Source organism: Panicum hallii, chromosome 6, assembly GCF_002211085.1.
Source record: "Panicum hallii strain FIL2 chromosome 6, PHallii_v3.1, whole genome shotgun sequence".
Lineage (NCBI taxonomy): Eukaryota > Viridiplantae > Streptophyta > Magnoliopsida > Poales > Poaceae > Panicum > Panicum hallii.
Window position 1 is genome coordinate 2,410,139 of NC_038047.1, and position 66,473 is coordinate 2,476,611.

Sequence of the window (66,473 nt, forward strand, 5' to 3'; positions counted from 1 at the left end):
CAGTTAGCTATTGCTAGTATCGAAGTCGATTCTTACAATGGAGTCGAGTCGACGTACCAGGGAGAGATTGAGAGAATATATGTCGATGCTACCCTCTATGACTTGTGTTTTTCATCCACACTGAACCCAGATGGAGATTGACATGCAGCAGTGTCGTATATGCTTTTCTAGATGACAACAATAATAATCAATATAATCCATGTATGACCTAGATTATTAGATTCTAGCTAGGGTCCATGGTGGCTGAATCAATGTAGAAGCCTAGAAGGTTCCCCTGTTTTGCAAGCAAGAATGTAGGGTGTTATTATCAGCAAGCTGTTCCTCTACAGGGCTCCCTGTACGAGTGCCCTGATCACTCTCGCTCAGCTCGTCGCCATAGCAGCGCAGCTAGCAACAACAGTGCAGCGTGGGGCACCCATGCAAGCCCAGGATCAACAGTGAATAATGCAGCGCCCCTCATCAGACACGAGCTAGAATTGGATCGGAGGAGCACAGATTGGTCCATAGATCGATGGATCACCATGGCTACTACTACCTGCTTGTTCATTGAATAATTTAACGATGTCCTCGCCAAGAAGAAAAAAACTAATGATGAACTGAAACTGAATTATTCGGGGTATCTGTTTCTGGACCTAGCTAGCTAAGGGACACCATGAATTGACTTAACTCCTAAGGGGATGCTCGTAGGACAGCCCCTGCTACACACCAGAGAGGGGGGGGGGGGGGCGAGCGAGCGAGAGAGAGAGAGAGAGAGAGAGAGAGAGAGAGAGAGAGAGAGAGGATCAACAAGCTAATTTGAGGACTGCACTGCAAGAAAGGGCGACGTCTTAACCATCTCGGACTGGCTTAGCTTAACCAACTCTGTCGATCGATCGATCTAGAGAGAGAGAGAGAGAGAGAGAGAGAGAGAGTAAGAAAGAGAGTGAGGGCAAGCACGTGTTGCACTCAGATTCAGGAACACAAAGGCTCTACATAAATTGATTCGCTACAGTGTTAGGGAGACCAGTGTAGGGCCTTGCGCCGCCTGACGAGATGCTCCTTCCTCAAGCTATCCATGCAATCTCTCTCTGAGCTCATCATGCAGGTCGCCATCCCTGCTTTGACAAAAAGGCCCCCTCGCTCCCTGATTGCTACAGTGGCCCCTAGCTAGCTCAAACAATTAAGCTACTGCTGATGGTCCTCATTAACCATACATAACCCCCGGCCCCTTTATTTAGATTTTCTCCACTAGTAACTGTGTCACGCTGCATCCGCGCGTTGCTTGATTTGTTTTTCCTTTGAGGTCAAGGTAGTAGCTGCTAGATGACCAGTAAGGTTCACTTCCATTGTTCTCATTTGGAAACGTATCACACTACCACAGAGAACCAAGGATCATTTGGATCCGGTGGTGCACACTCGATCAGTAGTGATAGTCAAGCACTGCCACTTGTAGATAGGGGAAAAAAAGAAAAATTAACGCAAAAAAGGAAAGAAAACACAGTAGCTTGATGATGATGTGTGCCGTCGGCGGCGAGGCGCTCGATGACAAACTCAGTAGTGGATTTGGAGGATGCCAGTAGTAGCGTGGCTCCTTGACCAGCGGTGCTGTGGATTTCTAAGAACTTAAAGACGTGCCTAGGGTCAAGAAGGCCGGCAGCAGTGGATCTGGAGAATCGGAGCGAGTATGTTCCACCATAAGGAATCTAACCGACTGTTAATAAAGACCATTGCTATGAGCATTCCTCATGCAATGCATTGTGGATAAATATTAACTTTTGATACAGCAATGCATTGTGCTGCAGATCATATATAGTAGGAACTAAAATTGAGAAATGCTCTTTGTTACAGTATACTACAGTTAGGAAAACAGCCTATAAAAATTCAAAGAAGTCTCTCCATATTGTCATTCCTGATCTTGATTTGTTTGTTATTCACCCATGGACGGCGTGGATTGCTTGCTACACATCTAAGCAAAAATAGAAGAGGAAAGGGATATGGAAGCTAGCCTGAGATGCTCACATCACAGATGGTGAGTCATATGCCTCAATCAATCAGTCACAAATCACTCTGCTGCTGTGCCGTAGAAAAACGTTATTGCCACACCACAACCATAACTAACACTAAGCAATAATAATTAAACGTACGCCAGTACTTCGTGACAGTGACCCATGAACACACATCTCCATGAGCGTTTGTGCCCCTAATGCCATTGCATCTTTTCCTTGCTTTATACTAATATAGAGTCACTGAACCACTAATAACTATAGGCAGACAAATGGCATTCCAAGTATCTGAAGAAATACATTGGGAACAATAATCTAAATTTTAACTTAGAGTATCCAGCCAAAGAAGAACAGTTTCTTAAATTACTAATGCAAGAGCACCCTAAGCTAAACTGAAATCAACAGGGCTGCATGCTTGCATTGCCAGCTTTTTTTAGGTTGCCCGGCCTCAAGGTCCAGACTCTAGACAACCTCAATAAGCAGCAACTTGCTGTGTAGCCTACCTGTCATGCGTGCAAACTGCAAACACACATGCAGTTTCAAGTTAGTTGTTTTTGACCACATGCTTTGCTTCAGCTGTTAGAGGGCCCTTCTCACACATTTCTGGCATCCCAAATTGCCCATGCCATCCCTTTTAATTGCCGTTGGAGTCCATGGTTTACATATGGACATGAAGAATCGCTTTGTGTGTACTTCATCTATCTCGCTCAATTTTTTTTTGTTTTTTCAATTTGTTAGCGAACAACCTAGTAAAACTAACACGATTCTTGGCACCGATGCTTCACCAAACCGAGGAAACTCTTTGTCAGTTACTGGACAAAATTTCAGAAAGATGGTCCTTTTTTTTCAAATCCACCCAAGATTAACTAATAAATAACAGTGTAGAAAGTAACACTTTTGTTTTGCACCGCAAAATTGCTTTTTTTTTCTATTTCTACTTCAGCACTCACTCTTCAATTTGTTAGGGAACATCCTAGTAAACCAACACATTTCTTGGCAATGATGCTTCACCCAACCGCGCATGCAAACCTGTCGGTTATTGGCAAAGTATTTATAAAATTATTCAACTCCATCATAGGTTAAGTAATTTAATTGGAGAAATAACGATCAAGAAATCAACATTTTTGTTTCGCTCGAAATTACAGAAACTTCCAATGATCACCAAAAGCAATCAGGTCGAGAGTCCATCCAAGAGACAAGAGTAAGTAAACAGAACCTTTTTAAACACTTGTCCCTTTCATCTCTTCATTTTTACAGGAAAAACAGAGCCAAGCCTTCCAACAAGACAACAGTACAGACTTACATGGATTCAAAGGCACACCATGGGCGCAGCAAGTCAAGAACATGTAAGGCTCCTGTACTTATCGTTCAGTTAGTGAAAAGGCCTATAGATGCACGTATGATGTCTCTACTACCTGCATTTTTTTTTCTTCAGTGCAATTAATTTGCTCAAGTACTCTCTGTCTCTCTCTTCCTCTCATTAGCTCCTGATTAGTTATGGATATCTGCATCAGTCTCTACGTTCAGCATCATGAATCTCCCAGCAGAGGAATAACCAAGCATGCAAATTAATACTACCATCTCTTTCTCCCAAGTGTGTTCTGCAATGCAGCAAGTCGCAGACATACAGCAAGAAGACTGACAATTCAGTATGTAACGTGCGTACAAACAACTGAGCTCCAACCCATCAGCGTCACTGCTGAACTAACATGCACAGTGACCATCAAGGAACCGGCCGGCCGGGTCGGTCGGTCGATGGATCGCGTGCGAAGAGGCGTGGCGCGTGCGCTAACCGATCGACCGGCGCCGACGGCGAGACGGCGACCGGCCGGAGGCGCGGCGCATCTGCGTCAGGCCGACGGTGGCGACGTTGGAGGGGAGGTGCTAGTAGTACATGATTGAGGGGGAAAGGGCGAGCGAGCGAAGGGGACCGATAGATGTTGCTTTTGCTGGCCCCCTACATATCATGTTGTGGTTGGTGACCATTGCACTCTGTTAAGATCAAGATCAAGATCCCCTAATGATCATGCCAAGCTTGCAAAAAAATGCTGGAAATGCCTGGATCATTATTTATTGGGTAATTGTGCATGAAAGATTAAGATATTAGAGCATATTGGAAGGTGACCAGTGTTGTCTAGCTTGAAAGTTATTGGAATCTGTTTGTGCGTTTGAGTTTGTTCAGAGAACATGTCATGGTTGTTTTGCTTTGAGCAATGGCAATTAGGAGATGTCTTGTGCTTCTTGTCGGACAGAGATAGACAGGTTAATCGGAGTTGCTTAGAACTGGGTGCAGTTTTTTCTTTTTAGTTAGCTCGTGGATAGATTTCCGATTTGAACAAAGCTGTTTCCCCCGCCAAATTCTGGCAGAAGCAGCCTTGCAACCAATTGGTGCTCTCCTTTTTTTTCTTTATTTTTTTTAAAATGAACTATGCATGCTAATACTATGTATCAATAATCGCACAGGAATGTCCGCATGTTCAGTCTCACATTCTGTTGTCTATTAGCTACAGGATTACCATCCACAGTAAGCATGATGCATGAACTGAGCTAGTACATGCTCTGAAGCCTGGATAGTACCAACAGTTGCTGTATTGGAACTCTCACACCTAGCAGAAAAAGAAGATTCATGGACACGGATTGGATGACCCTGTAAGATCACTGCGACTTTGCATTCAGTGAGGTCATCAGAGAATCTTGCTTTTGTCTAGCTGCGACATCGATCAGAAGGTCACTGCGATCCTGCTCAAATCCCAATCCTTCGATCGTACTAATGAGATGATGCGAAGCTTATGGTTGCCGAGATGTGTGAAGGGGACGTCTCCTGCGTACACTTTGCTAGCTCCTTGGTCTGCACCATCACCACCTACGCATTTCACGGTCTGATTCATTCGTTTGAGAGGTTTCACTCTCAACCTCTATCCATCGTCGACATCATTTCAGAAAAAAAAAATCCATCGTCGACATGCCATTTTCCGGCAGCAACCACTGAAACCTGTTCAAGGGGCCCATGCAGTAGACTAAATCATCTAGTCGCTGACATGTGGACCTCAGTGTCATGTATTATATGATGGATTGACTACTTATCTCTCCTTTTTCTAAGGAGTACCTTTTTGAACTCTTGTTGTTTTTGTTTTACAAATCTTTATCTATTTCTAAAGCATATAACGTTTTCATCTTAATTTTTTATTTGGTCCAACTTCTATCATCATCATGTGAGCCTTGGTCACTCTCATATGCGAGTCGGACCAGCCCTTTATCCACGACTCAATCACGTAGATCCCTGCAAATTAACGCACGGATCTATACGTATCCGATACTTATACGATCTTTGCCCCTAGCAACACACGGATATATTTGCCTAGTTATTTTTAAACTCTCTTTACGGAATCAACAACATGCTCACATAGAATTTTGTTTGTCGTTGATGCCTCTAATGCACACTAATTGTAAAAGAAACTACCACAAAAAGCATAAATAATAACTACAATGGCAATATCTTGCAAGGCTGCCAATATATATATATGGTTACGTAAATAAATGTTTGGTCTACATTGAAACAAAATGCAAAAGAATGTGCTGGGAAAAGCCATATTGTTATCCCATATGAATTTATTAGTCCAGTGAAAAGAAACGCATACAAAAGAAGACACTTAATGAATCATGATTTTAGAACATACTCCCTCCATCCTTTAAGCCATTCTAACAATTCTAAGATATATTAAGAGAGAATAAAAGGCACATGTACTCTCCGAGAGCTAGTTATTTACCAGCTATAATTAAAGTTGTTCCTAAGATTAAGCTAGGGAGGAAGGAATAGAAAAGGTAATGCGGCTAAGAGATAAGAAAAACTAAATGGTTTCTTTTAATTCTTATCCAAAAATCCTAGAATAGTATAAATTTTGAACCGTTCAATGCCTTATATTTTAGGACGAGGAGTACTGTGCTATGGGAGATACTAGTAATAACTAAGTACTTGTTGAAAGTGCAAAGGTTTTTGCATATTTGGAGAGAAGGAGGAGGAACAGTAACAAAACCAATCAAATTATTTTATTGGCTTGCTTAGCTCACTTACTATGTGCATATTTTTTTAGTAAATTAGTTTCTTGGTCCTAACAAAAGTTTGGTTTAGTTTCTTGGCCTCTTTTTTTCGATTGAACTTGCTTATTTGGCCTAAAAATAATTTTGTTCTGGTTCTTGGCTCTTCCGTTAGTTTGACAAGCTAACATGTCTAAAAGAGTCCTTTCATGTTAGCTTGTCAAACTAACGGAAGAGCTAAGAATTTAAAAGAGGCTAAGAAACTAAGCCAAACTTTTATTAGGGCTAAGAAACCAATTTACTTTCTTTTAGAGAGGGGGAAGAAACAGAATAGAAAATGTCAAGGATATCTCAACTCAACCTCGGCCCATGTTTCGCAAAAGAAAAAGCTCAATCCGCTCCCATTAGTTTCCGTATCGGAGCCCACCTAAAGGCCCTTCCAGTTTCCCAGCCTGTCCAGGCCCATCGGTACAGCCCAAATCAGGCGCGAAATCGGCACCGTTCGATCCAGTGACACGAATCTTGAGGCAAGCGTCCCACCCCCGCCGCCCCGCCCGCCGCCATCGCGTCGAACAGGATAGAGAGACAAAAGCCTCCTCCCTTCCTCGCCGCCTCGCCCGCTCGCAGTCGCAGGTCCAGCTAGGGTTTGGTCTCCCCGCCCCGCCGTGCGCGCGCCTCGCCTCCAGACGCTCCGAGGAGGGGAAGGGAAGCTCCCGCCGCAGCATCAGCCATGGCGTCCACCAAGGTCCAGCGTATCATGACTCAGCCCATCGTAAGCCGCCTCCCTCTACCCTCTGCTCCTGCTTGCTCTTCTGGTATCTTGCCGTTCCTTATGGTTTTGCTTTCTCTTGGCTGTGGTGGCTGGTGGATCCCTCGTTCTTGGCAGAACCTCATCTTCCGGTTCCTCCAAAGTGTAAGTGGATTGGAAATTTTCTCTTTTGTTTCCGACCGTATTTGTGTTTGGGTGTTCTGAGAATTTAAGTTGATTTGGTTTGTGAATTCCTTGCAGAAAGCGCGCATCCAGATCTGGCTGTTCGAGCAGAAGGATCTTCGGATTGAGGGTCGCATCATTGTGAGTTCCTTGACCGGTTCCTTCTTTTCGCAATTGCTAAATTAAGCACTAATGGCCCTTTGCTTGCATAGATATCTGGTAGCGGTGGTATAGTTGCACCGGTGATTATGGATTATATTCTGTAGTTGTAGCGGGGAGAGTTGTTCCTGTGGCCCTTAAATAATGCAATTAGAACAATCAGCTATTTGCTTTTATCCCGATGAAGTTGGCATAGAGCAAGTGGTAGAGCTTTTTTTTTTTAAAAAAAAATTCGTGTAACCTTAGTCAAATCTCTTCCGCCCATATACTCATAGAGATGTGCTCTAGCCTCTGAGCATGATGCGGACTTTTGAAGGGTCTCAACTCTGGAGCTAATTGGGCATACACAGTCAAGTTAATGGTTGGTTTCAACTTCTAGGTAGAATGATTAGGTTTTAATAAGTGAATTATACCAGTAAGAACATGGAACAACAACCTTGGTTTGTGTACATGTGATTGTTTTGCCCCAATATTATGCTGAGAATTTAGGCCTTCCCTACTATAATGGCAGTTACACTCTGATTCATATATTTATCCTTTTTTGTTCAGTCATAACTGGAATCAATCCAGATCTTGGTTATGGGCACCAGGGGACCGATGACAATACTATATGAAAGGGTTAATTGGATACATACCATTACAATTTTCGAAGTTCTGAGATCTACCATTACAATTCACCTATTCTGAAATTTGCTATTATAATTCTTCGTCTACCTGATCCTTGCCATTTTATACGCCTTCTGGGTGCCTAGGCCCACTGTCAGGCCACTATACGCGTACGCATCTTCCGTATGGACCCCTGCTGCTTCTCTCTCCACTCGCTGACATGTGGACCCCACAAGTCAGCTTCTCCTTCAACCTCCAGCCATCCTTTCTTCCCCGAAAGCCTTGGCTGCCAACCCCAGCACGAGCTCGAACAGCAGGGTGTCGACGGCCACCGCAACACCGCCGCGAGGGGGCCGCCTCCCCGCGGCCGCAAGTCTGCTCACCGCTGCTTCCGCACGCGTTCGCCGCCTTCTTGCATGTCTGCACGCGCCTGAGCTCACCACGGCCGGCCGCCCTCAGCCTCTCCGCGGCCGCGTGCTACTCATGCCAGAGGAGCTCGGCACCGTGCAACGGCCAGCCACCCGCTAGTGCGTGGTGGTTTGGAAGTAGATCAAGGATGAGTGGCTGCCTGCTCTGATTTGGAGATGGGGGAGCTGCTGCTTGCTTCTCGATTGGAGTAGAGAGGAAGGCTTGGCCTCCATAGGTTGTTTGCTTGGTGGATCGGATTTGGAGGAACTAGGGAGGCAGGACCTGGCGGGGGACCTCGCAGCGCTGCTGGCACGGCGGGATGCTGCAGGTACCACCAGCCGCCATTGGAGCCGCTCGAGCTCCGCCCAATGCTGACGAGCACCTTCGGCCGTCCCTCGTCGCCTTTTGACCCCCAAAACGGATCCCCAGTGAGCTCCTCAACCCGTCCGCCCTTTTCCCTACTCGATTGCTCACCGCACCGCCGGGAACGAGGCGCCGCCGCGCCAGCCGGGCCGCCGTCGAGGCGTGCTCGTCGCTGGCCGCCGCTGCGTGGCCCTGTGCCTTGGCCTCCCCCTGGTGCGAAGGTCATGGGTCTGCCCGGCCCCGCCGCTGATGGGAGCCGCGCACGACGAGCTCCGGGCCGGAGAGGGGGACGAACGCGGCGTTGCCCGCTGGAGCTACACGAGCACGGCAGCGGCGGTGGGATAGGAGGTGAGCTGGGGGCTGGCCACCAGCGACAGCAGGGCAGGGCTCCGTCGAGCAGTCGAGGCATGGTCGAGACCGGCTGCTGCGTGGTGGAGGATGGCTGGAGGTTGAAGGAGAAGCTGACTTGTGGGGCCCACATGTCAGCGAGTGGAGGAAGAGAGAAGCAGCAGGGGTGTTTTGGTCGATACGGAAGATGCGTACACATACAGTGGCCTGACAGTGGGCTTAGGCACCCAGAAGACGTATAAAATGGCAAGGATCAGGTAGATGAAGAATGTGCTCAATGAGGCATTGCTGGCTTCATTTTCTTTAAGAGTATTTCTGAAACATGATTTACAGAATGCCTTCATTTAGGAATTGCTGGATTCACTTTCTTAGTATGGAACACTGTGAGTGATTGAGTATACATTTGTTTTTGATTTGCTTGTGTTGACTCATGAGACTGGAAAATAAAGGATGGGTGACGAGTGACAATAAAAAATCACTTACATACTTTTGGTTAATCTTTTGGAGTTCGTAGAGAAAATTTCCATAGCAATGGGTGATGGGTCAATCACCTTAGGTAGCATGCTTTTTTAGTTTATCGTGATTTCAACAATCATTAATGTTGTCCTATATATGTAAACGATGTAATATACTCGTAAAATTATGCTGTCAAGAATTTTCTCCAGGCACATGACCTTTCCTTTTCAAGTAACAGCTTTTGTTTCTTAATTTTTGTTCAGCACTTCTTCTGCGTTGCTCTATGATCTGATGAATGCATGATTTTGATAATCACATCCTAGTTACCTATTGCTAACTCAGATGTGTTTATCTTACCAGTGGTGTTTTTAACTAATTGGAGCTCTAGGCCTTTAAAAATGTTTATTTCATTTAAAAAACATGGGCCAGTTCTTGGTTGTGGCATAATGTTTAGGAGTTAATATTGTGTCTGTATGTTTCCCCAAGGAATTATTGACCGCTAAAGGCCATGTGGTATTATAATTTAGGAGCTGGCCATCCATACTGTCATGTTATTCTTGTGCTCCCTATGGCCATCCGTACAAGCAAATTAGTTCATTTTTTAACTGAATGACTTGTCCTAAACGCCATAAATATATGACGTTTGTGTGCATTTCTACTTAGTAATAACCTGACGTTTCTTACACTTGTTTTTGTACACATGCAGGGATTCGATGAGTACATGAACTTGGTCCTTGATGATGCTGAGGAAATCAATGTTAAGAAGAACACTAGGAAATCATTGGGTTAGTAAATTATCAGTTGAAAAGTTTTTCTCTTCTGCCACATGAATGGATGCCAGTATTTCATTGTTATGGTCTAATATGTTTGGCTTGAAATGATTTGCAGGTCGGATACTTCTGAAAGGTGACAACATAACTTTGATGATGAACACGTAAGTGAACAAAGCCAGTGTTAGTTTTCTGTTCTGACGGCTGTAATTTCGGGCGACAAGCCTCCTAAACTATTCTGTTTACAAATTTTGCAGTGGCAAGTGAAGGTGGATGATGTTTGACGCCTAGTATTTCCGTGAGGCATCTGTAATCCATCCAGATTGAAATGTAGAATGTCATTGTGCGCGAGATATGTACTCCATCCAGACTGAGAATGTAGCATGTCGTTATGACTACCTGAGGTTAACTCTTCTGTGAGCTACTGCTAGATGTGATAATGAGCTGCTCACTAGTGCTCTGAAGATCAACATGACGTGTGTGCGCTTTATGGTTCTCATCGTCAGATTTACCTAAATTTATGTTGTTCAGCTTAATGTGCCGAAAGATATGCACACGCAGTTTACGATAGTCTTTGCAAGTTTATTGGTTGTTGAATGGTCTGAAACTTTGAATTGATTGTTCATTTGCATTTTTTTTTTGAAAGTGTCTTGTGGTCATGTTCATCGGGATTCAAATATCAAAATGGAATCTTGTAGCATTACAAATCATGGAGAGGAATCTCAGATAGAAATACATGATCTTTCTGCTAGTCTGATTTTGGGATTGGAATGTGTGATTTACATTAGGGTGTCAGAGGAAGAACCACTTGCTCTTGGTCTTGCTCTTGGCCATCTCCTTCCTCTTCCTCGCCATCTCCAGCTGCAACCTCTCGTCGTCGTCATCCTCGCTACTCACGCTGCTCTTATCATCCTTCTCTTCCTCCGCCTCGGCGCGCTTGGCCTTGTCGCCGGCGCCGGCGCCCGCCGTGGCGACGTCGAGCCGCGCGGCGTCCATGGCCCACCGCATCACCTTGTCCACCTCATCCTCCTCGTCCTCCGACGATTCCCCTCCCAGGTCCTCCAGCCTCACCCTCGCCTCCTTCTCCGGCCCCGCCGCCCCCTTCAGCGCCGCGAACCGCGCCTCCAGCTCGTCCATCCCGCTAGCAGCTGCAGGAGCAGCAGCTCCAGCTCCGGCTGGCTTCGGCTTCGGCGCCGCCGCGCGGGACTTGAGCGCGTCGAAGCGGCGGGCGAGGTCGTCCTCCAGGGGATCGGGCAACGCCGCCGCGGCGCCGTCGAGCGGAACGCTCGGGGCTGAGGCGGATGCGGAGGAGACGAGGTGGGAGTTGGCCTGGAGCTTCAGCAGCACGGCGTCCTGCGCCGCCCGGAGCAGCGCCTCCACCTCCGCCTCCTCGCCGCTGGGCCCCGCCGCCTTCCGGCCGCCGCCGCTCATCCTGGTGGATCGGATTCCGTGCTACTCGCTTTGCTCTCTCATCGAGTCATTTCCGCCTGCGCTCCAAGGCTAATCATCCCATTAGACGGCCCAGTTAAGGCCCATAGATCCAGGCCCAAGCCCAAGCCCAGTAATTAACAAATTAATTAACCTTGTCTTAATCATTTATTATTAAATAGTTAACCAACTTTTTAGTGGTCGCTTCTTCCACTTTGGTTAACCACCCGACTCCACCTGATAGCCATCCATGGCCGCGCAACCCTAGCGCCTCCCCCGCCAGGCCGCCACCTCGCCGCGCGCATGGACCACGCGCCGCCGCCGCCGGACCCCGGCAGCTGCCTTGAGGTCCGCCTCTTCTACGTGCGCCTCTCGCCGCACGGCGGCGCGGCCCCTCCCCCTCGCCTCGCGCTCGAGCTCCGCCCGGCCGCGGGCGGCGAGGCCATCCACCTCGCGCTCCGCCTCGACCGCCACGACGCCGCCTCCGGGGAGGCCACCTACGTCTCCACCGCGGCCGCGCGGCTGGCCCCGCCCGCCGCGGCCTTCGAGGTCGCCGACCACCGCGGCGCCGCGCTCCTCCGCGGCTCCCTCCGGCGGTGCTGCCCCGACGCCAAGGCCGCCGATTCCCCCGCCTGGGAAATCAATTGCGTCCCCGCCGCTGGGGCGGCCGCCTCGGCCTCGGCCTTCGAGGTATATGTTGCCGGGTGCTGCGCCGGCGAGCCCGCGGTGCTCACGCGCGCCCTGCGGCTCGCCACACCTGAGGAAGCTGCCGGTGGGTTGGTTCGCCGCCGGCCGGGGGCATTGACGGTGAGTTTTGCTCAAAGATCATTATTAGTTGCTCGATTTTACTGAGTGATATGGTTTTAAAGGGAAATAGCTTTGTTATTAAAACCAAGCATATACGTAGCAACAAAGTGGCCGTCTAACAATTTTATTTTGCATAGCTGTTGAATACTGTTGTTTGCTTGCGCTGACTATAGATGGCGAAAGATGGCATGCAATGACTTCGCTGTCACCCAGAAGTTCCAAATCTGTAGGTTGCCATTGTGTACCTGTCTATAGATTAGTGTCAAGTGAATATATTGGTGATGTGGAAATGGATAAACATTTTATTCATGTCGTGGTACAATGGTACTACTCATGTAGTAGGATTCTGATTGTGATTGCTTTGTTCACGCATTTCGTTTGAGGTGCAACTGGTAGTGCACGTTGTTGTCAATTGTACTACCACTGAGGTAGAAACATTTTTCTGTGGGTGTAATCCCGTAAACAAAACACAGATGTCACAATCTCATTGTCATTTTGTGAGTGTAATTGATTGGTGGCCTGGTGGGTATTAGTGTCTTCATCCCCAGTATTGGACTGATATGTTTGTTTGTTGGAAAATGTTTTTTGTACTGAAGTGAATGCACCTCCAGTCTTTTGTTTGGAAAAAGTGAAGTACGTATTTTACAAGTATTGAAATTTTATTATTTTCAAGTTTGTTAAGAATACCATTGCAAAAGAAAAGTTAGTAGAGTGCTGAAACACTTGTACATACTCAAGAAAAGAACATTACTTCTGCATTCCTTTCAATTTCAAACTAAATCTCACATGCATCTAGTTAGATTGCCCTTCGCAAAATAGTTTGTCTTGCTAGAAACATTGTAGGGCATCTGCTCTATCATTAATTCCTGCATTGGCTTGTTTTTCTCAGACGTGGTGAACCTGGAAGTGTCAGCAGAAAGTTACCATCTATCTTGCTATTCCATGTCATCCTTTAGACCTGTCAACCTTAAAAATCTATTTCAAGTTGCGCTATGATATCAGTTGACTTGAAACATTGTTAGCCTGGTGGCATGTGGCTGGCTAGCTGCTACAGCTATCCTCTAAAAGCTTCAATATGTGTATGCTTTTGCTGAGTCCAAAATATGTCAAGCAGTGTTACCTTAGTGTTGAAAGTATCAAGAAGCACTGTTTTTAATTACTTAACTAGTGATATATGCTGGTTTTCAAACAAAATATCATATCACAATTCTCAATGTTACCCCTTCACTATTGCTGTATAAGGGGAAACTGGTTGTTGTAGATTTAGTGCCTAGGGAGATCCAATAGTTTTTGTCTGGTTGTTGTCTCTTCACGAACCCAATCTCTATTGCCAATCTACCATTCCCCTTCCAATGTACCAATAAAAAACGCTAGGGAATGGACATTACCTTTTAGTCATAGGCATTGGGTATTACAGATATTTGGTTCTATCTTGCTATGCATTATGATTTTAGATATAAGGTGAAAAGACTCAAAAAAATATGACTAAATTAAAATTCTGACACTTTTTGTCCTGAATATTCCCCAATGTTTTTGGTTTGTTTTTGTGCCTCCGCCTTCAGCTGAAACAACATGCTTGTCAAAACTCATGCTCTTTATCACAACTATACACATTGTGAGTTTTTGACAATCAACCTCCTAAAATTTCTCTTGATCAATATGAGCTGCTTTGGCAGGCTGCAGGCAATGAAGGTGACAATGATATGAACACTAGCAGCATGCAATACCCCGAAGGTTGGTACTCCGATGACGATGATGGGCAGCTCTCATGGTTCAACGCTGGTGTTCGAGTCGGCGTGGGGATTGGGCTGGGGGTCTGTGTTGGTGTTGGCATCGGCGTCGGGCTCCTCATGCGCTCGTACCAAGCAACGACCAGAAGCTTGAAGAGGCGGTTCTTCTGACAGTTTCGCAACTGATACCACGGCCTCATATGGCCAGCAGACCTTTGCGTCCCACGGAGAAAGAACGCCGCTGTATAGTTCGTTCATGTGTTGTCTGTGTAGGAAGAAATGTGTTTCTGTGGTTGTGAAGTTTTGGAGTCCTGTACATCGCCCTCACTGCCGAGTTTATAAACTGTGAAGGTGCTCGTTGGACTTGTGAAGAAAATGGGTTTCAACTTCGAGCAGAGGGCAGCTGCGCGGGTTGCGACTCGCAACCTTCTTCGCAGCTGAGAATTTGTTAAATTCCTCCATGTACATACAAAGAAATGTGGACTTTAATCAAAACTTGTTGAAGGCAGGATTTCTTTCGTTTTTTCCTCTTTCCCTGAAAGGCCTATGCCTATTGGAGGTATGTAGGAATTATACACTTTATTAAATATCTTCTCTCGCATTTTAAAACATTTGCTGGCTTTTCTCATGCGCAAAAATCCTGTTTAAGGGTCAAAGTTTCAAGACTGAAATGGATGGCAACGGGCACTTGGGCCTTGTTTGGGTCAAAGTTTCAAGACTGAAATCTTGGCCGATTGGCCGTACTGTGAAAATTTTAGATTTTTGACGAAATTCATGCATACAAAGGACCGGGAGCTTGAGTTCCATCGGCTGCAGGATTAAATTTTAGATTAGTAGTTAGCATTTCTGGAAATACAATATAGCTAAAACGAAATGGGGAAAAGGGGAAGAGAGAGAGAAATGTAAAAGGAGTCCGTCCCGCCGCGAAATCATCCCCCCCTGCATTTTGAAACCGCGCGAAACGAGAGCGGGAAGGCCTTGTTTTCCCCCTCCCCCAAAAACCAACCACGAGAGGGAGGGGCCTGGCCAGCCGCTCCCCGTCGGATGCCGCCGCCGCCATGACCGCCGCCGCGTGGCCGGTCTGCACCATCTGCTACGAGGACCTCCGCCCGCTCTCCGACCAGCACCTCCACTGCCTGCCCGCCTGCGGCCACGTCTTCCACGCCCTCTGGTCCGTCTCCTCTCCTCCCCCTCCTCCGTTCCTTTTCGATCCAGCGATGGCTGGCTCACCCAGGTCTCTTCTTGATCCCCGACGCGCGCAGCCTGGAGCAATGGCTGGAGTACTGCCCGGGCGGCAAGAAGAAGCGCACCTGCCCCGTCTGCAAGCAGCCCTGCGGCGCCGCGCACCCGCCGACCCGCCTTTACTTCCAGTCCACCGGCGCGTGCCCGACTCAGGCCGACCCCACCTCGCAGGACGCCCCCGGGGGCCCCGACCCGGAGGCGCTCGCCACCGAGCTCGCCCGGCTGGAGCAGAAGGCGTCGTCCCTCGGCAGGGTGGTTGAGGAGCAGCGCGACGGCATCAAGAACCTCAACGCCGAGGCGAGCGCTACTAATGTCTTCTCCAGATCTGTGTCCTCGGTTGTGTTTCGCGTCAATTGCTGATGGGTTCTTGCTGTTTTTTGGGCCAGGTTGCCAGGTTGATGGCGAAGGCAGCCACGGCGGAGGCGATGCAGGAAGCCGCGAGGAAGGAGAAAGAGTGTGTCCAGATGCTGCTCAATGCGAGAACAGAGGTAATTGATTCTTCTGCTGGCGAGATTTGATGCCTCTGATTATTCATCCAGCCGTGGATTAGTGAATTACAGTCTCGCTTCATTGCAGGAGTTGTTGAGGAAGACATCAGAATGTGGTAGATTGCAGGAGAAGAGCCTTGCATTAGCCAAAGAGCTTGCGGCGCTGAAGCTGTATGTTTTTTGTACCTAAAAAATGCAATCACTTGCATGAAAATCAGCTTTGTCATTGCTTTTTTTATATTGAAAATGACTTTGTTTTTATGTCTTGTTTGTTAGGTCGTCTGACATGAACCTTCAGGAGGAGGAGATCCTTAAGTTGGCGTCACTTGGTAACCATGGGAACCTAGAGAATGCTGTTGATGTGTTAAAGAGATCGCTTGCTATTCGGAACAAGTATACTTATATTCTTGATTTCCTTATTTGGAAACAGTTTGTTCATGTTTAGTTGACAAGTTTGCATCAGTGAACTGAATCATGGGGACCATTCCTTTACTATACTAGTTACAGTAGGCCAAGCTAGAATTAGGATCATATACGGCCATTCGATCCACCAATGCACCATAGATTTTATCTGCCAATGTCTAGTTGTAGGCTCTTTACTCTTTTTTTTCCTCAGCTGATGTGTTCTGTATTGCCAACTGTAGCCACCATCTTCTGGAAGCATTAGGTTATCAACCTAAATATGGTTGTTTGAACAGTCAAACTGGAGTTGCATTTTTTGGAGTGGCTGTCCAGGTTTCTGCTTCAAATAGTTTAAATTGACCAGTCAAATCACTAATTATCACTTACCAGTATCTAGACGACAGACAGTAATGTTTCAGTTTGCCACCCACTCCAAAAAAGTTCTGTTCTGGATAAATTTCATAGCCATTGGAGAATGGACCAGCCATATTATTGTCAAATCACTGTAGGAACAAATTTCATTGCTTGTGGATGAATGACATTGTTTCCAACATGAAATAGATTCTTTTGTCGTTAGAATGCTGATGGTTTCACCGTACTAGATGTTGCTAGGAAAAAGACAAGATGTGCTGTTGAATATTAGCTTTCCCCTTTTCTTTTGGTCACAATTTGCTTGTTTGGAGCACCTTGAGTAATCATTCTTCCTTTAGGAGCTACAAAGAATTGATGATCCAATGCAATGTTCTTGGGAGATCAGAGTCTCGCATGCAGCAGAAGGTTGAGAAGGCCAAAGAGCTTGTAAAAAAGTTGAAGGTAAGCTCAGCCTCATATAAATTTAATGCTTTTAATTGACATAATTCTTGTGAATGACCTTTATGAGTGTGAACAAGAACAGGCAAGAGTACAGGAACTTGAGAAGGAATTAGAGGAAAAAGAAAATAGTTTGATAAGGGACTTGAGGCCTTCAAAGAAATTGAAAGCAGACCAAACAAAATCAGGGAATATCACAGCTAATGATGGCTTCCCTTGTCCAAGTGCTGGGAACAGAAATCAAACAACCAAGCTTGATGAAGTGATGCAGGATTCGTGCAACGACAAGCTTGACTTGAACCGGTTAAAACCTGAAGCTAAGAGTGATCTGAATTCTAATGGCAACTTTGAGAACAAGAATGCAGATGTGATAGAACTAGATGCTGATGATTCTGCTTTTGGAAATGAACACAAGACACAATTATCTGCCAGACCATTTGGGACTGATGATAACACTTTGGATTCCCAAAACAAGTCTAGTCTTTGTCAAAATGATAACAGACAGACCATGGCATTTGAATGCACAATCACACATGTAGCAAAAGAAGCATCCTTCCTCAAAAACAGAGAAGCAACTGGAAAATCAACCTCTCTGGAGAACCTTAGGGCTAAACTGCATATTCCTCAGGACACTCTTTTTGAGAGGACTAACATGACAACTTCAACATGGGAGAAAGAAACACTAACAATTGATGGCATCTCCAAACAAGCAACAAGGTTGACTTCTGGCACTGGACCTCAGCAGGTTCACAACTTTAATTCTCTCTCTGGTCAGTCCTTCGTTCTACTGAATAACTTGTTTATCAATCCATGCCCACCTGATCCTGCGTACTTAGCATACTTACAAAGCAACTTTGCTTCATCTACTATCAGATGATTTCCAATCACCTGGAGTTCCTGGCATGGATGGAGCAAGAAAAAGCATCGGCAAATGGTGCAAGAGCTCAACAGCTCCTGGATCTGCAGCTGCAAACCCGAACAGAGGTAGTCTGATTGCTGTGGGACCAGACGGTCGTGGAGGGAATGTCAAAATTCTGAGGGACCTTGGCCGATTCCAAGTCAGTTGAACAAGTTCTTTTCATGTTTGTCAGACAACAAAAACAACTCGATCTCTTACAATTAATTGTTCCCCTGCATTTTTTTTTGGTTCTCCACAGGATAGCAAGTCTCAAGCACTGTGGCCAAAGGCGCCGAAGGTTGGAAGCAAAGGTGGCCAATCTCAGATAGATCACTTCTTTGGCAAGAGATGATCCTACTGATCATTGCCTGTGATGCTTTCATCAGATTATGTGAAGTGCATCTATTGACATCCATCTGTACTTCTAAAGGATCCGCTACAGTTGCCCTGAATAACTGAATCCAAATTTTGCAATGGTAAAGTATCGGGGCCTAATGTTACAGAACCTGTACACAATCTATCCCACGCCAGAAATCTGAATTTACACCTTAGGTGTACCATCCAGGCATGTATTGTTTACCTCTCGTTTTGAAAATGTAGCAGTTCATTTGGTGCTTCAGCTGATCTAAATGTAAATTCATAGAGAGCTTCACCTTTGGTTAGCCTCAACTTTGTCTGGTTTCATTTCATCACATGACAGCTGGAATGAGTGAAGGGGAAAAAACACTAAAACAGTGTTGGGTACTGAGGGTTAGAAGAAGAGTTTGATGGTAGGTACTAGAAGGTGGTGTGGACTTGGGATCTCTGGAGAAGCTACACAGCAGCTTTGCAGAGTCCAATCAGGATGGCACCTTCTAGTTTATTTTATGTACCCAGTGTTGAGCTTCTGGAGCCACTGAAAAGGATGTTTAGTGGACAGCTACACCAGCTGCTGTCCTTTTCTTCAAAGGTGGGCACACAACACAACAAAATCCTCTTCTGGAAGTTGATCACTGGGATAGCACTCTCTTTGTGCTTTCTGGTTTCACAAAATTGCATTGAGCCAGTGGCTTCAAAACCTTGTAACCCTCTGAGCTGGAAGGCTATTTGTACAATTTGAGTCTTTCATCTTAGCACCAATTTCTTAAGATTAAAAAACCTCGCTTGTAGTCCATGAAGCGTTCGAGTAGGAAAAATATGATTTTGACCAATTTGTTTTCTTATAATACGTTCAGACTCTTTTGCATAACTCAAAAAAAGGTTATTAATGTCATTTCCGGAAAAAAACAAGAAAGTTCATGTTACAAGCAGGACCTCGACTAAAAAGAACAGAGAGGCATGGATGAGAAGTTCTACTTTCTAGGGGGACAAAAATGAAAAAGGAGCAGAGATTACAAGTAGACGGCCTCGGGGCTCGCTCCTTCCCTCTTCTTCCCCACTCCGCCGCCGCCGTGGTCTATCTTCCGTCCCTTGGCCTCCCGCAGCGGCCAGCGGCCCTCCGCCCCCTCCAAATCACACCCAGACCCCTCGCGTTTAAACTATTCCCTAATCCAACCCCTATCCCCTCCAGCTCCTCGCCTGACAACGCCGCCTCCTCTATAAGGGCGCCGTCGGGAAGAGAGAGCAGCGATGACTTCAGGTTCTCCGCATCCGCCCCCCGCTACTTCCTGTAATTGTAGTTAGGCCCCTCTGACACTCCTCGGTCCCGTTTCTTGGAGGTGGCCGCAGCTCTCCGGCGGAAGGCGGCAGAGATGGCGTCCGCGGCGGCGGCGGCGCAGTGCTTCAGCTCCTACTCCTCCTTCCCGGGTACGTGGGCTCTGCGCCAGCGTGGTGGCGCCCGGGTGCTTCAGCTCTCTTCCCGGCGGAGCTTCTGCGTCTCCGCGGCGGCCGACGGATTCGACAACCAGAACCGCGAGTGGGTGTCCCCTGTTTCTCTCGAATCCACTCTGTATTGTTCTTGTTCTGCGCAAAGCTTGCCGCTTTGGGTCCGAAACCGTGAAGTGGGCGAGCTTTGTACGGTAAATGGAAATGCTTACGAGTTGGCTGATGGATCGCCGGACTGCAGATATGTGATCGTCGGCGGAGGGAACGCGGCGGGGTACGCGGCCAGGACGTTCGTCCAGCATGGCATGGCTGATGGCCGCCTCTGCATCGTCTCCAAGGAGGTATTGCTGTATGGTTGATCTGTTGCCGTAGGCGCACTTTGTTTGTTCGTTGCACTTGCACAGATAGATTGGAGTTAATTTGTTCATGATGCTGTTGCTTCCTCGATTGTGCCGTGTGATTTACTGCCAAGTGCCCAAGTTCCTTTTCCATTTGTATTTGTAAGGCTATCTGCTGATCTGTGATAGTTCAAGTGCTTCCATGCAGCCAGTTCCACCATATGAGCGGCCAGCATTGACAAAAGGCTATCTCTTTCCTCCGGAGAAGAAGCCAGCACGCCTACCTGTAAGTGCATTGACAAATTTACAATGACAGGCAGCAGTAACTGATGATATGTGGAGTGTGTTGTGGAGTAACTGATGATATGAAAATTTGGGATCACCCATTGAATTGGCTGGTTTTAATTAATTCTAGCATTAGACATTCTTCATATAGTGAGCAAGAAATGAGCTACGTGCATGGTAGTTTAATTTGACTAGTAGGATTGGTGTCATTATGTTGCATAACACTTCTGCCATTTATTCGCATCTTTAAGGAAGCATTTGATTACCTAGGGGTGGTAACGGATCATGGCCCTAGTGCTCTCTTCACAATCCAACTTGGCCCTTATATATTTTTAGCTCAAAATTGTATAAGATTAGAGCCCTGCCCTTTTAGGGCTTGGCCCTTAAATTATCTAAGCTAAAATTTTAAGGCCTTTTACCCCCAACAACAACAACAAGTTAGCCTTTTGTCACAAGCAAGTTGGGGTAGGCTAGAAATGAAACCCACAGAAAACAAGAATAAGAAACACAAAAAGGGCACAAGCCAAAAGGAAGAGTTAGGGGTTAAACAAAAAGTAACAAAGGTCACGGTTCAGGTACATTAATTGCTAATCTCCAAGCGCTCCTATCCATAGCTAATTCCTTAGCGATATTCCACTCCTTAAGGTCTCTCTTAACCGTCTCGTCCCAAGTTAGTCTAGGCCTACCTCTACCTCTCTTTATATTGTCGCCCCGCTTTAAAACTCCACTACGCACCGGCGCCTCGGGAGGCCTCCGTTGTATGTCCAAACCATCTCAACCGATGTTGAATCAACTTCTCCTCGATAGGTGCCACCCCGACCCTATCTCGAATCTCTTCGTTCCGGACTCTATCCCTTCTTGTATGCCCGCAGAACCAACGCAGCATACGCATCTCTGCTACACTCAGTTGCTGGACATGTCGTCTTTTTGTAGGCCAACATTCAACACCGTATAGCATCGCCGGGCGAATCGCTGTCCTATAGAACTTACCTTTTAGCCTCTGTGGCACCTTCTTGTCACAGAGGACGCCAGAAGGCTGCCGCCACTTCAACCAACCGGCTGAAATTCTATGCCTAACATCTTCATCAATGTCTCCATCTTTCTGAAGCATTGATCCTAGATACCGAAAAGTATCCTTCTTGGCCACCACTTGACCTTCGAGGCTAACGTACCCATCCTCATGCCTAGTCAGGCTAAAGTCGCACATCATATACTCGGTCTTGGTCCTACTCAGTCTGAACCCCCTCGACTCTAACGTGTCTCCACAGCTCTAACTTCATATTAACCCCTGCCCTACTCTCGTCAACTAGCACCACATCATCAGCAAAGAGCATACACCAAGGGATATCACCCTGTATGTCCCTTGTGACCTCATCCATCACCAAAGCAAATAGATAAGGGCTCAATGTTGACTCTTGATGTAGTCCTATTTTAATTGGAAAGTCACTGGTATCGCCATCACATGTTCGAACACAGGTCATCGCATCCTTGTACATATCCTTGATGAGGGTAATATACTTAGTTGGGACTTTGTATTTTTCCAAGGCCCACCACATGACGTCTCTCGGTACTTTGTCATACGCCTTCTCTAGGTCAATAAAGACCATGTGTAAGTCCTTCTCCTCTCTATATCTCCCCATCAACTGTCGTACTAAGAAAATCACCTCCATGGTCGACCTCCCAGGCATGAACCCAAACTGGTTTTGGGTCACCTTGTCAATCTTCTTAGGCGATGCTCGATAACCCTCTCCCAAAGCTTCATCGTATGGCTCATCAGCTTAATCCCCAGGTAGTTAGTACAACTTTGAACATCTCCCTTGTTCTTGAAGATTGGTACTAATATACTTCTCCTCCACTCCTCCGGCATCTTGTTTGACCGGAAAATTAGGTTAAAAAGCTTAGTTAACCATACTACCGCCCTCTTGCCCAGGCATCTCCAAACCTCAATGGGGATGCCATCAGGACCCATCGCTTTACCTCCCTTCATCCTCTTCAAAGCCTCCCCGATCTTTGCCTCCTGAATCCTCCCCCCCCCCCCCTAATTGCATGCTTAACCATCAACTTGAGCTTCACAAACAAGCCCAAAATCTTATGCTTTTTTTGCGGCAGGGTTTTCATACATGTGTTGGATCCGGTGGAGAGCGACAGACTGCTGAATGGTACAAGGAGAATGGTATAGAGGTAGTGATGATTTAACATTTTCATACGAGCTATTTTTGGGGAAAAAATACTGTGACACTTTATCTGAAGCTATTTGTCCTTTCATGAAAGGTGTTGTATGAGGATCCAGTTGTAGCATTTGATGGCAAAACACAGACCTTGAAAACTTCGTCAGGGAAAATTCTGAAGTATGGCTCACTTATTATTTCTACTGGCTGCGAAGCTTCAAGGTATACAACAATGCTTATGTGAATGATGTTCTTGTAAATGTTTGGAAAACCAGATTTCTTCTATTCTTTTCATGATGTCCATTTTTATCAAATTTTCTACTCAGATGTCAGACATACTTTTATGCTAATCCAGTGACATATCCCGTTGCTTGTGCGCACGAATGAGATGCACAAACTTTGTTTGTTCCACTGATTATGGTAAATCTCAACCTTATGTTTGTTGCTTCTAATACCAAAATCCTTTTTTCTTTCCAGATTACCTGAGAAAATTGGAGGCAAATTACCAGGAGTTCACTACATACGTGATGTTGCTGATGCTGATTCTCTAGTATCCTCTCTGGTATGTTCAGTAGATTAATACTTGTCATCATTCCTCGTCCTCCAGATTTAATGTTATCTCATTTGACAGTGACAATGATAAACTACGGTTTCTGTAATCTCACTCTTTGATATTTACTGGTTATCTTTTTGTTTTTTTAGGGAAGTGCAAAAAAGGTTCTTGTCATTGGCGGTGGTTATATTGGCATGGAGGTAGCTGCAGCAGCTTGTGGCTGGAATCTTGACACAACTGTAAGGACCTACCTTCCTCTGTTTGATACGGTGAAGCTTGTACATCTCTCTTTGTGCTGAAAAATGCCACTTCTCTAATCAATATTTCTACATGAATAGATTGTATTCCCAGAGGACCACATTATGCCAAGATTATTTACACCTTCCCTTGCTAAGAAGTATGAGGATCTCTATCAGCAAAATGGCGTCAAATTCATAAAGGTGATTGTTGCATCAAGTATTCAAGTTCATTTGTTAGTATTGTTTCAATCAATTTGAGTGTGAACTTATTGGTGACCAGGGAGCTCTAATCGACAAACTTGAAGCTGGCTCTGATGGAAGGGTGTCTTCTGCTGTACTTAAGGATGGATCTGTAGTTGAAGCTGATACAGTTACGCTCTTTATTTCCTTCTAACAGTTTCATGCTGCAGTGCTGTACAATCAAAATTATTACTTTTGCTACCAGATAAATTTCAGTATCATATTCATCATTTTGGCCCACCTCACTGTCACCAAACAGGGAGAGCCAAAATTATTTGACTCTAAATTTTTAAAAATATATAATTACTTCATGCAAACTCAATTTGATAGGTCTGCTCACTCTATAAAAAGGGTAGTTGATAGATCTACTCAATCTCTTGGTTTGACATATATTTAGTATGCACTGCGTTTCATTGAACATAAAGCCTGTAAAGTAAAAAAGTAGACAAAAAAATTTTAACGTTATATTTTTTGTTGTTTTAACAAGATATTGTTAGTGCAGGTAATTGTTGGTATAGGAGCAAAACCAGTTGTGGGGCCCTTTGAAGCTGTTGGAGTCAACCCTGAAGTTGGTGGAATAGAGGTTTGTTTCCATGCCAAAATTGATGACAATTATTTAATGTTTACTGCTCTGCATCATGATAATTGTTCAAAGTTTCTGTGGAACTATTTTTTTTTCTCTACCTGAGATACTGTTGGAATTAATTTAGATTAGCAACAAACACACATAGATCCACTCAACCTGGATCATTTTTCCACTTACATCTTATCCTTACCATTTATCGATTTTAGCTGTCTCATTGTCATTGTGTTCCTTCTAGTTGGATGTGTAGTTCTGCATGTCATTTTGTTCCTTCTAGTTGGATGTGTAGTTCTGCGTTGTATGGTAGATGTTAATGACATTAGTTACTTGCTCAATGTTTGACACTCTGTAAATCAATTGCTGTGTATTCTTGGTCAATAGAGCTAATTGAATATCTTTTTTTTAGGTTGATTCCTTGTTCAGAACTAGTGTACCTGGCATCTTTGCTATTGGAGATGTAGCAGCTTTTCCCCTGAAGGTTGGTACTCAGTAAGTTTTTCATCTTTTGAGGCAAAACTGGATCCCAGAATATGATATTTTGGGCAAATTCATTGCAGATGTACAATAGAATTGCTCGAGTGGAGCATGTGGATCATGCTCGGAAATCTGCACACCACTGTGTTGAAACGCTTCTAACATCCCAGACAAAAGCGTAAGTTAATGGCTATCAAGTGTACTGCATTACTTTAGCACTCAGTGCTTCTTTTGATTCGCCATGTTGGATGCAGGTATGATTACCTTCCGTATTTCTACTCAAGAGTTTTTGAGTATGAAGGAAGTTCAAGGAAAGTTTGGTGGCAGTTTTATGGCGATAACGGTACAAACAATATAATTACTATGATAGCCATTTTCAACCACACAGTATCGGTCCCAGTTGTTGAACCTGAATAATCATGATATTAATATCGTCCATTGTGTTCTGAACAGTTGGTGAAACAGTTGAAGTAGGGAACTTCGATCCAAAGATTGCTACTTTCTGGATTGACTCAGGTAATCGGTTGTTTGGAATACAATTTAATTCTTCTCAGTTGCGCATCATCATAGCATGATGTCATGACCTTCCTGCCTTCATCACTGCAGATAGTCGACTGAAGGGTATTTTCCTTGAGAGTGGAAACTCAGAGGTAAATATATGGACATCACCTTTGACATGAACAATAGATTTCTAACCTAGGGACAGTTCTGTTTCTGTTGAACCTAGGACCAAGCTATAAGCCATTGAAGTACGGGAATATGTGATTTTCGATGTGAACCAGCGTGAATTAACTTTCTGCAATCTTTCAGGAATTCTCACTTCTTCCACAACTCGCTAAGTCTCAGCCCATTGTTGACAAATCTAAGCTCCAGGCTGCGGCTTCTGTTGAAGATGCATTAGAGATTGCAAGAAGCTCTCTTCAGTCTGCCCCTTTGTTTTAGTTCTTGACATCTAGGAACTTCTTGGCCTAAGTCTGGGTGCTGTACTGCTGTTGCGTATTCTGAATCGTCAAGACCACATCATCAATAACAATTCCGCAGCGTTTCCACAGGATTGTGATATTCTTACTGTACCTGTAATTGCCATTTCCATCTTGAAATAAACTTGATCACCCTTTGAGGGGTTGATGAGGATGATAGAATGAAACCTTCATGCCACTTTTCTTGGATTCATCTTCTGATCTCTCATGTGGCTATTACTTGATATACACAGTTCGTGTGATAGTAAATCAAGAACAAGGCCTGTCATATTATCCATTGATCTTTGGAAGTTCAAGTGAGGACGCCTCTTGGTGCCCACAGAGCATAGGCTAAGTTCTTGTCGTCTTGGCATTTCAGCACTTGCCTTGCCGAAAATTCCTGGGAATATGCACAAAATTCTCTTGGCCTTGTCACACCCGACGGAGAACTCACTGGCCCAAGGCCAAAGGACAAGCAGAACAGCCGCTGACTCAGCAGTGGCCTCTTGTTGATTAGCTCCTGATAGTCCATTTTCCTCCAGCTCTCATCACATATTCCTCCTCATATTCTCCTAAACACACAGTAGCTCCTATGCAAATACAAACTCATTCATATTCTCTGATTTCGACTCGCCATGCCGCATCTACTCCTATATATATATATGATAACTTGTTGCAAGATCACTCGGAGATCTGTGTGCATTGTACATAAATCACTAGGAACTATATGTTACAAGGTCATTGAGAGGAAAAAAAAACTATATGCATAGGTGGAAACAGAAGGACATTAGTAGTATGTCAGGGAGAGATATCTAGAACTAAAATTGAGGTAATGGCTGATCACACCACGACGAGTGGTGAAGATCAGAGGCAGCAGGTGGCGATCAGCATGTGCTCGACGCCGAGCGACCGGAGCCTCGCCGGCGCCGGCAGCGCCTCCACTCCAAGATCGTCCAAGCTGGTGCCTCTCGACTCCCTGCAGAAACTGATGCTCAAGTCGCCGCTTTCTCCAGTCCACGACGAGCACGAGCGTACTACCCCAGCAGAGGTGCCGCTGGTGAAGAAGGTGGCGGCGGAGTTCATCGGCACGTTCATCCTAATGTTCACGGTGGTGTCCACCATCGTGGCCGACACGCAGCGCGGCGGCGCGGAGGGCCTCCTGGGCGTGGCGGCGTCGGCGGGGCTCGCCGTGGTGGCCGTGGTGCTCGCCGTCGTGCACGTCTCCGGGAGCCACCTGAACCCGGCGGTGAGCCTGGCGATGGGCGTGTTCGGGCACCTCCCGCGCGCCCACGTGCTCCCCTACGCCGCCGCGCAGACGCTGGGGTCCGCCGCCGCCACGTTCCTGGCCAAGGGCTTGTACCGGCCCGCGGACCCCGGCGTGATGGCGACGGTGCCGCGCGTCGGCGCCGCCGAGGCCTTCTTCCTCGAGCTGGTGCTCACCTTCGTCCTCATGTTCGTCATCGCCGCCGTCGCCACCGACCCGGCCTCGAGCAAGGAGCTCGTCGCCATCTCGATCGCGGCGGCGATAACGATGAACGCTCTCGTCGGAGGGTAAGTAGTGCTCTGCTTGCTGCTGCACGCCTGCACCCATCAAATAAAATTCAAAAGCGATTGATGCAAATGGCGAAAGGTGATCAACATTCAAGAGCGACTGATGGATGCAGGCCGTCGACGGGGCCGTCGATGAACCCGGCGCGGACGATCGGGGCGGCGCTGGCGACGGGCAAGTACAAGGACATCTGGGTCTACCTGGTGGCGCCGCCGCTGGGGGCCATTGCAGGAGCTGGCACCTACACCCTCATCAAGCCCTGATCGGTGATGGATCGATCGTCTCATGCACCGTGCACCACGCATGGAACAAACAGGGGAATGTTGGTCGAGCCACTGGCATAGTGGCGCATGGAATGATGGAAGAACACATGTATATGCTTGCACATCAAAACGCAAGTGAAGCAGCATCATGTGTAGGGTTGCTGCATGATCAAGTGAACACCAGGAACCATTTGAAACGCATGAACTTCACACAAAACTACTGGCGTTCACTTTTGCGCTTGCAGCGGAAAGCAAACTTCATCTTCCATATACGAATTGGAGAAGTTCCCATGGAGAAATTGAACAGGATCCGCAGAATTGTCCTTGATTCCATTTCCATCCTAGCTAGCTACTACTTTTCTGGCGAAATAGCCAATTTCATCCCTCGACTTTCTTCCAAAGCTCAAATTCGTCCTACAATTATCAAGTAAGCCAATTTAGTCCTCAAACTTTTCATTTAGGCTCAATTTCATCTCTAGTGTGATGTGGCACGCCTACATAGCATGCCAAGTCATCCAGGAGTGCATGAAATGTTCTGGACATGCTACCAAGTCCAACACCAAGATCAAATCAAGTGAAATACCAACCAATAATTCACTAAGATAGCAAAAAATAAGTTATTAATGATCATGTGTTTATGAATAAAAGGTTTACACTTTTTATTTATTTGTGCATTCTCATTTACTATTGAACCATATTTTTTATGATACATCGAACATGAGGAAAAATCAAAGGTAAAAGAGTCTATTCATAGCTACTGACTCACTTATACATCCACCATTGTTGACTAGGCATGCTAACATGGCATACCATGTAGGACCAAGGATGAAATTTAGCTCACACTACCGGACGCGGCTGATTTGCCGAGTGCCCCGAGCACTTGGCAAAGACATAAAGGCACTCGGCAAAGTTTTTGCCGAGAGCCCCACTCGGCAAAGGGCTCCTGGGGAAGCTGGGGTCGGCAAAGGATCCTTTGCCGAGAGCTTTTTTTCGGGCTCTCGGCAAACAATTTGCCGAGAGCCAAAAGCGGCCCTCGGCAAAGAAAAGTGGCCGTCACGGCGCGCCACCGTGGACGGATCCTTTGCCGAGTGTCACCGTCAGGCTCTCGGCAAAGGACCGAGTCAACTTCCACCCTAGGGTCGCCTTCTTTGCCGAGAGCCCAGTCAAGAGCACTCGGCAAAGAGGGCATCCAGAGCTGCGCCCTTCTGCCTCTTTGCCGAGTGCCACTGAAGGCAGCACTCGGCAAATCTTGTTTTTTTTAATAACCTCCCTTTTTTTCTTTGCTTGATTAGGAGTAACGAAAGAACGGGTGGAGACAAACACAGGATTATGCAGTAACAATCAGAACTGAGGCCTCCTGGCGGACTGTCCGCCAGGCCTTCTGATTGTTCCCGCGAAAACATGTGATGTCAAGAATTAATCCAATGGGGCTCAAACTTTGTAGGCACATTCGCTGTAGCCAAGTATGTCACAAAGTACACAATGGACAATCAAAGTACATTCAATCTAGCTAAGTCTCAAATGCAAATAACTCCATCATCTATGCCGAAGGTGGACAGTTGTTCCGGTTGGTCTGATTTGGAGAAATATACGGATCATTGGAGGCCGCCGACTGATTCTGCAACATATACATGAAATGTATGAGTGAAACGACAAAATAAACGACATATTGAACATTGCGTACTCACTGAAGTAGAAAACGGATCGGTGGGTGGTCTAGGTGGGGTGACGAAGGGAGGTGGCGGAGGTAGACCCGTCGCGGCGCCAAGACTCTGAATGTACGCGAACATGCTCGCCATCCTCTGTCGGTCAGCCTCCCGCTCGGCCTCCATCTCCACGGACAATGGGGGGGTGTTGTCCGTGGGGAAGGAAGAGAGAGTGAGAGGATGGAGTTGTGTTATGTGGATGAAGAGAGATAGAGGAGCTTCATCCAAGAGGTATAGAGGGTTTTGGATAGCCTCCCACGGACATAAGACGATGGGCCCACGAAGAGATAGTTGGATGGAAGAAAAATGATCAGTTCTGTTGGCTGACCCCGAGAGGTCCTGGCGGACTGTCCGCCAGGACCTCTCTGCCAGCTAAAAAACCTTCCTTGCAGCCAGGAAAAAAAATATATTTGATTTGCCTCAGCCAGGAGTGTCGGTCAGCTGACACTCGGCAAATACACCCTTTGCCGAGTGTCATAAATCAAGCACTCGACAAAGCTAACGGCGTTAGTTCCCGTTCACTGCTGACGGGTCATTTGCCGAGTGTATCTGTTTGCCGAGTGTCAGACTCTCGGCAAAATATTTTATGCCAAGTGTTTTTTTTTGCCGAGAGCGACACTCGGCAAATAATATGTTTGCCGAGTGCCCGAAATATAGCACTCGGCAAACCTTTTCACCCTCGGCAAATCTGGTCTCTCCGGTAGTGTCAAATAGAAAGTTTGAGAACTAGATTGGTCAATTTTATAGTTGAGGGATAAATTTGAGCCCGAGGCAAAAGTTGAAGGATAAAATTGGCTATTTTGCCTTCTTTTCTTAGGGAAAAACCACTTCGCTTATGTAATCATGAATTGCTCTTCTTCTAATAAAAATTGGCAAATCTCTTGCCGTCCGTTTTTTTAAAAAATAATGTAATGCTGAAATAGGTCTAGTTGTTTTTTTTCTGAAATTACATAAGTTTAGTTCTCCCATATGCTTTGTGCATATATCATCAACAATTGCGCATGATTTCGTGCATAACCACGTTGAATTAGCGCTTGTTGACCAAGTGATTCATTAATGTCAATACAAGGTTCATTTGATCGATCTGGTTCTAGACACAACTTCCCCTAATAATGTAGCCATGCCTGCCTGCACAATCACTTGAGCGCAACGTAGGCTCCAGTTCCGGCTATGGCGCCGAGGGGAGGAGCGACCATGTAAATCCAGATCTTGGTGTACGTCCCGGAGGCGATAGCCGGCCCTAGCGTCCTCGCCGGGTTCATCGACGCTCCCGTCGACTCCCTGCTCGATCGACCACCAAAATTATATGCGTAAATTTAACCTCATTTTCTCAATCAGAAACTGAAATGACGAAGCATTATTATTGCACGTACGCGGAGATGAGCGCGTTCATCATCACTGCCGCCCCAGTTCCCACTGCAACCAGCTCCTTCACCTGCATCGATTTTTAGTTGGGCATGATCGCCATTAGCATCTTCTCAGACAGTGATCAAGCATTTCAAGGATGCCCGGCTTACTGCTTTTGGATCGGTGGCGAGGGCGGTGATGACGAAGAGGAGGACGAACGTGGTGACGAACTCCACGACGAGCGCCCCCGCGGTGCCGAGCGCCGGCACGGTAGCGACGGTAGCTCCGAGGTCCGCCGGATCGTTGTAAACCGCCTTGGCCGCGAACGAGGCGACCGTGGAGCCGAGGAGCTGGGCGGCGACGTACGGCGCGAGCTGGGCCCTGGGGAGGTAGCCGAACGCGGCCATGGCGGCGCTGACCGCCGGGTTCAGGTGGGCGCCGGAGACGTGGGCCAGCGACGCCACGACCACCGCCACGGCGGACCCCGCCGCCGCGGCGACGCCGAGCGGGCCCAGCGCGCCGCCGTGCGCCTCGTCCACGATGAGCGTCGAGAGCAGGATGAAGATGAGCAGGAAGGTCCCCAGGAACTCCGCCGCCACCTTCTTGGCGACGAGAGCAGGCGCCGCCCTCTTCTCCGAACTCGGAGCTGGATGGGAAGCCTCGCTGTGCACCCATTGGGGCAGGTTGTGGTTGGAGGGAGACTTCGAGAGGATAGGAGACGAATGCGGGACGATGATTGCGATCTTGTCGTCGCTCATGCTGTCCATGGAAGCTGCCCCAGAGATGCTCAGTGTCAGATCCATGGAGATACTCCTCAAATGCTCCATTGATGATTTCTCGAGCTAGAAGAAGAGATGTTTAATTTCCTGTGACGAAGCTGATCTATAGCCGATCAAGTGATCGATGCTTGTGGTGTTCTTGTGCCTGGAGGACTGGAGGAGAATGCCAGTGCAGTGGCTGAGATTTATCTGGGCACTGGCCTGGATGGATTTTGGCGGGCACGGCATGGATCTGATGTACCTGTTCAAACAACTGAAAAAAAATTAGCTCCAAAATCATTGGTGTTGATTGAATGATTGCTCAATGACAGTATGAGATGTGGTGAAAACCCATCCTTGTTGGTTTCACTGTCCAATGCAAAAACAGATTATTCTACTACTACTGTTCCTGTCACCTAGTTAGCCCCATTTTACTTGTTCAAACTTTGCTAAGCATGCATTTGTACCGACGCCTCTGCCTGTTTTGCTCGTCACAGCTCATGAGCACAATGGAATTAAGCCTCTTGATGGATTCTATGTGTCTAGCATGTTCATAAGCTGGTGCCTGCTTGGATCAGCTGATGCTGACTGATAGCATGTTGTTCACGTGGACATGTTTGTCTGGTAGGTCAATTTGCCAATGACATCCAACACGCCGGTCAGGATGTAGTTGGATAGTGGATGCTTAGAGTCCTTTCCCAAGCATCTTCTTTCTCGCTTCTATGATCAGCATTGAAGGGGTCAATGCTCTGTCTGAAGAAGTTACAGATGTCGTTCAAGGGAAAAAGATACAAGTGGTAGATTTTGGCCGAGGGGAAACTCAGATGAAAACCAAGACAGATCCGAGTGACTGCAGAAGGAATGCAGATATAGTGAGCGTTGTTGTCCGTGTTTACCCTGGCAGTTAAATATCAGCTGATGAAATATCTGATTAATAAAAGATCTTTTGGGAATAAATAAATTAGTGATGAAACAAGTTTAATACATGTAAATTTTGGGAGAAGCATAAACATAGAAGAAATTTATATACCGGTCGAGGAACTAGCGGAACAATCACTAAGAAATTAGCATAGTATTAGTGGCAAGTCCAGAAATATGCTCGCAAACTTGTCACTTGACAGTGAACTGAGAAGCATTTCTATGGTAATACACATGAGGGGAGTGAGTTTACCATCCTTCGATTTATTCGAGACAGTTACAGATGCTAACACAATATGCCACTTCCTGATGAGGTTGCATCACTGCCATATTTGGGAATTTTTTATGCCATAAATTATGATAAGTAGTCCATCAACCCATGCTCTCTCCACGGGCTAGTAATTTTGAGAGACAAGTATCAGAAATTTGTAAAAAAAAAAGTTGCCCATAAATAATAATCGAAATTGCTTATCTTGCTCTTTCATAGTTAAATATTGTAGCACAATATTACATAGATATGTACTTATGTTTATTCATTTGTTATAGACTTTAGTTAGCAGTTACTCTATACAATTTCCATCTATATTCATAATTTTTTTCGACTTTGCATCGCACGCACCTCAATATGTGTTCGCCATGTGTTTAATTGAACCCTAAGTTTGACACAACCCCTTTAACATGGAAATCCCCTCGCTTCTTTATACATGTATACATGGTGTATGTTTACATATCATGCATGTATATCTTAAGTTAGTATTTTTTTTATATTAACAATTACAGAGTTAAATGATTTAACATCATAAGCGATGTACTTTGGAATAATATTTTACAACAATATTTAATTCAGATGCAGATTTAGGGATCACTTTAGATTATATTTAATAATAACACATGTATGGAATTTAAGATGCAAAATTAGGGGTTATTTTAGATTATTTTTAGCAGATGTGTAATTTTTAGAGTTACCGGATTGATGGCCTAATGTCTCAAAATTTTATGAAAATGTCTAGCACTTTTCTATTTTTCTAGCCCGTTTGATTTTTACGAAAATGACAAGCATTTGCTATTTTTCTAGCTCGTTTTGTGAGGATTAATGCCCAATTAGTAAATTGTTAGATAGCAACCAGTATGAGTGCCCATTGGACCATCGTTGCTATTGGCCTGCAGCAGCATATTCCTCGAGAATGTCATAAGTTTATCTCAAAGGCTTACTCGGATGATCCACGAATTGATTATCATTTGACTTACCCTAGCTGTGCACACATGCTTAGCTTAGCACATGGTGTTGCTGAAAGCCTGAAACCGACAACTCCAGATTTGAAGCGGCAGAGCTGGAAGGCAGCCCCTGGTTTTCAAGGAAGGCAAGAATGCCTTAGACGTTGCACCCAACTACAGTAGTAGTTCCTGTCCTTCCAACTGCAAGGTTTTAGTAACGATTTTGTCAGCGTCATGTCTCCACTCCTGTTTTCACATGCAGAAGCATCTAGGCAACATCATAGCCCAACATAACTTTTTTTTTGATAAAATAAATCTCAGAAGAGAATCATCATGCTTGCCAATATGAACAGCTATGAAGAGGTCAACTGATCAGGTACGGTCAGAATATTGCATTCTGAACCAGAGGTCAGAGATGATGATGACAAGTATAATTGATTATAAGCACAGCTGTTAAGAGTTCTCATTTGATAACTGAGTGCTACTCCAGAAGGGGGGCGTTGACATTGTTATTATACTTACATTGCTCTAGCAACTTCTTTCGCCGCGGCATTCATTTCCCGCTTTTCCAAAACCCATGAATTCGGCACCTCTGCCGCTGCAAATTTGGAGGCTGTTGGTTTTAACAACAGAAGCTACTACAAGGCACGTTGCGCATATGAAAACCACGCAGAAGCAGATGCCTATATATAGCCTTCACTGCCATGCTCTATATCACATCCAAGCATCAAAAACAGAATTCCTTTGCCCTAAAAGGACCAAAACAACAGAGTTAAGTATCACCATCCTGTTTCATCGATTACATAGTGGGAGTAGCTGATTGCCTTTAGGGGAAAGCATGGAAGAGCAAAAGCGCGGCATGGATGCGGCTGCAGTGACAGTCCCTCCTATGGTGACAAGTGAGAGCAACAGGATTTCCATCATCATTTCCCCAAGGTCCGCAAGCTCCAAGGTCATGCCATTTGAGTTGCTCAATGCCGGCAGTGTCAGCTCACATCCACATGATGATCCTGCCGAATCCTCTGATGCTCATGCAACTCATTATTACCGATGGAATCAAGGCTTACCGAAGATAAAAGCAGTTCCTCTCATCAAGAAGGTATAATTACAAAACCTTAACAGTTTATAGCAGATAGTTATCTTTCAGTTTTCTTCTGATGTAATTTTAACCTTACGTGTTATTGTTGTTGCAGGTGATTGCTGAGTTCCTTGGCACATTCATACTGATCTTCACCGTGCTTTCCACCATAATCATGAATGAGCAGCATGATGGAGTTGAGAGCCTGCTCGGCATCGCAACATCCGCAGGTTTAGCCGTCACGGTTCTAGTACTGTCCCTCATACACATATCCGGCTGCCACCTGAACCCGGCAGTTAGCATCGCCATGACCGTGTTTGGCCACCTCCCACTTGCTCACCTCCTACCTTACATGACTGCACAAATCCTGGGCTCCATTGCTGCTTCCTTCAGTGTCAAGGGCATCTATCATCCAGTGAACCCTGGGATTGCCACCATACCAAAGGTTGGCACTACTGAAGCTTTCTTCCTTGAGCTCATCACGACATTCGTGCTTCTGTTCATCATCACCGCTCTGGCCACGGACCCCCATGCTGTAAGTTTTATGTTCCTTTAGATCTTTCAGACTTGTTACCCTTCGTCCCATTATACAAAGCTAATGATCTTCTCATCAACCCAGGTGAAAGAGCTGATAGCAGTGGCAGTTGGCGCAACAATCATGATGAATGCTCTTGTAGCAGGGTATGTCCAGTCCTGATGTACATATGAAATGGTTCAAAAAAAAATCCATAAGTGGAGAGTTCTTGTGTACCTGAAACTGCTTAAAAAATATAAATTCTAACTTCGTTTGGTAATCTTGTGAGCAGACCATCAACAGGAGCATCGATGAATCCTGCACGGACACTTGGTCCGGCAATTGCCACAGGAAGGTACACCCAGATTTGGATCTACATGGTGGCAACACCTCTGGGTGCTATAGCTGGGACTGGAGCTTATGTTGCAGTTAAGCTGTAGGTACCAAAAGGTGGGGAAAAAATTCAGAAATCTGTATCTGAATAGAGTACTCTTATTTGCTGTATCGTTCTAAGAAACATCATGTTTTTGCAGGGAACGTGTGACTCTCAGAGCAAGCTGATACGACCACAATGTAAATACATCAAAATTCTTTGACTTCATGGTCAAGTGGAAAGATTAGATGCCCAATGAACAGCGTTAATTTTCATCGTGTAGTTTGAACAGCTGAACAGTTCTGAATTTTCCTCCTTTTCTGTTTACTTCAATTGTAATTTGTACATGTGTGTACTACTATTCTTCAGCTCTTAGCTGATCTCATTGATTCTTATCGAAGAACTTGTTTAGTCGCATCTCACTAGTTCATGAACAGATTCCAATAACGGTATGTTGTGCTACAAAAACAAAATGGAAGGGCCAGACTATTATGCAGCAAAACTGTGATGTATTGCCGCTATTTTGGCGTGCTGAGTTTTGGAACTACCTGCATAATTTTACAAGAGTTGTTCGGTTTCACTTTAGATCTCTTGATTCTGGAGAACCACTTAGCGTTGTTCCTACAGGGTTGCGGAGCAACTCTGCCCACCTGAAAAGTTAAAGAGTTTCTCGTAAAAATTTTCAATGGTAAATCAGATATCAGGATCATCATATGCACTGGTGCAGCATCAGTTCATACTTAATATACAGTAATACTAAACCGAAAATATCATAGTATGGGAGGGTTGGTTGCTTAACCTTCCAACCAGTAAAATTTAGAAGGCGAAACTTCGGAGCCTTGCCGGCAGGACGGCCAGGTCATGGCCGGAGCTCCTCAACGCCCACGGCAGCAATTGTCCAATGCGACTCGTGGGCCGTGCTTGTGCTTGTGACGGCACCCACTTCCAAATATGTTGGGCCCGTTGTCCCGTAGGCCCATATTTCCCTGGGCCCTGGAGCAAATGGATTTTGTTTTTTTCAATGGCCGGCTTGGGCTTCTTGAGTGTGTGCACTGGCAACGCACCCAAATTTCTGGCCCAAGATGGTCAACGGATCAATAAGTTATTATTTTTTTTAGAATTCCATTCCGCCCCTTGATCGTAAGAGTTTCATCCTGGCTTTTACCATTGTTTCTCAATTCCATGCATTCCATTGTTTATCATCTCTGCCTCAGAAGACACATGTCTGATTTATTACGAAAAGATCAAACAAAACAGAAGTGCTCATGCACTGGACCCAGCAAATACGTTGAACACACTACTTGGAGGCACTAGCTAGTCCAAAGGCAGTATGAGTTGCCTCCATAGAAACTTCGAAAAATGGCAAATCTGTTATATGTTATATTCCGATTTCATAAATTGCCAATTAGATTATGTTAATATTTTTCCTAACACATGCATTGTTGTGGATAAACGTGTAAGGCTACTGTCAAATATTAATGTAAACTCAAATTTATTATAAATTCAAAAATAAGGTAAGAGAATCCAAATATAACGCCCAGAACCACTCTGGAGCGAACATTCGACTTATTCCTAATGAATGTAATAAAAATGTGCACAAATTCATAATCTTCATTGGAATGAAGCAGCACGGCTGCTTAGATATATTTACTTGGCCTTGTAAAAGATACGGCATAGCGTCATATATATAGTTCAAACCCAGTAAAAGTGAAAACATCGTCACTATCAGCAACACTCTCTATATAGCCTTTTATGTATATTTCTAACCTAGCAAAAGTAAAAAACATCAATATACAAAAAGATGCAACTTGCCAGTTGCCACTACAGATTTATGATTTAGAAGCAGAGTTAAAACACTCAATAGATCAGACAAGTGTTATCTTAGAGACAAAATGGTGATAAATGAATAAAGATACATTAAACCAGACAGCATGCTTTCTATTCACATGTAAGGTTGTTCAACTTTACATTTTAGTGCGAACAATGCCAATTTCATATTGGTAGGAAGAGCACGCTGAAAAGAAGCTAGATTACAACAAGGCACCACAAAATATTTTAAGCAGGCTTTGCCGCTAGAGAAGCATCGATAATATATATTTTTCATTTTACTGCACTAATCTTTCATGCAAATTCACATAAAATTAGTAAAGCAAAACAAAAAACTATGAGAAAGAATCAGGAAAAAAATTGCAACGAATTGCTAAATAGCCCAGCTGGTTGCAAAGGAACAGCATTATTTTTTTTTCTTTGCGAGGAAAAGGGGAACAACATTCGGTATCACACTATCACATACTGCAGAAAGTAATCTGATTCAGTTACTTCTGCGATATCTGGACAGTGAAGACGAGCTATATATTACCAGCAGTGCAGAAACTCGAGAAGGGAAAATAGCCACGGATGCAGGTTTCTTCAGAAACTTTGCTGAACTCCATCGACTCGAGCTGGATCATGAAGACGCCCGTACTCGTCCAGAGGAAGGTCGTGTTGGTATCCTCATCGTACCCCACGACGGATGCTTCGTGCACGTTCGTCGACGGCCTCAGCGAGAGGAGCTGGTCGAGCTCGACGGTTTTCTGCAGCACCCCTCCGACCACATCGCCGGAAACGGCCGTCCTCCCCCAGAGCTGGATCCTCCGCTTCGCCAGGCCCGCGAGGCCAAGTCCTCCATCGTCCTGCGCCCGCAGAGCCTGAACGTGAGCGCCGTCAGGAACAGGGATGTCCTCCGACACCCGGATCACGGCCAGGCTCCGGCGGTCCACGTCGAACCGAAGGAACCCGCCGCCGCCGCGGTGGCGGATCAGCCAGTAGAGCGTGTTCCCGACCAGGACGCCGGGCTTGAAGCAGTCGGCAGGGGCGTCCCTGGGCCCGTGCGGGCTGTGCGACCGCACAGGCCCCTAAAATTTTAGGGCCCAGTTTTAATACAAGTCTATATATATAATAATAATAAAAAGTAGTTTATTAAATATATTTGGGCTTAATTCTCTCAAAGATGAAGCGCAAGCGCGGATGCCGAACCGCATTCTGCATCCGAAGCCCAACAGACTCACGCGCTTGTGCCTTGTGCGTTCCGATTTAGAGCCGAACGGGCACCAGCTCCTATATATACAGGTGAGGTACAGGCCCAAATAATTTATCTACTGGTACTACTACTCTTTCTCTAGTCTCTAGTACTACTGGTAGCACTCGTGTCGTGAAGAGGGGCAAGGTCAAGGACAACCAGCTCATGGGGGCCTGGTGAGACATTGTGTCAGGCAGCATCTATGATCTACCAGAACATCCAACGTACCGGCACCGCCTAGCTACAGTGCGACGTGTGTACATCAGGTTAGTAGTATTTTTTTAATTTTATTCATGTACTGATTAACTATTTACATATTAAAATTAATAGTTAACTAATTTGTTACTTGATTATTTTAAACAGGAATCATGTCTTCTAATCGAATAAGAAAATATGAATCTGGACATCAAAAACGTCAAAAGAGACAGAGACGAGAGGAATTCCTGCAATCTCAGAGAGGGTCATTGGACAAGTTTGTCATTAAAGAACCACAAGTTGCTCCCTCCGATAATCAAATTCAGGAAACTGGCAATTATCCAAATATTGTTGAGACAGAGCCTGAAAATAATTCTGAACAAGTTTTTGATAATACCAATGATCTGGATAGTTCTCCTGCTGCTGCGAACATTGATGATGCTACTACTTCAAACATTGGTGATTCTTCTTTTCAGCCCGACATATTCGATCCAAGGTATTGGGATTCTCTCAATTCTAAATCAATTCTAAACAGATTGACATTTTAGCGGAAAAGGGTCCTAAAAGAGACTTGTCAATTCAGAAATGTCCAAAGGATAGATTTTCAAGAAGGTTCTCTGCACGATTTTATACAAGAATTTTATCGAATGGAGAGGAGTGTGATAAGGATTGGCTTGTATATTCCAAAGAACTTGATAGAGTATATTACTTTAGCTGCAAAGTATTCGCAAAAGGGCATAGAAAAGGTCAGTTGGCCAATGACGGATTCAATGATTGGACACATCTTAGTGAAAGGCTTAAAGAGCATGAAACAAGTGTAGATCATGTCATAAATATGACCACTTGGTATGATTGCGTAACAGATTGCAAAAGGAACAAACTATCGATAAAATTGCTCAACAACAGCTTGAGAAAGAGAAGGAGCATTGGAGAAAAGTTCTGTTTAGAATTATGGCCATTGTAAAATTCCTGGGCAAACATAATCTTGCATTCCGTGGTCATAACTGCAAACTATATGAAGATAGCAATGGAAATTTCTTGGGCTTGATAGAAATGCTGGCTGAATTTGATCCAGTTATTCAGGAGCATGTTCGTCGAATTACAAACAATGAAACTCAAGTTCACTATCTTGGTTCACGGGTTCAAAATGAACTGATATATTTGCTTGGTTCTGCTATTAATTCTGAGATTATTAAGAAAGTAAAGCAAGCTAAATATTTCTCGGTCATACTTGATTGTACCCCTGATGCAAGCCACCAAGAACAAATGTCTTTAATTATAAGGTATGTGGATTCATCTTCCAATCATGTTCACATTGAGGAATCTTTCATGCGATTTTTGGAGGTAAATGATACATCAGGAAAAGGACTTTTTGATGTTCTAGAAGGAGAACTAAAGCATCTCGGTCTCAATATAGATGACGTCAGAGGTCAAGGCTATGATAATGGCTCTAATATGAAAGGAAAACATCAAGGGGTACAAAAGAAACTTTTGGACATAAATCCTAGAGCTTTCTGTTCTGCTTGTGGTTGCCATAGTCTTAATTTAACACTTTGTGATATGGCCAAGAATTGTGCTAAAGCTAAAGATTTTTTTGGAATTATCCAACGTATCTACGTGACTTTTGCTAAATATACAAAGAAATGCCAGATTCTGAAAGATAACTTAACTAGATTGACTCTCAAATCAGTGTCAGTACACGTTGGGAAAGCCGTATTGATAGTGTTAAGGCTATTAGATTTCAGTGTGCAAATATTCGGGAAGCTCTACTTCAAGTATCAGATAGTGATAACGATCCAGTGGCAAGCAGTGAGGCTAAATCTTTGGCAAATAATGAACTTGGAGATTTTGAATTTTTAGTGGCAATAGTCATTTGGTATGAGATTTTATATGCTGTCAATGTAGTAAGCAAAGACTTGCAGTCAAAGGATATGCTTATTGACGTTGCCATTGAGAAAGTTCAGAATCTCATTTCTTTCTTCAAACAATACAGAGAAACAGGTTTTCTAAATGCATTGGAGGCAGCCAAAGAAATTGCACTTGAGATGGATATTGGTACAACATTTCAAAAAAAAGAGGCAAATTAAAAGAAAGAGAAATTTTGATGAGAATCCAAATGACACAAATATTGAAATACAATCTGCAGAGGAATCATTTCGAATCAACTACTTTATTCCTGTTGTAGATGAAGCTATCGCCTCACTGACAAGGAGATTTGAGCAGTATCAAGGTTATGAGAAAATATTTGGTTTCTTGTTTACTTCCAATGCATTGCGATCATTGGATAAAAAGAGCCTGAAAACTTATTGTCACTATCTTGAGACTGCACTTAAAAGGGATGGGCAGTCTGATATTGATGCGAATGACCTGTTTGTGGAGTTGAGTTTTCTTCAAGATTTTATTCCACAGGAAAATATGGATCCTCTTGATATTCTCAATTTTTTGAAGCAACATGATTATTTTTCCAATGCAACTATTGCATACAGAGTTCTACTAACCATTCCTGTGACTGTTGCATCGGCTGAGCGGAGTTTTTCTAAACTGAAGCTATTGAAGTCCTACTTACGCTCTACAATGACACAAGAAAGGCTAAATTTATTGGCTACAATAGCAATTGAGAGTGAAATGTTAGAGAAGATTGATTATGAGTACTTGAAGATTTTATTTCCAAGAACACCCATAGAATAATGCTTTTCAAATAAAATATATGTAAAAGTACGCTTAGTGTATACAATTATATTATATATATAATACAATATTTTTTAGCATTTTTCTTTAATAGATTAGGCCTATTTTAATTATTTTGCACAAGACCCCAGGAAATACCGGGACGCCACTGCAGTCGGAGAAGGCAACCGTTGAGATAACCTCGCCATTTTCCAGAAGCCGAGTCTTAGACGGACGCGCGGAGAGTCCGCTCGAAGACGCCGTAGGATAGCATGACCAGTTTGAATCTGAAGGCTGGAGCAGCCGGCGGGATCATCCCTCAGGACAGCTCCGTGGTAGATTGTGAGGTTGCGGTTGACGCTGAACTCCGGCGGGAAGTCTACGGAGCTCCGGCGGCCGGTCACGGGGTCCCACACGACGGCCTTGGACCCGGCCTTGAGGAAGGCGAGGCCATGGCGGCAGCCGAGGAAGGAGCCCCTGCTGGGGCAGGAGAAGCGCGCGCGGGAGATGCGGTCCAGGGCGCCCAGAGTGGGCGTGAAGACGTGCCGTGGCTGTCGTTGTAGGTCACCGTCGAAGTTCTCGAGGAAGAATCCGAGCAGGGGAGGAGTCTTGTGGTGGGCGCGGAAGCGGCGGCGGAAGTCGGGGTCGGAGACGGCGCGGCGTCAGAGCTTGCTGACGAGGGAGGCGCGAGGGAGGGAGGAGGGGAGCGGCGGGAGGCGCAGGAGGATCCCCCGGAGGATGTCCTCGTCGTCCGGCAGGGACGCCGGCGGCGGCGCTGCTGCCAACGCCGCGGTCGTAGGAGCCTTGATCATTTGGACGGCCTGAGATGTGATGAAGAGTTACTGCCCAGTAATCAACTAGGGAAAGGCCGGTTCAGAGTTTGAAGATCGAAGATGTAGCTGAGAACGAACCGCCGTCACCCACCCGTTACCGCCGTCTCCGATGAGGATGGCTGGCCGCCGGCGCCCTTCTGAAGCCGCCGGCCACCTTGCGCGTCGGGGCAGGAAGCTCAGAAGATGCTGCGAGGGAGCTTCCTTGCCTCTGCCGTTGAGCAGAGGACAGGTGGTGGAGAAGGACGGCATGGCCGGCAGGCCGCATGGAGCGACGCGAGCAAAGGACAAAAGGCCGGCCTCGTTAGGATCGGACTGGGTCACAACTAAGGTTTTAAATCTCCGTTACAGTTTCCGCTATAGCCGTTTGAGAGAGATTTAGCAAAATCTTTCGTATACAATTTAGCTCTTAGCTGCCGTTATAGACCGTTTTAGCTGGCTATAGCCTATTTTTGACATAAACAGCTAAATATCTTAACTGACTATTTAAAACATTGTTCACAACTCACACATCCTCCTGACCTATTCTTCGCTTGTATACCTATAAAATAGGAGGTTGCTTAGCTGACTGTTGTGCACGATTGTGCCATGTACAAGATCTACCCAAGAGCAACACAATTCTTTACATAAAAAAAAAGAGCAACACAACTCAGTCTCTCTCTCTCTCTCTCTCTCTCTCCCTCTCCCATGTTCACTCGGTCTCACATCCTTGGATCCAGGTTTAATTTTTCAGCAAAGGTTAGTCTCAATCAGTGGTAGAACGTACGGAGTACTAGCAGCTGCAACCATACGAATTGAGCCGATGACTTGACGGGCCAGGGCAGTACACTCTGGGCTGGGTTCTGCATTGGGCCGGCCTCTAACCATGTATTTACTGCCTCTGACGTTGGGCCGGCATCCTGTCAAGAAAACTTTGGGCCAAATAATAATAATAATTTCCTTGAAAGGTGGGCCAACATACTTGAACTTATCTAAACTTTCAACTTTTCTGTTTTAAAAAACACGGTAGAAACGAAATGCATGCACGCAGCTGATAAAATGCCACGCCTTACATCATCAGTGTTAGAATCGTGTCAGGATCGGATTAGGGCGTTGTCGCTTGTTCAACCTCTGCATGATCCGGGCAGATGCCAAAGACACGTGACTTTGATGCTGACACCTTGAAAGAAAGAAAAAAAATCAGCTCAAAAAAGACAACTTTTCGGGAAGTACGGAATTGTCTTTCAAAAAAGAAAGGAAGTTGAGATTCTCAAAAGAAAAGAAAGGAAAAAAGGAGGTTGATGCCCGTGAGGCTTGATGCGTACCACTTTGTACCTCGTGTACTAGTCCCTGCCTGTAAACTTGTGTGCTGATTTTTGTGTTCCCTACAAGGTTTCTTTGTTGGGCCTTGCTTGCGCCCACTCTCTGAAAAAAGAAAAGGAGAGGGAAAGCAGGCTTGATCTCGCGCATGGCCTTTGCTTTTGCGCTACAATTTTTTTGTTAGCCTTTGCAGGCACCTTCGTTTGTCTCTCTCTAGGAAAAAAAGAAAAGAAAATGGCTTGGCGACGAGCGTCGTCGACCTCCCAAAGTTGTAGAGCAAGTCCAACCATGTGAGGCGCGCAACTTGTTATTTGTGCCGAATCTTTATTTGTACTAAACGTGAGGGAATACAGAAAGGGGAGGGAGTAGCTGACAGACAGTAGCGCTCCCTGGGCTGAGCTTGAGCGTCTCCCCAAGACGAGTAGCTACTGCCAGACGGCACACAAGAACAGTAAAACAGGGAGAAAGTCAACGCATCGACTCTTCTTCTCTAACGTCTATGCCGGGGGTCGTGCACGGTGCACCGCAATTCTTGTCTGCCTGCAGTGACGAGTCAAGTCTATGGCGGGAGCATCGATCTACGGGGAATTAAAAAAAATGGAGAGGAAAGGAGGAGAGAAGAGAGGGACCCCTCGTCGTCCCGTGGGCGCCGCTGCCGTCACCGCGCGACGCCATTCCAATCCGTGCACCACCGCCGCGCCGGGGAAAGATAGGCGCCGTGAGGGGGCAGCAGCTATGCCAGCATGCCGCGCCGTGCCGTGGCGTGCACCGCTCGTGTGGCTGGTGTTTCCATGGAGGCCGGATCCAACGAACGGTCGGTCGGTCAGGTCGTCGTCGTCCCTGCCGCCCGCGACGACGATCTCGCCTGGAGCTCTGGACTGGACACAGTACCTACTGCACGGACAGCGTACGGCAGCGCCGGTGATTGGCCGGCGAGACGCGCAAGATTCTCGCCGAGATCCAACTCGCCGGCGACGAGCGTGTGGTTACAACACATCCATCTCCTTGTACGGTAGTGCGACGGAAGACTCTTACCGCCCCCATCGCCGTACGCCGCGTGGATACTGATGACCAGCGACGAAACCAAGATTCAGCAGTACTTCATGCCGCCAGATCGAGGCAATCAGCAGCAGCAGCAGCAGCAGTTCAACAGCCGTGCAAGCCTCGGCCGCGTTTTTCTTCTCTACGAGTGGTTTGACTTGCTGTTGCTTTTCAGCTGCTGACTGCTGGTTTGCTGCAAAAAGTCTGCGAATTTCGAGCCATGCATCTGAATTTTAACCTCTGCATGATGCGTCATGTTGTTTGTTGCTGGTCTTCTTCTTCTGCTTACTGTTTCAAACCACGAGTGGTTGCTCACTGCGGCCAGCAAGCAGGTTTCAGATGCCACAAGATTCAGATTCACATCCCGAGCGCGACGCGTACCGAACCGATCCCTGCAGGCTCGTTGCACCTGGCATGCTGTAACATCAAGTGGCACGTCATGCTTGTGCATCCTTGGAGCTCTAGAAAATGATTTGAGCAAACTAACACAAAGTGCCACACGATTTGATTGTACACAGCAATCGTTGTTGCATTTACAAAGTTCAAATCCATTCATTCATCGTTCATCCAGGCAGCTTGCTCATCGAGAAGATGAACCGAGACACGTGCACATTTGCATTGCCATCATCAGGGAGAACTAACCATGGACGACGGGCCTGAACTCGATGCCCTCGACGATGAGCCCGCGCTTGGGGTACCACCCGAGCACCTCGAAGCTCGCCACCACCTCCTCGCCGCCGGCCGCGCTCGTCATCACCTCGCCCAGCCGCCCCATCTCCACCTCCCACCACCCGTCCTCCCGCAGCCTCGGCCGCCTCGGCTCGTCCTCGCCGCCGCCCCTGAACTCGCGCGCCTCGGCGTCGTCGGGGCGCAGGCACACGGCGTGGCGCGCGACGACGCGCCCGCCCACCGCCACCGCCGTCTCCTGGTCCGGGTAGCTCAGGCCGCGGTGGCCCCCGTCCGCCGTGCCGTAGACGAAGTACGCCGCGTAGGGCGCCGCCGGCGTGAGCGCGGCCGCCGGGAGCGCCCCGTAGATGTCGAGGCACGTGCAGTCCACCAGCTCCGCCACCTCCGCGAACCTGCCGCCGACCGCCAACACCATCAATTAATACCAATATTTTAATTTTTTAATCCATAGTCTTTCAAAAACAATTTAATCCATCGATCAGCCAGGAACATCAATCCAAATCAAGTAAGAATAATCGAGCGATGAGGATGGGGCATGTTTATTGGCCGGCGTGACCCACGCCGACCGACCGACCGGCCGGCGCACCGCGTCGCCGTCGACGACGACGACGGGACACGTCAGACGCGAGGAACTCGGATGGATCATACTGAATATTCAATTGCTAGACGACCCTGTACCCAAGATCAAAACTGTTTCATCTCGAGGAAAATCAGCTCACAAATTACGCACGGCACCATTGGTCCCCCGCCTGCATCAGCTGAGGTCGCTGTTGCTACGCGGAATCTTTCCCTGAACTAACCCTGTTCTAGAAGGTGTGACCCGTTCTACTGATGGCGCCGTGCGGGTCGCGCCACTCAGGCCGGGAAGTGGACGACGCACTCATCACTCGCCCGTGTCGCTTCCTCGTCTAGCTTTCTCCCAAAGCAATAATGGATGCTGACTGCGACGGCAGCTTGATCGCCGGGTGAAAATTTCAGAGCAAAAAGTTTTGCGATTGCTCGTAGTTGTATGATCGGGTAGCTAACCCAGCAAAATTACAGTTGATCCATCTCTGTTAAAGTTAAACTTGCCTAGCCACCCCCAACAAAAAGTTGCTACCGCAAAAAAAAAAGGAGAAAAAAGTGGAAGTTTTGTGCGAATGGTTTGTTGATGAGCAACTCGGTAGCAGAGGTGCGCGTGCAGGGGAATCGATTGATCGTTAAGCTAGCTAAAGGCGACTTGTAACAGAGGAGGGGAGGATGAAGGAAGGAGCAGGAGGAGGAGAGCGTGGTGGACCTGGAGCGCGGGTGCGGCGCGAATTTCCAGCAGAACTCGCCGTCGTCCCATGGCAGGCTGAGCCTCCGCGCCGACAGCGCGTAGCATCTGGCGCCGGTGGCCCGCTCCAGCCACACCCGGCACCCGCCGTCCTCGCCTTCGAGGGCGGCCGCGCCGGCGGCGTCGCAGAGGCCGAGGTAGGCCTCCTTCTTGCTCTTGCTCTTGCTCCTGGCGGCCGGGGGAGCCGGCTGGAGCACCACCGTCGGCTTGCGGTCGAGCTGGGGCGGGAGGAAGGCGCGCCAGACGTGGTCGGAGTCGGCGGCCGCGCGGAATGCCGGGGACACGGCGGCGCAGCGGCAGGCGTCGCGCGGGGACGTGAGCGCGATCGCCTGCGCCAGGCACGCCTCCGGCAAGTCGCCCAGCTGGGTCGTCGCCGCCTGGGCGCCGCCGCTCGCCTGCACCTGCTCCGCCGCCATACCTCTCGGCGCGCCAACCAGAGAGGGGACCAAGCTGCTGATCCTCCTCGGTCGGGCAATCGCTGCAGTATATGATGCCTAGCTAGCTAACCTTGGCAGCCTTGTCATCAAAATATATAGCAAGTATACACGCCACGCTCCTCTCAGCATGGGCGACAGCGACCGCACCAGGAGGATTCAGGGGTCGTAGCCCATGGCCATCCACCATGGCGTGCGCGCTTGCACTTGCTGAGTGGCAAGAGCACGTCGAGTCAACGCGCCGACGGGAAGTCGTCGAGTCGGTGCACGGCGCAGTGGACCCAGCGGCCATTTTATTCATTTTGATAATGAAAAGTGAAAACGTTCGGGATGGAATGGGCCCATAATTTGCCGGCAAACGCTAATGGGCTCCACAAAAGCAAATTAAACTCTGATCACGAAACTAAGCATGTGTTTGGGTTCAATCCCAACAAGAAATATACCATCTATATATATGCATCTTTAATTATGATCTTAGGCTAACGGAAGCATTTTTAATTTGTCTCGTGCGTGTGTAGGTCAACCGTCAACAGCGGCTAAGACTATCCGCATCGCGCTATGCGCCAATTGTCACGCCGAACAGAATGGGTTCATGCTATTTGCTTAGGTGGATGGTTTGGTGCAGCAACTTTTTGATGCAGCCTGCAGCATCATTGTACCAAACACTGCGCTAATCAAACAGAATTCAACTACTTCCAAGTTCCAACGGATAGAATCGTTCCTTCCTTTCAATGGATATTTCCCATGGAAGCCGCGAAATCAATTCGGAGGCGTTGGACTGAACGTTGGGAAGGCATGGCGCAGCCTGCCAATTGTGCCTGATTTGGTGCAGTGATGCACAGTACGCCAACTTTGGCGTGTGTTTTAGCGCAGCGCTGCGGGTATCTTTTCACGGAAAGGTGCGCCAAAGTGGTTTGGCGTTGCGCGAAACAGGCGCGATGCGGATAGTCTAACCGGCCACGTGCACCACCGGGAAATAAAATAAGACAAGCAAGAGGATCGGAACACAAAGAATCAAAGATTCATTTCATACTTGCTCCAATTAAGCGTGCGTGCGCCGCGGTTGATCACACGTCATAACTACGTCCTCTTTCCAATAATATAAGGCATACTGTACTTTAGAAAAAACAAAAAGATGCCAATGTCTGATGCGGAGGTGGGACTTAGGGCCGGGTCGTGCCAGCCTGGCCTGGCCCTCTCGTGCCCAGTGCCACGTCGGATCTGACTTCTACGCACGTGAGGCATGTCGTGACGGCAATCTTTTTATTAGGCCCAAGCGTGGCCCACGGCACGCTAGCATGTTTTCGTGCCGTGCCAACCTAAGCACAGCCCTCAGTATATTTTGCAGTTACTGTTCCGTGAATACTTGTAAGTACTTGTCGTTTTATGAAGAGATTTCTATACATAGAAAATGAAAAACCATCTTTTTTTAATGACTGTATTGAAGAATAACGGTTGTTAATTAGAAAGTAATATAAATTGATTGATATTAGAACAACTGGCTGCACATAGTTCGATGGACCATTTTTATGCCGTGCTTAAATGTGGGCCTGCCATATGGCCCATCGTGCTAAAATTCTAGACACGGCACAGCCCTCGTATTCGTATTGTGCTGTGCCGTGCCGTGCTCGGGTGGTATAAAAAATCAAAAATAGCACGGTCCAACTTCCAAGTCTAGATGTATGTCAACGGCGTCGACTCCATAGCAAGTTGCAGCTATCGTGCGCGATGGATTCATTTGCGTCTTTGAATTTTGGTTACGGCATTTAATTTGTTTGTTTGTTGGGATTAGTACATATTCTCTGCAGGAGAAGGCGGAAGGGAATTAATGGGGGGCGAAGCGGAGGTCGTGTCAGCGACGGCACCTCCAAATTAATGAGCGCGCGGCAATCGCCAGGGAAAATGGTTCCCGTCGCTGTTGGGCGTAATTAAGCTCGTCAGGGTCATGCACGACGGCGGCGTCCATGAACAGGCATCTGGGCGATTATTGGTGGTCGATGGGCAATCGACAATCGAGTTGATGATGGAGCTAGCACGCGCACGAGAAATGGAATGCTGCCGCGGTAGTCACTAGCTAGAGGGCGGGCATGGCCTGAACTCGATGGCCTCCACGACGAGGCCGCGCTTGGGGTACCACCCCAGCACCTCGAAGCTCGCCGTCACCTCCTCCTCCCCGTCGCCGGCCGCGCTCGTCGTCGCTGCGCCGCCCAGCCGCCCCATCTCCACCTCCCACCACCCGTCCTCCCGCAGCCTCGGCCGCCTCGCCTCCTCGCCGCCGCCCCTGAACTTGCGCGCCTCGGCGTCGTCGGGGCGCAGGCACACGGCGTGGCGCGCGACGACGCGCCCGCCCACCGCCACCGCCGTCTCCTGGTCCGGGTAGCTCAGGCCGCGGTGGCCGCCCTCGGACGTGCCGTACACCAGGTACGCCGCGCAGGGCGTCCCCGGCGTGAGCGCGGCCGCCGGGAGGGTCCCGTAGATGTCGAGGCACGTGCAGTCCACCAGCTCCGCCACCTCCGGGAACCTGCCGACCACCATGCACAGGAATGCCGTACCTTAATTAGCTTGTTACACTGAAACTATAATAGTTCGTCAGATCATATGGAAGATGATCGATCTCGACGTATTGGAGTGGCAGGATACGATCATCCATGAATTGTCCCTTGTGCAATTCATGACAAAATCCAACATTGCTGTTGGATTGCACTATTCAAGTGCTCCTGCAAGCGATCAGACACTTCCATGTCCTACGTGGCAGCCTGCCTGCCAGTGCCACTTGTGACATCTACCACGATTAGTAGCAGCTGAAACTACGCAGCGATGCCTGTGCTAGCTCTAATGAAGGAGAAGGGATCGGATCGGATCGGACCTGGAGAGCGGGTGTGGCGTCCACCTCCAGCTGAACTCGCCGTCGTCCCAGGGCAGGCTGAGCCGCCTGGCCGACAGCGCGTAGCACCTGGCGCCGGTCGCCTTCTCCAGCCACACCTTCATGCCGCCGCCGGCGAAGGCGCCGGCGGCGTCGCAGAGGCCGAGGTAGGCGTCCTTCCTGCTGGTGGCCGCCTGCTGACGGCGGGGAGCCTGGAGGACGAGGTGGTCGAGCTCTAGCCTGGCGGGGAGGAAGCGGCGCCAGACGTCGTCGGAGTCCGCGGCGGCGCGGAAGGCCGGGGAGACGGCGGCGCAGCGGGAGGCGTCGCGCGGGGAGGTGAGCGCGATCACCTGCGCCAGGCACTCCTCCGGGAGGTCGCCCACCCGCGTCTCCTGATGCCGCCGACCCATCTCGCTCTCGTGCGCCGCCGGCATATCGGAGCTCAGCCTGCTCAGGTAGTACGGTAGCTGCCTGCTGGCAGAGATGGAACGTAACACCAGCTACAGCAATGCGTAGCTTGTTGATGCTTGATCAGGTGAGCAACCCAAGGCAACCTGCCCTCTCTCTATATACACATGCTCGATCTCAAGTGAGACTTGAGACTAGTACAGGTTGACACTTGAGACCAGAACACCAATAAGGAAACGTCAACGCACGACCTGTTCTTCCCGCTGCGTATATATGCAGCCCAGCAGCAGTCGTTGCATGGCATCTCTGACGAAGAAGCCTGAGCATTATCAGGACTGATGCTGCCCCGTCGTCGTCGGAGCCGGCCGGATGCACGACGCGTGTCCGTGATCGATCCGTGCTGCAAACTGTGTGGACCGCTGCAACGGCGGCCTCCGGCAACCGTCCCGCGGCGTGCGTCAGCGAAGCGAGCCGGCCGGGAGTTTGAGTTTCTCGGCGATCCGACAAGACGATAGGTCAAGCTCGATCACCTGACGGGCAGGCAACGTGTGGCGCAAAGTGGACGAAGCAACCCTAGCTATGTAGGCCGCACGGAAGCACCCATGGTTGGCTCAGCGGAGCAGAAATAATGGAGGATCCTAGCTCTTCACAACCAACGGGCAATCGGGGATTAGTTACGTCTCCACCAGACCAATGCTCCAGATACTCGGAAGAGTTAAAAGAAGGCTTGATGTCTCCTTGGCGATGAAAATCATAGTGCTTATGGCGTGGTGCATCTGGACCACCAGGAATGACTACTGGATTTTTAATAATGCCCACCCAACCGTTCAAGATTGCAAATTAAAGAAAGTTCCGCACTGAATTCAAATCTCTTTCACGGAGCGAAACAGTCCAAGATTGATGAAGTGAAATTTTGGCTGGCTTTGCATTGCTAATAACTTTTGTAACTAGTTCAGTTTAGTTGGTCGTTAGTTTAGTTGTTTGCTTGCCTTTCCCGTTTTGTACTTTGTACTTGTGGACTCCTTTTTCTTCCTGAGAGAGAGGATTTGGATCAACCGTGATTGCATTGATCTGTAAAACCCGTATTTATACATGTACAGCTAATCCCCTGGTCTAGCGGCGAACGGGCCGGCGGGCCGTAGAGCGTGGGCGAGGCACGAAGCGCGGGCGTCGTGCGTGTGTGGTGAGGTCGTGGCGAGTGCGGCGTGCGCTGGATCTTGTGCGCTGGCGTCAGTTGATATTGCAGTCGATTTCCAACACTTCCCCTCTAATTTATGTAGTAGGGGAGCTTCCCCTCATGTTTCTTTTAAAAAAAACAACCAACGGGCAACGGCTCGATAGTGGCTACATTCCAGGGCAATTTCAATTCGTCGGCGCCAACGCAGGAATCCGATGCACGCTGCCCAGGAATCTTTGGCTCCTTGGCTGGCATAAGAAAGAAGGCGCCCCGGGGGCGAGGAGTTTCCGTGACATCGTCAGAAAGCGACGGATACCAAACCCAAAGGACACCAGTACCCATTGCTGGCTACAACTCCTTATACAATAGCTGAACCTCACAACAGAGAGGATTCATTTCAATTCCTACTGCTTGTAAAATACAGGATCTGGAGGCTTTCCAACTAATCAAATCTTAGATGGTCATCAACTCCTAATTGTCGCGCTAATCGACACTTGGAAAAATGCAATACTTGTTTGTAGATTACAGTAGTTTAACTGAAGGCAGCTCTTTGCCGAATTATTACAAGTTCTATTCTATCTGCAAAAGGAAATAGCGAGCTGACGATCCAGGTGACAGGCAATTGTGTCATCTCGTTTTCACACAGCAAAAATGCCAGGATTCTCGGATCTCCCTGGTGCCCATCCAATCATCAACTGAACTGATCCCTGCACCAACCCTCCTCCCGTGCCACCAGATTCCGGTCCAGATACTCAGATTCAGAGAAGGCGACTGCCTACTGCTACCAGGCTGCTACCTAACCAATACTGCCGAGGTTTGGTTTACTTATTACAATTGAACCATGTTCTTCCAGCGTACGACACGCGGCTCTTTCATATCGTCAGAGATGCCAGAACCAGGCATCGGCGGTCTGGTACCAACCCGTTGCGCTCAGGACCCTCTTTCATAATGTCAGAGATGCCGGAACCAGGCATCGGTGATCTGTTACCAACCCGTCGCCCGTCGCGCTTAGGACCTGAATCTGGTGGCAACCGGTTCTGAGCGCGACGGGTTGGGACCAGACCGCCGATGACCGGTTCCAGCATCTCTGACATTATGAAAGAGCCACGTGGTATGCTGGAAGAACATGGTTCAATTGTAATAAGTAAACCAAACCTCGGTAGTATTGGTTAGGTAGCAGCCTGGTAGCAGTAGGCAGTCGCCTTCTCTGAATCTGAGTATCTGGACTGGAATCTGGTGGCACGGGAGGAGGGTTGGTGCAGGGATCAGTTCAGTTGATGATTGGATGGGAGTATAGTTAATAGAACTAACGAGTTCGTGAGCTTAAGATTTTGGTAAAAATATTTGAAGGACCGGTTAAACCAACTGTCTCAGAAGATAACGGGTCGGTGCAACGGTAGTTGAAACAACGATCAATTTTAGAAGAACCCAATTGCACCGGTTGAACTGACGCTATAAGAATGGAGGCGTCGGTGCAATGAGGAGATGACATGACAATTAAGTGAAGAAATGATAGAGGCGCCGGTTAAATTGATGGTGCAAAAGAAGACGTTGGTGCAATCGTGTCGTGGTTACTCAGTAGGTATGTTTTGGTTCCAGAAGAGTTCCCAAGCAAAGTCTTCAGCACCGGTTGAACCGACGGTACGTTGGTGCATTGCGTCAGTGCAATGACGCAAGCAAGCTCAGACGTGGCAGAGAGACGTTCAAAGGCTAGTATGAAGATTAACCGACGCTTTGAGCTTTTTGGCAGAAAAGCAAATAACATCTCGGATCATTTGAAGGTGCTGGAGTTTGTGAGAAGCTACCCACACTCTGAAGAAGTTCTCCAAGCCACCAAAGAGCTCATTGTTTACATCCTTAGGTTTAGCACAAGCTTTGAGAGTGTTGGTGCTAGGATTAGCTTTAGACAGGGTGAGAGAGCAAGGTATTGTTGCCTTGTATGCTGGTTCTTAGGTGAACCACAAGTTGTACCTCGGTGTGCCGGCCCCTTTGAGTCTTGGTGACTCGCCGGCAAGTCATTGACCCTTCGTCTTGTGTGGAGCGGCGACGACGGCTTTGTGCGGGGGATGTGGAAAACCCCTTGTTCGTGGAGAAGCTCCTTAGTGGAAACGGCATCGAGGTCACCGGGACTTAACGAAAATCTTGGTGATTAAGCTTTAGTGGCGAGTTAACAAGAGTCCCGGAAAAGACTTGCTGACTGGAAAGCAATATTCTTTGCGAGTGCTTCAACAACATGGACTGGGGGTGGCTTCGTGCCTATCGATAACATGGGATAAATGTTCGTGTCAAAAGTTTGCTTTCCTTCATCCCCTTTCTTTAAGCTTCCACATTTCTTATTGCAACCTTGTGTGCCTTTATATTCTTAGCGTAGTATCTTATTAGGATTTATTATAGGTTGCAAAAATTTTTACGATGAGATTTTCACACTAGTTGAACGCTATTTGCACATCTAGATTATATGTTTTAGCTTATATTTTATGCTAATTAATTTGAAATATAAGTTAAGATTTTAGATTTACCTAATTTACCCCTTCTATTTTAGGCTACGAACATCGATTTCTTCTTTATGTATGGTATATGGTGCAGATATGGTGCAGACAAACTCAAGGCTTGGTTGGATCCACAGCTCGCCTGACTTGCAAGCAAAATGTGGGCCGCCCGGCCGAGCAGTCCAACCGACGATCGACTGCAAATTGGACGAAGCAACCCTAGCTGCTAGCTTGCAATGGCCGCACGGAAGCACCCATGATTGGCTCCGCGGAAGAGAAAATTGAGGATCCTTTTCACAACCAGCGACTCGATGTAAGATACTAGTAGTAGATTATTATTATCAGATTCCGGGGCGGGCAGTTTCCGTCGCCGACGAATGATTGGCCTCTCTTATTTGTTTCAGCTTACGACCAATTTTAAAAATTTTATTTTAAAAAATTCAAAAGTCAGATGATGTCAGAATTGAGAATCCAACTTATTGTGGATTCTGTTCTGAATTATACTAGAAACACAAGCACCCACCGTGGAGTTGGCCAGTTCAGGCTTGCAAATTGTGATCCATTTCCAAATGGATTACTAGCACAATATACTATTCTCTGTCTTGAATAAGCAGATTCATCATTATTGATAACAGATTAAGGTAAGCAAGAACAGTAATTGTTTATTTATTTTATTCATCTTTACAACGTCAGTACACATCTGTTGCATGCTTTTTGTGATGCTATCAGTTTTGAGTTTCACAGGAGAGAAACAGCAAGCATGTCAGTGCTGTTCTGCTCCATGGACGTGTATGAATATGAATGGCTTTTAACGAACAGAGCTACATAGTTCATACTGATTTATATCTGATATATTTTTGCCAATAAAGTGTGCAGCTAGCTTCAAGATAGGATCTCATTATGACAGGGTAGTTAGATTTCCTATTCGTACCTGAAAAGACTTGGGCATTCTCGCTTAGTATGAAAACATTGCTGAACAGTGAACATGTAAATCATGCATATTTCAAGTTCTCTTGATGAAACCATCCATGATTTATATTAGTAAATATGTAGTCTGCTAAACTTAAGAGCTATGTGTTAGGAGCAAGAGGAGTAACCTGCATGTTGGAAACGTCGATCAGCATGGATGCTGGGATAACAGCAAGGCCTTAAAGAATGTGTTGTGTGCCTCCGTAGTCAACAAGAGGCAGGCAGTACTCAAGGGCACGGGCACAGCAAGGAGTGCTCCAAATACAGATCGACGATGTGTGGCTGCTGCGAAGGGGCCCTGCTTTTAAGACAAGGGCTGAGAAGCTGTGTTTATCAGGATGGCACTCTGCTGGAGTTCTGTGTACAACATCTTGTCAAACATGTTGTGAGCATGTTGTGAGCAGCGGCCATGGCAAACGGCAGGTACAAGTAGGCAAGTAGCGGTGGCGCAGCAGCAGACAGGTACAGCGCCCGTCGAGTCGACTGGCCCTACACATCTTCAAGCAGTCGAGGCAACGGCTACTCGGCGGCCTACGGTCGTGCTTGCTAGTGACACCAACGACTGCGTCGGCCTGGCCATGTCCATGGCATATTGGCATTGCGCATTAGGAAGCGAAAGGCGAGGCACGTTGACTCTGCCTGTCCGGCAACGGCGAGCAGCTCTGGGAAGCAGATCAGCGAGGGCCTGCGTGAAGGCGAGCTCGAGCAGTTTCCTACGCGACCGTCAAATCTCTTCCTCGCGCCTCGTCACAGCAATCTGCCCCACATCCCTAGCTCAGCTTCTGGGGCGGGGTGGGAGATGAGAAAGACGGCTAAAGCATGCTAGAGTGCCGGCGGAGGGAGGGGGAACTCAAGAACTATCACGAAGGCGCTAGCGCTGAGGCGCTGCTGGTTCGACCAGTCGATCAAACAAGGCTAGCGATCCAACGGCTGACAATTTCAAAGCGACGCAGCTGAATTAGATTTCTCAAAATCGACTCTTCAGAATCGGCTATAAGCTGAAGCAAACGTAACCATTGGCTGGTCGAGCAGTTTTTTCGTGGCATCGGAACGCGACGGATGGATACCAATTACCAAACCCCAGATAGATACCGCTAACTCTTGTAATATTGGCAGTTTTATGAGGAGAAGCAAAGTGCGTTTTGACGAATTTTATTTTATACCCATTTGATGGCAGGCTGCTGCTTGCAAGTTCTGACAGGAAACAAGCAGGCATGATTGGCCGATCCGGGTGGCACCAAGATTCTCCAACCATGCACTGAACTGATGATCCCTGCACCAACCTTCTTTTTTCTGTGCCACCAGATTCCGGCCAGATTCAGATTCAGAAGGCGACGGGTACCGAACCAATATTCTTGGGTTAACTTAAAGTCTTAAACAAACTACTCCCTCATCCAAAAAATAAGTCATCTTAAAAATTGTAGAACAAATTACATGTTTACCTCTATTTGTTACCCATATTTGGTATAATTAATTCTTGCATGCACGTGCACTTTCTAAATAGGGTAAGATGATTTGTTTTTTTGACAAATTTTAAATTCTAGAATGACTTTTTTTTACAGAGGGAGTAGAACGTAACAAAGACGAGTTCTCTTGCACATGCACTTTCTAAATAGGGTAAGATGATTTGTTTTTTTGATAAATTTTGAATTGACTTATTTTTTGGACGGAGCGAGTAGAACATAACAAAGACGAGTTCTCTTTCTTTTTTGAATGGTGGGGGGGGGGGGGACATCCCCATCTGAATTGTATTCAAATGGTGTGGCAAAACCACATATCAAATGCCTCGTGGCCTTATTTTTGGGAAAAATAAGACAAAACCTACAATGCTCGGCTAATTTTAGAAAAATCGGGCTAAATCACTGGTAACCTACCTAGCTAAACGAGATCTCATACAACACACCCTAACCAAGAACAAATTGTGGCATAAACACAGATAACAACACCAAGTCCTAGCACAAGGATGAAATTGTGGCTTAACCGCGAATAACACAACCACGCTAAGCACAAGAGCAGCAACCACAGCACAGCACCATGCACAAGTTCAAGATGCCCGTCTCAAAAACAATGCCTTCAACAAGAACTTGACGTCAAGATGCCAATATTTCTCGACCCGGCAAGCCGGATCTTAGTTTTCACCCTGGAGAAAGTAAGGCTACTAAGAGAATCCACGGTAAAGGTAGATTGGAGGTTCTTCGACGACGCCTCTAGCGAGAGGTGTGACATCTAAGGATGCCACTATCAGGGATAGATCCTCTGGGTACCGCAAGGAAGCTACCCGTAAAGAAAAATAAGTCTGATTCCTACTAGAATTCCACTGTAATCCTATTAGGACTCATACCTTATAATCTTACTAGGACTCCTACCTTGTAATCCTACTAGGAACCTCGTCCTCTGGGATATATAAAGGAGGGTAAGGATACCTAAATAGGCAGAGAACCAACAGAGAGCAGCCAATAGCCAACTCAACACCCAAGTGCAGGGCGCAATATACAACACCCCAAAACAGGACGTAGGGTATTACGCTACTCTAGCGGCCCGAACCTGTCTAAATTTGTGTCTTATGTCCTTACGTTCACCTTCAAGTTTCAGATCCGGCGATCTCTCACCAAATAATCACCTATCTTAGGATATCCCTAGTTAGGCCAATGGTAAAAACAACGACAGCTGGCACCCACCATGGGGCAAATCGCCGTGATCATTGGGCGAATTTGAAGGACCTCTTCATTAACATCAATCCACTCAAGGTGGTGGATTGCTACTTCGTACATATGCATCGGCGGATCGATTCATCGAGTTCGAGATCGGATCCTTCAGCGAACGGCTACATCGACCTCGACTACTCGGCTCGACTTCACCTCGCGCTGCAACGTCGATCCACCGCGGCCGCCGACCTCGACGACCCGGTTCAACTTCGGCTTGTGCCGCAATGTCCGCGCGCAGCAGCGACGAGTTCGACTACTTTGACTTTGCGAGGAGGCTCGGCGGCCCGCCAGCGACTACTTCGACTTCGCAAGAAGGCTCGGCGGCTCGCCGGCGATCACTTCGACTTCGCGGGGACGATCAGCGGCCCGCCGACGACTACTTCGACTACTCATCTCGACTAGAAACTAGTCGAGGGCGAGCCTCACAGCAACGACTACATCAACTACTCGTCTCGACTTGAAAACTAGTCGGAATCGACTCCGACTAGTCAAGTTTCATCAACAAACCGCCACAGCTCCATCAACGAGCTCCACGGCTTCGTTGACATTCGTCCACGAATCAAGCTAAGTAACTTATACCTTTTCCGACTTGTTTTTCACAAGATTGGCTACCCTTTTGGGTACGCCTCTCGACGGGCACGAAACCCTCGGGGGCTACACCATGATCGACTATTTATCCGTGTACATCTCTCGATGGGCATGAAACCCGCCAGAGCTACATTTCGTCGACTACTTTTTCACAACGCGCATTCATTCTATCGCAATGTTGACTACTTTTGCGTACTGCGCATCCTCTTTGTCACATGACGACTACTTTCTGCTCGTTGTCTCCTCTTAACGGTCGCTAATCTACTCGAGTAGCAAATACCTTAATCCGTGAAACCTTGAGTCTCCAGTCATGACCTAAGCGACCCGTCCTGTATGAGCGAAGGCTAGAGACCGAAGCAATTCGTACATGATATGAGCGAAGGCTATAGACCTAAGCGACTTGTACATGCTATGGGCGAAGGCTAAACTGGGACCGGGTGAACATAAAGGGTGGACTACTCGGAAGATTCAAATGACCTAAAAAAGAGCTCAACACAGCAATTGTTACACCTAATAAATTTTGGTGTCTTCATATTATTACTGAGCACTACTCGGTATCTTCGCATTATAATACATAATGTATGCATTGTCTTTTTTCAGATCAAGCTTCGGCAACAACCCTCCAGGCAGCACGGCGTGCCATCACAGTTCCGCTAGTTCCCAGGCTCGGGGGCTGGGCAATGCACACTACTCGACATGGCTCCTTCGGCTCTCCTGGCTCGTAAGCTCGAAAGCTGGACGTCGCAAAACTACTCGAAGACGACTCATATGAAGACTGAGACTGCAGAAGAAACCCTAAGTCACCACGCGGTTAAATAAACAAGCGGGAGGCTCAATTTCACTATGCAGAAAGCGAAGAGTTTTTCTCGGGATTTAAGAGTAACACTAATGCCACGATTCTTTGATCCCTTTTCCGAACCTAAGGGTTTTGGATTCAAGGCTCGGGGGCTGCAGAATACGTGTCATCGACTATTTATTTTTTGAATGTACTCGAAGGATAAGAAAAGAAGATTCAAGACTAATTTGACCCTCAGCTTGATTCTTGAATTCAACCTAAGGTTCGGAGGCTACTCCATATGGAGTGCGATTTTCCATCGCATCCCATACAAAAGAATACTTGAAGCTATTCGGGGCATGAGCACCTCATAGCCTCGATGCAACCAAGAAAGTACTCGAAAAAGACCTTCAAGATTGAGTTTAAGAAGAAACCGAAGACTACTTCAAAAGTACTCGAAATGCCTGCAGTATTCGGCTATGAAGAGCTCGGGGCCTTGTCAGGGATAGATCCCCCGGGTACTGCAAGGAAGCTACCTGTGAGGAAAAATAAGTCTGATTCCTATTAGAATTCCACTGTAATATTATTAGGACTCATATCTTGTAATCCTACTAGAATTCCTACCTTGTAATCCTACTGGGAACCCCGTCCCCTGGGATATATAAAGGAGGGCAGGGATACCTAGATAGGCAGAGAATCAACAGAGAGCAGCCAACAGGCAACTCAACACCCAAGCGCAGGGCGCAATATACAACACCCCAAAACAGGACGTAGGGTATTACGCTACTCTAGCGGTCCGAACCTGTCTAAATTTGTATCTTGTGTCCTTGCGTTCACCTTCAAGTTCCAGATCCGGCGATTCCTCACCAAATAATCACCTACCTTAGGGTATCCCTAGGGCCGACAGTAAAAACAACGACAGCCACCACCGCCATCCTAAGGTTGAGCTTGACAGAGCTTTCGCCTAGAACCGCCGCCGCGTACAGCCATGGCCATGGCCAGAATGTCTATTTATAGCACATGCGACTAGCCGCCGTATTATCGCATATGTCCGCTGGAGATAATAATATTCTAGAAAAAATAATATGTTCCAGAATAAAATAAAAGGCAGAAATGGGCAAGCAAAATAAATTGTTATAAAATATTTTTATCTTATTTTGGAATATTTTATTTTATTCTGAAATATTATTATCTGCAGCGGATATATACGATAATACAACGGCTAATCGCACGTACTATAAATAGACACCCCCGCTATGGCTGCCATCGAGCTTGAAAGAAGAAGATCAGAGCTGCGAGTAGCAGCGGGACCGGAGGGGGAGCGCAGATCTATGGTCTGGTTCAGCCCCACGTGGGCCCGCGAAGAGAGGCATCGACGCGCCGTCGTTGTCGTTCGCCTATATAGGTGCTACTAATTGAAAGTTTTAAGACGAGAAGCTATATTGTTTGACGAACTTTGTAGGTCACAGTAGTTTAACTGAAGGCAGCAGGCTCTTTATTGCAGAATTGCAAAAGTTCTATTCTATTTGCAAAAGGAAACAGCGAGCAGGGGCTGCGATCCAGGTGACAGGCACACTTGTGTCATCTCTTTCCACACAGCAAAAATGCCAGGATTCTCGGATCTCCCTGGTGCCCATCCAATCATCAACTGAACTGATCCCTGCACCAAGCCTCCTTCCGTGCCACCAGATTCCGGTCCAGATCCTCAGATTCAGAAGGAGACTGCCGACTGCTACCTAGTAACCAATACTGCCGAGGTTCGGTGCAGACAAACTCAAGGCTTCTTGCATTGGATCCACAACTCGTGCAATCAAAGTTGTCATATCGGAGCGACGGAGCATATGCTTCGCGTAAGCATGTTCGATAAATTAAGGTGTCATATGCTTCTCGTCCGTGAAGCGAATAAGGCCGGATGGCCGGGGTTTTCACGGATGCACGGATGAAGGCATGAGGCTCACCTGACAAGCAATCAAAAGTTTGGCCGCCCTGGCAGTCCGACGACGATCGACTGCAAACTGGACGAAGCAACATCAGCTTGGCCACACGGAACGGAAGCACCCATGATTGGCTCCGCGGAAGAGAAAACTGAGAATCCTTTTCACAACCAGCGACTCGATGTAAGATACTAGTAGTAGATTAAATCAGATAATTCCGGGGCAGTTTCCGTCATCATTGGCTGGTCGAGCAGTTTTTTCGTGGCATCAGAACGCGACGGATGGATACCAATTACCAAACCCCAGATAGATACCACGAGCTACCACTCCGTACATAGCAGTTGACAATACTGACAGTTTTATGAGGAGAAGCAAAGCGTGTTTGACCAATTTTTATACCGGTTTGATGGCAGCCTGCTGCTTGCAAGTTCTGCAAGGAAACAAGCAGGCATTGTTGACAGTGACATTGATCTCCCCTCGTCTTCACACAGCAAGATTCATTCTCCAAACCATCCACTGAACTGATGATCCCGGCCTGCACCAACCTTCTTTTTTCCGTGCCACCAGATTCCGGTCCAGATTCAGATTCAGAAGGCCACGGGTACCGAACCAATATTGCTGGGTTAACTTAAAGTCTTAAACAAAGTAGATCATAGCAAAGACGAATTGTCTTTCCTGCTCTTTATTTTCATACACTGAGCAAGGCATTTCTGTTCGCTTATTGGCAATTGTCACCGGGTTATTACACGCGCATATAGGTTGACATCTCTAACACCGATTGATCCTCAGGTACTTAGGCGCGCACTACTGTGGCTGATGGAGAGATCAACCGCGGACTACCGGGGAAGGATGCGCCGGTGCCTCCGGGTTCTTCTTCTTGTTGCCGCCGCAGTTCACCTTGCAGGGGCAGTTGGGCATGCACTCCTGCAGCGACGGCCAGCACAGCTTGTCCTTGATGCAGCAGAAGAGATCCAATTCGTAGAGCGCCTTGTGGTTCTGGTAGCAGCCGTTGTACAACCGCTGGGGGACTATAACGTCTGACCCACCAGTGTTCGTTTCGCTCCTCATCGCATCGACGCCTCAATCTGAACATCAATCAAAATATACAAACATAGGTGCATCATTTTGGCATGGAAAATAACTATAAATGTATGGATGTGGAAATCAAGTTGATTTCCTTTTTTCTCCCTAGATCCTTTTGGAGAATGAAAGCTGAGGATTGATGAAGTGGCATACAAATCTAACTGAACACCTTATTTATTTCCCAAATAAATAAAAAAATTGGTTCTTTACTTTACCGCTTACACATGCAGGAGGAATGGTAGAACACGCGAAAAGAACCAAGGAAAGCATCAGCAGGAGTCCTTGGTTTGCCATCTGTGCTAGTCTAACAACTTTGTGTCAACTTGCTGTGGGAGGTCATATACATATAACACAAATATAAATTATATAATGTACACTGGGTTAACAATTATTTGCTTGGCTAACAATTATTAGCAGCTTACATTGCAAAAACATGTGTTTGAATTCCTCTGTTTGGAGCCCTTGGCATCCACAAACCAGTCCAGCTTCCATAAGCAGAAGACCCAAATAAAGCGACCACAAGAATATCGATGAGTCAATATGCTAAGTTCCACGAGCAATAAGCAAGCACAAGAACAAAAAAACCCTACTTGGTGCTTGCCCTGCGGTATGGGAAGGAGCTTGAGGCCACCTCTTTGACGTGTCTGCTCGACCTGGATGAAGCGGAGGTGAAATAGGTGGACGGGCTGAAGGCATGGGGTGGGATAAGGAAGTGACGGGCAAAAAACACTGGTAGAAATGGTCCTTGTTGTTTGATGATTGTAGAGAATTGAAAGAAGCATAGAAATCATCAAACATTGGTAGAGAATTAAAAAACATTGATGTTTGTTTATTCGCAATGATCATCGAATTAGTACATGCATAATTGAAATTTCTGTAACGTCGATCGATCTGCGCATACTTTGGTATGCTGTAGCGTGGCTGATCGGGAGACGATCAACCACGGACTACTGACACTGGGCGTGCCAATTCCTCCGGCTTCGTCTGGGCACAGTTGCTCTCACGGGCGCAGTCGGACAGGCACTGCTGGATATCTGACCAGATGCACTTGCGGTCGCAGCTGCAGCAGAAGATGTCGTCTACGTATCTGGACCTTGGGTTCTTGTAGCAGACGTTAAGCCCCGCCTTGATCTCGCCCCTCATCACATCAACGCCTCGAGCTGATGAACATCAAAAGACACAAATACACATGCATCGTCATTTCAGCATGAAAGATAACTGTAAATCTAAATGATGTTTCCCCTGCGAAAAATAAGTTTGTTCTGTTCTTCACTTACCGCTTAGGCATGCAGGAATTGTAGAACACATGAAAAGAGCCAAGGAAAGCATCACCAGGAGACCTTGGTGGTTTGCCATCTGTGCTAGCCTAATGATTTTGCAGCCGCTGTTGGATTGTCGAACTATGACTTGTGAGGAATGTTTTGAGTGCCTCTTCTTGCTGCGGGAGGGTCACATATATAACACAAATACAGAGTAGCAGAAATTAGTGAGTATGGAAGATCAGTTATTCTAGCCAGGGTGGCAGTTTATCCTTGCCTCTATATTAACACACTGCTAAAAATTTCTGGTTATTATTAAGTGGCTAGTCACACACTGCCAAATTAGGCGTGGTATGACTTATCACAATGCCCTCCTCTTAAGGATCAACTTGTTATTATTCGCGACGGAATAAACTTTGTAATACTCACTTTTGACAAACGTTTTGAAAGATGAATGGTAGATCCCACCCTGATTCCGAATAAAAATCCACAAAACATCGACAATAAAGCTGCGTTAGCCGCACATTTTTGTTGGCTGTACGTGTGATCGTCTAACTGTTGACGAGTGTTTTTTTAGTGTCACCTGGTTGGGCCAGGATAAAAGTTATAACACAAGTATACTAAATAGAAAACAATAGCGAGTATGAAATAATATAATTATTCTTGCCATGGTGGTGTCTTACCTTTGAATCTAAGTCGAGTACACTGACAAATATTATGATTTCTCACAGCATGTCTTGCTAGGTGATCAACCCCCGTTGTTTACTAAGAGAAAAAACTTGATACGTTCAATCTCAACATATATTTTTCGAAAGATCAACAATGATCGACATTGTCTCTAATTCCAGGTCCATTAGAACATGGACACTGTCTGCATTGTTCCACCTTCACTAGTAATATCTGTAAAGATAGATTATTTCAAACAGAAAAAGCTACATATTATTGTAAAAGCAATTTTCATGATGAACCTAGTAGCACCAACCTTAGGTTGCCAATCTTTGTGAACTTTTAGCTTTCGGTGATCAATGTTATATAGTTTGACTTACTGAAAACCTAAAGAAACTTTATCCTACTTGTAAATTTTAGTGCCACAAACATGGTTTACACAATGCCTCATTTGGCAAGTTTTAGAAACATTAATCTACTGCTCATCACTTCAACTTATGCTATTTGCCGATGCATTGTTCTCAAATAATATTCAGAATATAAGGATCACGCCAATTTGTGGATAGCGAAAATCATGCCATATGTGTTTCTTTCAAAACAAAAAAAAAAATCATGCATGTGATGCAACAAGCATGCTACTAGAAAGCGCATATCCAAGAAGGGGTACACAAACATTTTGATTATCCTCAATTGCTGATTATTGTGACCGAGATCATTTCGATCTGCATATATGTAAACATAATTGTAATCAACCACAACTTTCCAAAGAATTTAGATATCTAGCATGGGCAATTCTGCTCACACTCTGGCAGCAATGGCCAGCAAAAGTCCTGATTTTTGCAGCAAAATAAGGCTTCACTGCTTGAGAGCAACGAGCTGTCACAGCATCTGCTGTTAACATCTCCCTTGGTGATTACGTCATTTGCCCTTGTCATCATCTTGCTGTTTGTGTTGTCTATGCTTTGACCTAAAGAGACCAACAGAAATATATAAATCCTCTGAACTTCCAAAGAAAAATAAAAAACCCAGAAATGTGCATATATGCAGGTAACGTCGATTTTTTAGAAAGAAGAATCAGTGAAAGCTTGGTTATCAACAAAACAATAGACATGTAAACCAGAATGAGAATCTGCACTTACCTCTGGCGTGTGCTGGAGTGGCAAAACACGCGAGAAGAACCAAGCAAAGCAGCAGCAGAAGCGTCTGGCTGGGCCTGGTGTTCTTCGCCGCCATTGCGACTAATTTTAGAACGAATTCTTCTTGATGAGTGTGTGAGCAACTGAGCATCGGCTACTTTCTCCGTATGGCTAAAATATATACTCCTTTCGTCCCAAAATAGGTGTAGTTTCAGAAGTTGGGCACAAGAATTAAAGAGAAGTAAAAAATTAGATAGTGCACATGAAACGAGGAGGGGTAGAGGAGGAGAGAGATATAGTTGTACTGAAAAGCAAGAACTACACTTATTTCAGGATAAATTTTGAATCCTCAAACTACATCTATTTTGATACGGAGGGAGTACAGTAGATCGGATCTAGATAGTGTCAGAAGTAACTATCATAAAAGTAGTAAATGCCTGCCAAAGTTTGGGGCTTATCCTAACGTCTAATTTTAATTGTACAGCTAAATTAGATGGTAGTTGTAATGGCACTCGAAAAAAATGGAAGCATTGACTGAATGATCCCCGCTGGATTATAACAATCACAACTACGGACTCGGAAAGCGAGAGGAACCACAGAATCTTGGAATTAGATATTCGGATCGGAATAATCTCTTTGGAACGTGCTTCCATACGGTGGCATATATTGTTTTTTTTTAAACGGAACCGGCAGGAGAGCTGCCTATTTTAGGGCCAGTTTGGCAGAGCTCCCAGAGCTGATTCTCTGCTGAATCCAGCAAGAGCTCTGCCAAACAGTTTTTCAGAGAGAAGTGATTCTCTGCTGATTCTGTGGAGTGATTCTCTGAAATGAACTAAGAGGCTGGGAGCTGAAAAAAGTAGCTTCTCCTGATTCTGTGAAGTGATTCTCCATCCTGATTTTAAGAGTTTATGCTAGAGAATCAAAGAGAATCACCTTCAGCCACAGAATCATTTCTTTTAAAGAATCAGCTCCTACAGAGAATCAGGATCAGTTGGAGCTCTACCAAACTGGCCCTTATTAACGAGACCTGTTGATTCTCTGTTGCCCAGTACATTATTTCTACTATTGAGAGATCTTTATGATTTAGCATACAAGCATGACGGCATCTAGTCGGTAAACCATGGATTATCGGTGCACTCTCCTCAGTAATTCAGTTATCTTCACTAGCAATGCAACTCACAGACTGACAACGATGCATAGCACACATCCAAAATCTTACAGCAGAAAATCGGTGATCCACTAGGAGAGTTATGATTTTCGAAACACTTGGTGGTTTTGTTGGTTGCCCCTGTAGTCGTCTCGGTCTTGGTGCCGCCAACACTTTGCCCTGAAGATCATGGAGAAGACACTTGTCACATCCTCTTAAGATATTGTACATTACAAGAATGTACAAAAGAAAAGGAACTGATGAATCAACAACCATGAAAATGAGCACTCTTATCTATTTTCCACAAAAGAAGTAGATCTGATCAGGTGACTATTACCGCTTATTACGCGTGCAGGAACAAGTGAACACGCCAGAAGAACCAAGGACAGCAGCAAGAGTGCTTGGCTGCTGTGCTTCATGGGTGTTGCCATCCTGACTGGTGAGGTAGTATGATGTGCTGTTCTCCTAACTCTGATTGATGATGAGCTTATGATCGAGTACCAACTCCTCCATCCATGATCA

General features: G+C 46.6%; 12 protein-coding genes, 1 long non-coding RNA gene and 1 pseudogene across 15 annotated transcripts; 7 read left to right on the top strand and 7 right to left on the bottom strand.

The window, feature by feature from the left end:
* Positions 1–6,572: 6,572 nt before the first annotated feature.
* LOC112896754 (small nuclear ribonucleoprotein E-like) lies at positions 6,573–10,674 on the top strand. The gene is made up of 6 exons (XM_025964881.1): positions 6,573–6,789; positions 6,904–6,930; positions 7,027–7,089; positions 9,995–10,073; positions 10,177–10,222; positions 10,316–10,674. Exons 1-6 carry the CDS (start codon positions 6,748–6,750, stop codon positions 10,323–10,325), a joined length of 267 nt encoding a protein of 88 aa, XP_025820666.1. The 5' UTR covers positions 6,573–6,747; the 3' UTR covers positions 10,326–10,674.
* Positions 10,675–10,708: 34 nt separating this feature from the next.
* Positions 10,709–11,781, bottom strand: LOC112896753. Its single transcript, XM_025964880.1, has 2 exons — positions 11,641–11,781; positions 10,709–11,545 (listed from the first exon to the last, which is right to left on the bottom strand). Exon 2 carries the CDS (start codon positions 11,487–11,489, stop codon positions 10,851–10,853), a length of 639 nt encoding a protein of 212 aa, XP_025820665.1. The 5' UTR covers positions 11,490–11,545; positions 11,641–11,781; the 3' UTR covers positions 10,709–10,850.
* LOC112896752 (uncharacterized protein At1g01500-like) lies at positions 11,759–14,541 on the top strand. Of its 2 annotated transcripts, XM_025964879.1 has the most exons (3): positions 11,759–12,293; positions 13,970–14,223; positions 14,280–14,541. In XM_025964879.1, exons 1-2 carry the CDS (start codon positions 11,790–11,792, stop codon positions 14,192–14,194), a joined length of 729 nt encoding a protein of 242 aa, XP_025820664.1. In that variant the 5' UTR covers positions 11,759–11,789; the 3' UTR covers positions 14,195–14,223; positions 14,280–14,541. The 2 variants fall into 2 exon arrangements, with proteins under 2 accessions (XP_025820664.1, XP_025820663.1); XM_025964878.1 differs by having other exon boundaries at positions 13,970–14,541.
* A 449-nt stretch (positions 14,542–14,990) lies between these two features.
* On the top strand, positions 14,991–18,957 carry LOC112897292. Its single transcript, XM_025965566.1, has 9 exons — positions 14,991–15,194; positions 15,286–15,562; positions 15,652–15,753; positions 15,842–15,924; positions 16,030–16,146; positions 16,866–16,968; positions 17,051–17,735; positions 17,839–18,023; positions 18,123–18,957. The coding sequence occupies exons 1-9, from the start codon at positions 15,082–15,084 to the stop codon at positions 18,213–18,215; spliced, it is 1,758 nt and encodes a 585-aa protein (XP_025821351.1). The 5' UTR covers positions 14,991–15,081; the 3' UTR covers positions 18,216–18,957.
* A 314-nt stretch (positions 18,958–19,271) lies between these two features.
* On the top strand, positions 19,272–25,719 carry LOC112897293 (monodehydroascorbate reductase 5, chlorplastic). Of its 2 annotated transcripts, none has more exons than XM_025965568.1 (17): positions 19,272–19,481; positions 19,561–19,757; positions 19,908–20,007; positions 20,213–20,290; positions 22,399–22,470; positions 22,561–22,679; positions 22,935–23,019; positions 23,160–23,249; positions 23,349–23,450; positions 23,530–23,619; positions 23,992–24,072; positions 24,479–24,550; positions 24,630–24,724; positions 24,801–24,889; positions 25,000–25,062; positions 25,153–25,196; positions 25,357–25,719. In XM_025965568.1, exons 2-17 carry the CDS (start codon positions 19,594–19,596, stop codon positions 25,486–25,488), a joined length of 1,476 nt encoding a protein of 491 aa, XP_025821353.1. In that variant the 5' UTR covers positions 19,272–19,481; positions 19,561–19,593; the 3' UTR covers positions 25,489–25,719. The 2 variants fall into 2 exon arrangements, with proteins under 2 accessions (XP_025821353.1, XP_025821352.1); XM_025965567.1 differs by having other exon boundaries at positions 19,571–19,757.
* Positions 25,720–26,330: 611 nt separating this feature from the next.
* On the top strand, positions 26,331–27,601 carry LOC112898416 (aquaporin NIP3-3-like). The gene is made up of 2 exons (XM_025966739.1): positions 26,331–27,056; positions 27,170–27,601. Exons 1-2 carry the CDS (start codon positions 26,338–26,340, stop codon positions 27,315–27,317), a joined length of 867 nt encoding a protein of 288 aa, XP_025822524.1. The 5' UTR covers positions 26,331–26,337; the 3' UTR covers positions 27,318–27,601.
* A 1,120-nt stretch (positions 27,602–28,721) lies between these two features.
* On the bottom strand, positions 28,722–29,144 carry LOC112896203. The gene is made up of 2 exons (XR_003229384.1): positions 29,006–29,144; positions 28,722–28,935 (listed from the first exon to the last, which is right to left on the bottom strand). It is a non-coding gene; the product is annotated as an uncharacterized LOC112896203 (long non-coding RNA).
* A 1,015-nt stretch (positions 29,145–30,159) lies between these two features.
* On the bottom strand, positions 30,160–31,197 carry LOC112898558 (aquaporin NIP3-2-like). The gene is made up of 4 exons (XM_025966894.1): positions 31,073–31,197; positions 30,541–31,033; positions 30,397–30,458; positions 30,160–30,304 (listed from the first exon to the last, which is right to left on the bottom strand). The coding sequence occupies exons 1-4, from the start codon at positions 31,195–31,197 to the stop codon at positions 30,160–30,162; spliced, it is 825 nt and encodes a 274-aa protein (XP_025822679.1).
* Positions 31,198–34,099: 2,902 nt separating this feature from the next.
* Positions 34,100–35,705, top strand: LOC112898441 (aquaporin NIP3-3-like). Its single transcript, XM_025966760.1, has 6 exons — positions 34,100–34,197; positions 34,246–34,360; positions 34,455–34,874; positions 34,959–35,020; positions 35,146–35,303; positions 35,387–35,705. Exons 1-5 carry the CDS (start codon positions 34,100–34,102, stop codon positions 35,291–35,293), a joined length of 843 nt encoding a protein of 280 aa, XP_025822545.1. The 3' UTR covers positions 35,294–35,303; positions 35,387–35,705.
* Positions 35,706–37,574: 1,869 nt separating this feature from the next.
* Positions 37,575–38,253, bottom strand: LOC112896856. The gene is made up of 2 exons (XM_025964981.1): positions 38,242–38,253; positions 37,575–38,120 (listed from the first exon to the last, which is right to left on the bottom strand). Exons 1-2 carry the CDS (start codon positions 38,251–38,253, stop codon positions 37,575–37,577), a joined length of 558 nt encoding a protein of 185 aa, XP_025820766.1.
* A 399-nt stretch (positions 38,254–38,652) lies between these two features.
* On the top strand, positions 38,653–41,167 carry LOC112896857. The gene is made up of 4 exons (XM_025964982.1): positions 38,653–38,975; positions 39,343–39,762; positions 40,170–40,534; positions 40,626–41,167. The coding sequence occupies exons 1-4, from the start codon at positions 38,653–38,655 to the stop codon at positions 41,165–41,167; spliced, it is 1,650 nt and encodes a 549-aa protein (XP_025820767.1).
* A 110-nt stretch (positions 41,168–41,277) lies between these two features.
* LOC112898552 lies at positions 41,278–42,175 on the bottom strand (annotated as a pseudogene).
* A 2,649-nt stretch (positions 42,176–44,824) lies between these two features.
* Positions 44,825–46,942, bottom strand: LOC112896193 (F-box protein PP2-B11-like). Its single transcript, XM_025964111.1, has 2 exons — positions 46,280–46,942; positions 44,825–45,395 (listed from the first exon to the last, which is right to left on the bottom strand). Exons 1-2 carry the CDS (start codon positions 46,732–46,734, stop codon positions 44,954–44,956), a joined length of 897 nt encoding a protein of 298 aa, XP_025819896.1. The 5' UTR covers positions 46,735–46,942; the 3' UTR covers positions 44,825–44,953.
* Positions 46,943–48,572: 1,630 nt separating this feature from the next.
* LOC112897985 (F-box protein PP2-B10-like) lies at positions 48,573–50,057 on the bottom strand. Its single transcript, XM_025966392.1, has 2 exons — positions 49,619–50,057; positions 48,573–49,273 (listed from the first exon to the last, which is right to left on the bottom strand). The coding sequence occupies exons 1-2, from the start codon at positions 50,047–50,049 to the stop codon at positions 48,823–48,825; spliced, it is 882 nt and encodes a 293-aa protein (XP_025822177.1). The 5' UTR covers positions 50,050–50,057; the 3' UTR covers positions 48,573–48,822.
* Between the last annotated feature and the right edge of the window lie 16,416 nt (positions 50,058–66,473).

What these genes read in the sequence shown, in the direction of transcription:
- LOC112896752 (XM_025964878.1), top strand. Translation starts at nt 11,790, where the DNA reads ATGGACCACGCGCCGCCGCCGCCGGACCCCGGCAGCTGCCTTGAGGTC. An exon ending in GCCGGCCGGGGGCATTGACG is followed by an intron (nt 12,294 to 13,969) that starts GTGAGTTTTGCT and finishes CTGCTTTGGCAG; the next exon opens with GCTGCAGGCAATGAAGGTGA.
- LOC112896193 (XM_025964111.1), bottom strand. Translation starts at nt 46,734, where the DNA reads ATGGCGGCGGAGCAGGTGCAGGCGAGCGGCGGCGCCCAGGCGGCGACG. An exon ending in GCGCCGCACCCGCGCTCCAG is followed by an intron (nt 45,396 to 46,279) that starts GTCCACCACGCT and finishes GGTCGGCGGCAG; the next exon opens with GTTCGCGGAGGTGGCGGAGC.
- LOC112896754 (XM_025964881.1), top strand. Translation starts at nt 6,748, where the DNA reads ATGGCGTCCACCAAGGTCCAGCGTATCATGACTCAGCCCATC. An exon ending in GTATCATGACTCAGCCCATC is followed by an intron (nt 6,790 to 6,903) that starts GTAAGCCGCCTC and finishes CGTTCTTGGCAG; the next exon opens with AACCTCATCTTCCGGTTCCT. An exon ending in GGATTGAGGGTCGCATCATT is followed by an intron (nt 7,090 to 9,994) that starts GTGAGTTCCTTG and finishes GTACACATGCAG; the next exon opens with GGATTCGATGAGTACATGAA.
- LOC112898416 (XM_025966739.1), top strand. Translation starts at nt 26,338, where the DNA reads ATGGCTGATCACACCACGACGAGTGGTGAAGATCAGAGGCAGCAGGTG. An exon ending in ATGAACGCTCTCGTCGGAGG is followed by an intron (nt 27,057 to 27,169) that starts GTAAGTAGTGCT and finishes TGATGGATGCAG; the next exon opens with GCCGTCGACGGGGCCGTCGA.
- LOC112897292 (XM_025965566.1), top strand. Translation starts at nt 15,082, where the DNA reads ATGACCGCCGCCGCGTGGCCGGTCTGCACCATCTGCTACGAGGACCTC. An exon ending in TGCTCAATGCGAGAACAGAG is followed by an intron (nt 15,754 to 15,841) that starts GTAATTGATTCT and finishes GCTTCATTGCAG; the next exon opens with GAGTTGTTGAGGAAGACATC. An exon ending in GGGACCTTGGCCGATTCCAA is followed by an intron (nt 18,024 to 18,122) that starts GTCAGTTGAACA and finishes GGTTCTCCACAG; the next exon opens with GATAGCAAGTCTCAAGCACT.
- LOC112898441 (XM_025966760.1), top strand. Translation starts at nt 34,100, where the DNA reads ATGGAAGAGCAAAAGCGCGGCATGGATGCGGCTGCAGTGACAGTCCCT. An exon ending in TGGCCACGGACCCCCATGCT is followed by an intron (nt 34,875 to 34,958) that starts GTAAGTTTTATG and finishes TCATCAACCCAG; the next exon opens with GTGAAAGAGCTGATAGCAGT. An exon ending in ATGAATGCTCTTGTAGCAGG is followed by an intron (nt 35,021 to 35,145) that starts GTATGTCCAGTC and finishes TCTTGTGAGCAG; the next exon opens with ACCATCAACAGGAGCATCGA.
- LOC112897985 (XM_025966392.1), bottom strand. Translation starts at nt 50,049, where the DNA reads ATGCCGGCGGCGCACGAGAGCGAGATGGGTCGGCGGCATCAGGAGACG. An exon ending in ACGCCACACCCGCTCTCCAG is followed by an intron (nt 49,274 to 49,618) that starts GTCCGATCCGAT and finishes GGTGGTCGGCAG; the next exon opens with GTTCCCGGAGGTGGCGGAGC.
- LOC112896857 (XM_025964982.1), top strand. Translation starts at nt 38,653, where the DNA reads ATGTCTTCTAATCGAATAAGAAAATATGAATCTGGACATCAAAAACGT. An exon ending in CCCGACATATTCGATCCAAG is followed by an intron (nt 38,976 to 39,342) that starts GTATTGGGATTC and finishes ATTGCGTAACAG; the next exon opens with ATTGCAAAAGGAACAAACTA. An exon ending in CAAATGTCTTTAATTATAAG is followed by an intron (nt 39,763 to 40,169) that starts GTATGTGGATTC and finishes CTCTCAAATCAG; the next exon opens with TGTCAGTACACGTTGGGAAA.
- LOC112897293 (XM_025965567.1), top strand. An exon ending in TCTGCATCGTCTCCAAGGAG is followed by an intron (nt 20,008 to 20,212) that starts GTATTGCTGTAT and finishes GCTTCCATGCAG; the next exon opens with CCAGTTCCACCATATGAGCG. An exon ending in GCTGGAATCTTGACACAACT is followed by an intron (nt 23,250 to 23,348) that starts GTAAGGACCTAC and finishes CTACATGAATAG; the next exon opens with ATTGTATTCCCAGAGGACCA.
- LOC112896753 (XM_025964880.1), bottom strand. Translation starts at nt 11,489, where the DNA reads ATGAGCGGCGGCGGCCGGAAGGCGGCGGGGCCCAGCGGCGAGGAGGCG.
- LOC112898558 (XM_025966894.1), bottom strand. Translation starts at nt 31,197, where the DNA reads ATGGAGCATTTGAGGAGTATCTCCATGGATCTGACACTGAGCATCTCT. An exon ending in TCGTCTCCTATCCTCTCGAA is followed by an intron (nt 31,034 to 31,072) that starts GTCTCCCTCCAA and finishes ATGGGTGCACAG; the next exon opens with CGAGGCTTCCCATCCAGCTC. An exon ending in ATGAACGCGCTCATCTCCGC is followed by an intron (nt 30,305 to 30,396) that starts GTACGTGCAATA and finishes TCGATCGAGCAG; the next exon opens with GGAGTCGACGGGAGCGTCGA.